This window comes from Carcharodon carcharias, chromosome 2, assembly GCF_017639515.1.
Source record: "Carcharodon carcharias isolate sCarCar2 chromosome 2, sCarCar2.pri, whole genome shotgun sequence".
Taxonomy (NCBI): domain Eukaryota; kingdom Metazoa; phylum Chordata; class Chondrichthyes; order Lamniformes; family Lamnidae; genus Carcharodon; species Carcharodon carcharias.
Window position 1 is genome coordinate 109,249,485 of NC_054468.1, and position 72,089 is coordinate 109,321,573.

At 44.2% G+C, this 72,089-nt stretch overlaps 1 long non-coding RNA gene across 1 annotated transcript; it reads right to left on the minus strand.

The window, feature by feature from the left end:
* Nucleotides 1–39,046: 39,046 nt before the first annotated feature.
* LOC121275421 lies at nucleotides 39,047–40,070 on the minus strand. The gene is made up of 2 exons (XR_005942418.1): nucleotides 39,855–40,070; nucleotides 39,047–39,592 (listed from the first exon to the last, which is right to left on the minus strand). It is a non-coding gene; the product is annotated as an uncharacterized LOC121275421 (long non-coding RNA).
* Nucleotides 40,071–72,089: the final 32,019 nt, after the last annotated feature.

The following is a 72,089-nucleotide window of genomic DNA, read 5'->3' on the forward strand; positions in this document are numbered from 1 at the left end:
ACATTTGGATACTTTGTGTATTTCTGTGATGCTGTAAGGCCTCCCTTTGTTTCTTTTTAATATGTATTATCTTTATACTTGTGTCAAAATGTAAGGTGGACCAACGTCCTGAGCTCAGAACCGGGTGGTAGGAACATGGAGTGTGGAGGACATCAGACGAAGGGAGAAGGTTTCTGACTGAAGACATCACCTCTTGAGGCTTATATGGAACTTTAAAAAAAATGAAGACTGGACAAGGATATGGATGCACACGGACACAGACATGTCAGGATATGTCACTGGGGTGGTGGATAGCCACGAGTCACTCTGAGTACAGAAACTGACCTAGACAATGGTCTCTCGGGTATGTGTGAATGGCTTTCTTCCTGCCTCACCAAGGTACAGAAATCACATCCATTGCTGGCAGGTACCTGGCGACAGGCCCCTGCTGAGAGCAGGAAATGACCACATGCAGGTTGTTGTTGCATGGCCAGGGCGGGGTTGATAATCCAATCGGGTGACTCAATTTAAGACATTACCTTATATGCTGAGAGACCAGGGTCAGGAGGGGGTATAGAGCTGCAGCTTTAAGGACACTGGGGCTGCAGCCAGGAAATGTGATTTGGTCAGTCGCTGGAAGTCATGTGAAGGAATTTGTTCAGTGGATCAACCACCCGGGGACAAGCTGCTGCACACGGGTCTTACTAAGCACCTGGTGTTGTAAGTATGTACTATTGCTTAGTTGGTTAATAAAGGCTTTTTGCATGAAGTGGAAATTGTATCTATAGTTTGTTTCATGTTGTTGGTACCAAAGTACAGGCTGAGGACCTTAGAGGCTAGTGAGACCCCTTGGTTGAGAGTCTTGCACTCTCCTGAATTTAACTAAGAATAAAGAAGAACAAGTTAATTAATAATCAAAAGGTGAATTCATCAAAGCCTCCAATGTGCCAACTGGCTGTTGAAAGGAGCATTTGAGGACCAGGATCTCAAACTCGAGACTTAGGTCATGGTTTACAAGGCTGCAGTAATCCCTGTGTCCCTATATGCTTTGGAGACTTGGACACCCTACAGTAGGCATCTCAAAGCTCTAGAGAAGTACCACCCGTGGCACCTTTGCAAGACTCGCCAAATCTGGTAGCAAGAAAGATGGTCCAATAGCAAGCATCCTCTCCCAAGCCAACTTGCCCAGCATTAAGGCACTAATCACTCAAAACCAGCTCTGCTAGGCAGAACATGTACTCCAGAAGCAACTGCTCTACTTGGAACTTGGTTGTGGCAGGCGATTCCAAGACGGACAATGGGAATACCTTTGGGATTTCCTCAAAGCATCCTGAAAATGCTTGCTGACTGATGGGAGTGCCTGACTTGTGACTGACCAAAATGAAGAAGGGAAGGTAATTTGACTCGGGAAAGCACCGAACCTATCGAGAGACTTTGTTGGGAACACACTAGTGAAGTCCAGACATCAGAGAGGGAGCAGAATCCTCCAAAGGACTAACCTAACCCAACCCTCCAAGCACCATCTTTCCCGCACTCAGAACCCACCGGGCTGGAGTAGAATCAAGTCACCTCCCATGCCGAAGGACTGCCTATGGAGAAGAAGGTGAAGATGATGTTACAGGATGAGGGTCATAGCTGCTGCCATCCTGTGGGGTGGCTCTCTCTCCGTAATGACCACATCGCAGGTGTGGCCACATTTATTTTACTAATTTTTAAAACTCAGAGGGCGCCTCCATCTTGAGGAACCCTCTCTGTTTTCTTCCTGCATCAGGAGCAGGCAGCTTTCACCTCTGGCAGCTTCCCACAGCCTTGGGCAATCCGATTGGTCCTCCCGCCAGTAGAGCTTGCCTGCCATTGCTAATTAGGTGGGGGTTCTGGAGGCAGTCTGTTAATTTGCCTGCCTCCAGAAAGACCGCATAGGCATGAAGATCTTGGACGCCATTGGGGTCAGCACCCAGAAATGGTCCCGGCATCTGAGCATCATTTAAGATGATAAGATTCCACCTGCTGTGTCTGAATCAAAAAGTCAAACACAAAATAATTACACGCCAAACTCATACATAGAAAGCAAAACAAAGAGAGGAAAAGAAAGATAGGATAAAGAGAATGAAATAAAAAAGACAGAGGGTGGGATTTTGTGACACTGCCCACTGCTTGGATCATCTGGTCCTGCCAAAAGCCAATGGACTTTTGGCTGGGCCACCAAATCTCCCACGGCGAGTCCTGCCACGACAGGGCCAAAAACCGCAACCCCCCCCAACCCCGGCCAGAAAGTAAAAGTTAAAAAAATTTAAATCCCCAACGATAATTCAAATCTGAAGGAATATTTTTCAGTGCCAGAAAGGTCGTTTGGCAGATTTACCATGTCACTAAAAATTCACTCAAACTAGATTATGCAAGCCCTGACTTTTTCTGGCATGGTTGGTACCATATGGGTACCTGGTGGACAAGTACCATAATTTTTCACTGTTTCAAGTGTTTGAATGCTGAGCTTCTGTGTGAGATACTGCTACACCGAAGTTTCTGGAGGGTCAAGGCAACTCAATAGCAGTTCCTGATTTCCACACTTAATTTCGGATGTGTGGTCGCCAGACATTGCTTTCTGATTTACCCTTTGTTAACCTGTTAACCTCACTATTATTTAAACCACCAAATCTAAGTCAATGTGAGGTAAAATACAGGGCCTCACAGATATAGCAACAGGTACAACAGCCTAGACTTCCTGTGATCCTATAGGTTGCAAAAAATGGCGAACTGTTTCTAGATGTGATTGGGATTTGGGTTGGGGCTTAGGGACATTAGAATTCTGCCCCTTCTCATATAGAACATATGTTCTGAAGGACAGGACTATTGGTAAAAGATGTACCCACCCCCTCAAAGAGGCAGATCCTCTTCAAAAGAGCTGGCACAGACTTGATGGTCCGAGTAACATCCTTCTGTGTTGCACTGTTGTATGAATCTATCTCTGTAAATGATGAGTTAACTAGGGGAGGAACTGATTTGCCAGAAATTCTATCATTTAAATCAGTATTGCACCCATTTCAATTGAAGCCGTCCATTTAAATGAATGGAGAATGAATGAATCAGGCGGGTCCCTTTACAAGCATGCAGTCCGACCTGCCTGAATTTCTGACGCACCAGGTGATCCAATTTCCTCCAAATTTTAGATGCAAGAAGATCTCTGCTATCATTTTAAATGCTTGGAAAATCACACATGGTGCACAGAGAAATATCTGATATATCTTGCTGTGAAGACAGTAACACCAGGAATCACTCCTATAGTGTTGTTCTGTTTCTTGATGTGCTGTAGTGCTGAAACAACTTTGCAGTGCTGCTAAAACATATCAAAAGATATCTTATACCAGGAAATAAAATTTGAAAATAAGATTTCAATCAGTTATGAATTGTGGTTAGCATTTTCATCAGGGAGGGCACCAGCTGAAAGGAACAAAGTACTCGCAAGATGTTGGAATCTTTATTCATAAGGTCAAGTTTGTCAATTTACATTGGAAAAAGCTGACAACATAGATTCAGGATTAGGCCATATAGCAACACCCCCCCTGCCCCCTCATGCCATTCAGTGAGCTCATGGCTGACCTGCAACCTGTCTCCATCTCCCTGCCCATCTCCCCATATTCCTTCATACACCTGGATAACAAAGAAAACTATCAATCTTAAAATTCACAATTGACCTCGCATCAATTGCCATTTGTGGAAGAGAGTTCCAAACTTCTCCTACTCTTTGTGTGTAGAAGTTTTTCCTAACTTCACTCCTCAAAAGTCTTACTCTGATTTTTAGACTACTCTTCTAGTCCTAGGCTCTCCAACCGGTGGAAATAGTTTCTCTCTATCTAACCCTTAATATCTTGAAAACTTCAACCAGATCACCCCTTCACCTTTTAATATCCAAAGAATGCAACCCTAGTTTGTGTAATGTCTGCTCATAATTTAACCCTTGGAATCCAAGTATCACTGTGGTAAATCTGAATATTAAATTAAAAGTGATGTTTTGATGGCTCCCCATTGGCCCTTGTGGGAATTTTAAGAAATAATTGTGTATATCATCTTTTTTTTTGAGGGATGAGAATAAGAGTTTTTAAACAGCTTTATGACATTATTCTGCTCTCAATCAGTTTGTTTATTTACTGCAGATGTGATCAGGCCTGCTTGTAATTAAATTTTATATGCTCTGTGACTTTGAAGTTTACGAAGTTTCACCAAATTATGATGTATAGTTGTGATATTATTTTACAAGAGCATACAAAAGAAAAGTTTCCTGTATCACTGACACATGTGACATTATGCAGCATTAATACACAAATCATGGTTTTAGATCTTTCATGTTAGTATCTGCTGTACATTCTGTGCCCCATCCAATTATTCCCAGCAGTAATGACTGCTGCCTTGTATTTATGCAGTACAGCATCTTTCATGACCTCAGGACATCCCAAAGCACTTTACAGCCAATGAAGTACTTTTTTAATAGTGGTTCCTGTTGTAATGCAGGAAATTTGCATGCAATATAATCGTGCTAACACTGGGGAGATAATGACCAGATAATCTGCTTTTTAGTGATTTTGGTTGAGGGTTTAAATGTTAGCAGGGTGCTGGGGAGAACACCCCAGCTGTTCTTCAAAAGAGTGCCATGGGATCGTTTACGCCCACCTGTGAGGGCAGGCTGGGCCTTGATTTAGTGTCTCATCTGAAAAATGGTGCATCCAACAGTACAGCACTTGCTCAGGTCTGCATGTCAAAAATAGATTAACTGCTCTTTCACCTCCATTTAAATGGCTGTGGGGTGTTGTTAATGTTTAGTAACTTTTGCCTCCATATCAACAGTCAATGCCCTTCAAAAGCATTTGTTGTGCAAGGAGCACTGAGATATTTTGACAATGTAACAAAACTTCAGTTTAATGAAATGTTGCTTTCTTGTTTCTTGGAAAGCTCTGATGGTCATTAGAAGGGTAACAAATGTCAAATTAATTAAATAAGTAACAAATATAAGCACAAATACAACAACATCAATCTTCATTTACGTAGTGCCTTCAACATAGTAAAATTTTCCAAAGGTGCTTCACTGGAGTACCGAGTTTCTTCTGAATACCAATAATGTTAGGATGGGATTGGGAGCAATTAGAAACTTAAACATCATTCCGTGAAGAGGCTGTAACATTATTTGAGTGGGAATTGGATATGTAATTGGAAGGCCAAGGTACTTGAAGAGGTGACTGAAGTAGTGGGCAGAGAACTATCCAAGGATGTTATTTATATGGACTTCCAGAAGGCATTTGATACAGTCCCTTATAAGAGACAATTAGCTAAGGTTGAAGTTCATGGAATTGAAGGCAAATTATTGACCTGGTTAGGAAATTGGCTGAGTGGCAGTAGAGGTAGAGTAGGGATAATGGGCAGGTACCATAATTGGCAGGATGTGACGAGTGGTGCCTGCAAGCATCTGTAAGTGGGGCCTCAACTATTTACCATATTTATTAATAATAATGATGATAGACTAGAAAGTCACATATCCACATTTGCTAATGATACAAGGATAGGCTGCAATCAGTGTAGATGGAAGCCTAAAATTACAAAGAGATATTGATGAACTAAGTGAATGGCAAAACTGTGGCAGATGAATTTCAGTGCAGGCAAATCTGAGGTTATCCTCCTTGGACCTAAAAGGGATAGAACAGGGAACTTTCTAAATGGTGAAAAGCTACAAACAGTGGAGGTCCAATGAAACTTTGGTCCGGGACATAGGTCATTAAATGTCATGAGCAGGTACATAAAATAAGCAAAAAGGCTACGGAATGCTGGCCTTTTTATCTAGAGGACTAGCTACAGCTGTACAAAACCCTGGTGAGCCACACTTGGAGTACTGTGAGCAACTTAGGAAGGATAGTTTAGCCTTGGAGGCAGTACAGCATAGATCTACCAAATTGTACCTGGGTTTCAAGGATTAATTTATGAGGAGAGATTAGGCAACTAGGGTTGTATTTCTTGTAGTTTAATGGGATAAAGGCTGATTTGACTGAAGTTTTCAAAATACAAAGGGGAAGAGATAGGCTAGATAGAGAGAAACTATTTCTGCTTGTTCAGATGTCTAGCAGCTTAAGAGTTAGAGCCAGGCCTTTCAAGGAACTCTCTTCTGCAAACAGAAGTCAAATGTTGATTTTCAATTGAAATTGCTAAATATTTGCTAACAAAATATATTAAGAGTTATGGGGCAAAGGCGGGTAATATGAGTTAGATGTCAAATCAGCCAGGATCTCATTGAATGGTGGAGCAGGCTTGTGGGGCTAATTGACCTTCTCCTGTTTCTATGTCACAATGGTAACAATCACTTTTTCCACTCATATCATTATGAATCATTTTCTTATCCAAATTACAGCTTCACAATCCACCATGGCCTTTAAGACACCCTAAACTTTATCTGCTTGCTCTTTGCTTTGTCTTGCACTTTTGCATCATTCTTGGTATTTGCTTGAATCTTGATCCTCTCCAATTCTATCTTTAGGTGTTTGAACTTTATGGTTGGTTTATGACTAAAGTTTGGGTTTCAGGCCTTATTGACGCTTCTTTTATTTTCCCTATTTGACTTCTGAAATATGTATTTACATTCATTCTGACATCCTTGGTACGTACCTTAGCTCCCTTATGTAACCTGACTGCATCTCCCTGAATTTATCTGCTGTTTCTAACGCTCTTCTAACTTTGATAAACTATCTGGAATTTTTCAACATTTTAGGGAAACTAAGTTCATAAACCACAATTCCTCCCCTGACAAAATCACCATTTTTGGCAAAATAAATATTCAGCATCAGCAATGGCTGGAGTTTTTCCTTGCTATTATTGAGGCTGGAACAAATAGAAATCCATTTAAAGCTTGAATGACCTTGAACAACTTGTCTATCGACCTTCCCGCATCTGTGATTGCCATGCAATTCAGCTATTCACTGATTTTTACCTCACATCCAGTCCTAATACTTTCACTGTATCTATTTCCTCACTGCTGTCATCTTTTGACCACTATCTTATACCTGGCCCATGAAGAATAACTTTCAACAAATTACTTCATGTAAACTAGTTCTGTGATTTTTCAGCTCCGTGGGGCAGACATTATGAGTTAGTGCTCCCTAAGGCAAACCTTCTTGTGTCAGGATTTAGTTTTAATGAACGGAAACTTATGCAAGGCACGTGGATTTCCATCCCGGAATTCCCAATATATGCTCTTGCCATGCAGCTAATATGCAAAATCTACCCATATAAGTCAACCAACTAGGATGGTCACTGAATACACAGCCTTTGATCTGCATTAATAGCCATGTTATTTATGTGGTTTGTTCTATTAGGTCAATGGTGACTTGCAGGATGTTGAAAGATATGGGGGGGGTGGTGTTGGTGGAGAGGGGTGGGGGTGGGGGTGGAGGGGGCAGTTGTGGGGGTGGAGAGGGGGGCGGGGGTGGATGTGGGGTTGCTTAGGAAGGGAAATACCATTGAATGTCAAGGGGCGGTGGTTCGGCTCTTTTTTGTTGGAGATAGTGATTGCTTGGCATTTGTGTGGTGTGAACCTGGCACTTACCAGCCAAAGCCTGAATGCTAGCCAGGTCCTGCTGCATGTGGACATAGGCTACTTCATTATCTGAGGAACTGCAAATGAATCACATCTCTATGTAATCATCAGCAAAGCTCTGACCTTATACTGGAGAGCAAATCATTGATGAAGAAATTGAAGAGGATCGGGTTTAGGTCATTGTCCTGCAGAACTCCTGCAGCATTAGTATGGTGCTGTGATGTTCAACATCAAACAATCACAACCATCTTCAGGCACATGAGAGTTTTCCCTCTGATCCCCATTTGCTTTGGTTTTACTGGAGCTCCTTGAATCAGCCAGTGCCAGAAAGCATTAACAGGAATGCTGAGATTGTGGCCTGTGCATTTTCAAGGTTAGGTTTGGAATGCTGTTTGCATATCTGGGGAGGAGCCTTTAATACTTCTCTAGTATTTCTGGGCGAGCCACAAGTCGCTGGTGGGCAAACCAACTCTTAGGGTGGAATTTTATGCTGTTGGGATTTTATGGTCCCACCAAAGTAAATGGACTTTTGAAGGGCTTGCTACATTTTATATCCCTGCCCTGCCGTGACAGAGCCGTAAAATTCCACTCTTATGTTCAGCTTCAACCTTGCTTATTCATTGTCCTCTTTTTTTGTCCCTGTTTTATTTCCCCTCCATGTTCAGTACATCCCTTTGTTTTTACATCTACATATATGTTATCTTACAATCACTTTCTCTCCCTGCTCCCACTGTGTTGACATCAAGACCGATTGCACACAGTCTCCTACTATTATTACTATAACTGGCATTGATATTGTGCCTGTAACATTTGTAAATGATCCCAGGGCACCTTACAGGATCAAGCAAAATTAGACAGTGAACCACAGAAGGTAGATGACCAAAAATTTAGTCAAAGAATTAGGTTGTGAGGAGCATCTTAATTTAGGATAAAGAGGTAGAGAGAGACTCTGCAAACTGGCTCTACCAGAATCTTGGAACTCTGCATTTCCTTCCTGTGAAATTCTGGCCTTCAAAGCCCAAGATTGGTATCGTCTCATCACTACTTGTAGATGTACTTCACTTTGTCTTATACAGCTGGTGCCGTCTTGCAATATGCACCTTAACATTTACCTCGGTATTGCAATTAGAAAGAAACAATCTTTTGCGGCTGAACCTGATGAGTTTGTAGTAAGGAAAGCTTTGTTGCATTTTTGCTGCATGCTGAGCCAGGTAAGAGTTTTGATGATGCGGTGAGGGATTCTGCAGTGAAACAACAAGTGTTAATTTTTCTTCAAAAGTCATTGTGAATGTAGGAAGTGTTGAGGCAGGGGTTGTACATATGGGGCAGAATTTTTCGCTGAGCAGGCACACGCGTACCCAACCCCCTTGAGCATAAAATAGTGTGGGATGACGCCAGGTGAGCGTCCCGACTTCATCGTGCACTTGCGCTATATTTTGGCTGGCGGGCACGAACGTGAGTTGGAGTCACACCCACCATTAATTAAGAGGCAAGTTAAGGCCATTAAAAAGGCAATTGATACTGATTTTACATTGCCCGTGTGATTTCACGCTCGCCACACGGGCAAAACAGGCAGGCGGACAGCCGGCAATTTGCAAAACCTCATCCACGGGCGCGATAAAAAGGGTCAGCAGCATTGCCAGTGTGAGTAGTGAGGAGTTTGGTAGATAGTTTGCTGCTGGTGATTTATTGGTACTTGGCAGCTTCATCCCTGTTTGGGGCTACATTCTTAGCATTTCTAGGCTTCCTTTCAGCTCTCCTTGGTGTCTCCAAGGATTCCGGAGGATTCAGACCATGTGGCCCTTTCCAGGTATCGGATAGCCATACATTACCCTGGGAATGGGGATTGGGGTCTCCGCTGGAGGCACCTCGTCTGAGGAGGAAGAGAGGGGCTGAAGGGAGAGGAGGCTAGGTGTCCCAGAGCAGCTTCCAGGAGAGTGACCTGTGGGAGAAGAGGCGCAGGCACAAGGATTGTAGGGCCAGCAGGCAGTCCAATGTGTTTGGGGCTGCAGATGATGCCACTGTCCTGCTGCCAGGGTTTATAGGTGGCTATCACAGATACCAACCTTCAATAAATTTGATTCACTCCATGTGATACTAAGGAGCAACTGAAGGTACTGAATACAGCAAAGAGTGTGGGCCTTGATAACGTCCTGGCTGTAGTACTGTACTGAAGACTTATGTTCCAGAACTAAGCATGCCCCTAGCCAAGTTGTTCCAGCAGAGCTAAAACACTGGCACCGACAATATGGAAAATTGCCTAGATTTGTCCTATTCCTAAAAAGCAGGACAAGTTCAATCTGACCAATTACTGCCCCATTCGTCTCCTTTCAACTATTGTCAAAGCAGTGGAAGGCGTTATTGAAAATGACATCATGTGGCACTTACTCAGTAATAACCTTTTTTTAAATTCATTTATGGGATGTGGGCTTCGCTGGCTGGGCCAGCATTTATTGCCCATCCCTGGTTGTCCTTGAGAAGGTGGTGGTGAGCTGCCTCCTTGAACCTCTGCAGCCCATATGGTGTAGGTACAGCCACAGTGCTGTTAGGGAGGGAGTTCCAGGATTTTGAGGGAGCGACAGTGAAGGAACAGCTGATATATTTCCAAGTTGGGATGGTAAGTTCACAGAATCACAGAATGACTGCAGCCCAGGAGGAAGCCATTCAGCCTGCTGTGTCTGTGCACTGATTCTTAATTTGGCTTCTGCCAGGACCACTGAGATCCTGACCTCATTACAGCCCTGGTTCAAACATGGACAAAAAAGCTGAATTCAAGGGGTGAGGTGAGAGTGACTGCCCTTGACTTCAATGCAGCATTTGGCCGAGTGTGGCCTCAAGGAGCCCTGGCAAAATTGAAGTCAAGGAGAATTGGGAAAACTCTTGACTGGTGAGAGTCATACCTAGCACAAAAGGAAGATGGTTGTAGCTGTTGGAGGCCAATCTTCTGAGCCCCAGGACATCACTGCAGGAGTTCCTCAGGGTAGTGTTTTGGACCCAACCATTTTCAGCTGCTTGATCAATGACTTTACCTCCATCATAAGGTCAGAAGTGGGGATGTTCGTTAATGCTTGCACAGTATCATTTGTGATTCCTCAGATACTGAAGCAGTTCATGTCCCAACAAAGACCTGGACAATAATCAGACTTGGACTGATAAATGATAAGTAACATTCGTACCAGACAATTGCCTGGCAATGGTCATCTCTAATAAGAGAGAATCTATCTTCCCTTGATTTTCAACAGCATTACCATCACTGAATACCCCGCTATCAACGTCTTGAGAGTTACCATTTACCAGAAACTGAACTAGACCAGCCATATAAATGCTACAAGAGCAGGTCAGAGGCTGGGAATTCTGCAGTGAGTAACTCATCTTCTGATTCCCCAAAGCCTGTCCACCATCTACAAGGCACAAGTCAGGAGTGCAATGGAATACTCTCCACTTGCCTGGATGAGTGCAGCTCCAACAATACTCAAGAAGCTCAACACCATGAAGGACAAAACAGTCCAGTTGATCGGTAGCCCAAACACCACCTTAAGCAGACATTCCCTCCACCACCAGCGCACTCACTGGCAGCAGTGTGTACCATCTGCAAATTGCACACCAAGGCTCCTTCGACAGCACCTACCAACCGGGTGACCTCTACCATCAAGGCAAACAAGGGTAGCAGATACAGCACCTGTAAGTGCCCCTACAAGTCACTCACCTTTCTGACTTGAAAATATGTTACTGTTTCTCCACTATCACTGGGTCAAAAATCTGGAACTCCCTGAAGACAATACACATGGACCTATACCACAAGGACTGCAGTGGTGTGAGAAGGCAGCTCACCAGCGCTTTCTCAAGGGTAATTAGCGATGGGCAATAAATGCTATCCTTGCCAGAGAGGATCACATCCCATAAATGAACATTGCTTAATAAACAAGAGGATTAACTCATATGTCAAGAAACAGATGACATTCAAACAAACTGTGTAAATAGTGAAGTCAGGAGATGCTGGCCTATTTATTTCAAGTACATTCTTATTTTGATTATGAAGGATTTCAGAGACAAGATTGTTTTGGAAATTGCCTTTTTAAACATTCATAATACTTACTCAAGAACTGCTCCTACTCCTCTGCTGACTTGTCAGAAGTATGGCGGGAACTCCATTTCTGTAGGTAAAGAGTATTTGCTAGCGGGGAGCAGTTCTGCAGAATTCCCGGGTCAAATTTTAGAAATTTACAAAATCACTGGTCCTGATGGCTAGGTTGCCTTAAAGCACTTTGCCAGCTACAGTATGATCCTGTAGACAGACACACTAACCTCAAGACAAACAAAGGAACACTCTGCTGCTATACTACGAGTTGCGTTTCTATGTGCAGTTGTTTATAGGCATAGGACCCTACAGCACAGAAGGAGGCCATTCAGCCCATCATGCCCCTGTTGGTGCTTTGAAATACCTATCTAATTGGTCCCACTCCCCTGCTCCTGCCCCCATAGCCTTGAAGCATTTTCATATATCCAAGTTGAAAGTTACTATGAATCTGCTTCCACTACCCTTTCAATCCAAATGGTAACAATTTACCGTACAGCAAAATTCCCCAAATAATTAATGAGATGAGTGATCAGTGAAACTGGTTTGATGGGTTGGGTAAGAATGCTGGTCAAAATATTGGGAGGATTCTCTGCTCTTTAAATAGGATCTTTAACATGCATCTAAACAGGTAAAAGAAAAGGCAGATCCAGTCTCAGTTTACTGGTTTGTCTTAAAGGTGATGGATCAAATTTTTCTGGGGAGGCCTTAAGGGTGGCCATGTGGTGGTGGGTGTGGGGAGGCAGGAATATTGGTAGAATGAAACTTCCATCCACTCTTTCAGAGTCCTGGGTTCAGGAGGTTTGAAGCATCTTAGCTGGGCCTGTGCATAATCCTGAAAAATTGAGGCCCCTGCTTCAATGTGGGGACAAAGGGAACAGAGCAGGGTTGGGCAGGGGAAATTTTCACTGTGACACCTTGCCACAACAGTTGCAGGCCTAAGGGGCTTTGGGATGGAGAGCAAAACATGTTTAAATTGGTTGGTATCTGACGTTATGTGATCAATTAAATAACCAGTACTGGTCTTGAATTATTATACTCCCCTTCTTACCCCACACCAACAATAGCCCGGGCAGCAACGGACATAGAGGGCACATCAATATTATATCATAATATACTTTGTTACAATCCTTGAGGGGGGACCTTAAGCCAAAATAACAAGATTTACTGAATAACCCCCAATGAAGAAATTACCAACAAGATGCCACTTTTTGTAGCTTTTACTTTAACATGAATCGGAACCAAAGCAAATTAAATATGAATTAACAGACAAATGATTTGCCAAATAAAAAGGTAAATTTAATTTAAATAATCAAAACAACAAGGATACATCTTACACAACCACAAACATTCCCCTTCAGCATCTATTGCATCACATAGCTACACAGTTCCATAATATGCTGTTATTTACTCGCTCAGGGTAGATCAGGAGTCCTACCGGACAACAGCTTTCATCTCCAAGTTTCACAGGTATGATTATCATCCGCAAGGCCCATTGCTATGAACCCCTTTGGGTCATGACAGTCCTGAGAGTGTAGTTTTCCAGGGTTCCTTTTTAACCGACCAACCAATAATACCTCAGTTCATGTTTGGCCACTTCTGGGAAAACACCCAGTTCTTTAGCATCTCTGAGCTATCCACATAGCTTTCCAAGTTTTTTGACCTTTTTAGCCAGCTCACACAATACCTCCACAAGCTCCTTTTCTGCCAAATAGAAAAGCTGACCTCCCTCTCAGAGTGATTCACATCCTTTCCTCACAAGATTTCTCTGTATTCCCCTTTCTGTCTCTGTCTGCTTTCTCTTCATGTCTGCATCTGTGTGTCGATTACCTTCACCCTCCAACCCTTCTGCTTGTAGCTCTCCATTGACTGCAGCTCTCCTTTGTGTCTGCCAGCAACACTGCTTCTTTCTTGGTACTGCTTCCAGGTCACATGGAGCAGAATTTCTTATTATCTGAGAAAATTACAATTGATTGCTTTACAATTGATGCAAACTCTAAAAGGTCCTTTTCAAATAACAATCACAGATTTCACAGACATTTTTAAGAAATTCCCCAAATTTTCCAGAGCCAGTGCTTATGGGCTTCACTAGTCAAATTACTTGCCTGTAAAGCTGGAAATAGGGTTGGCACCTCCGTGGTGGCTAATATGGCTAGTAATTGGAGACACAGAGATGTCAACAAAGTGGTCCCCATTGATGAGGTCCAGGGCAGGAAAATGCCATGGACTCCTGTTTCCTGTGCTCAAGGTGCCAAGAGGAGTTATTGAGGTCAAGGAGGTCTTAGGCTACCAGCTCTCGAGTGTGGGTGAATGGCAGATTTTTGACTGGCATAGGGAAGCTAGGCACCATCGATATGCTTGAAGTGGCTCATGCTGCTTTACCCCTTCTATTAATCCCACAATCTCTGATGGGGTCATGGTGAAGGGCATCAGCAGGGACAATTTCAGTGCAACAGTCATGATTATGTTATGTGAATGTTTGGCTCTTATCACTTCAACGATGATGCATAACAGTTTGATAACAGCTAGCCTCTTGGAGGCAGCTCCAGAGGAGGCAATCTTACACTATGCAGATTGTAAATGTCACCTCAAACCAGCTGTAAAAAGAGCCCAGTCACTTTACGTTTAAAGACTGCAGATACTGCTGCCATCACTTCCCTACTTAAACCCTGAATTCTCTTGTAGCAAAACGTGAGGCGCAGTGAGTGAGAAGAGGCTTGTGAGGGGCGATCTTTTGAATGGGACCCAGAATTGTTGGGTTTCCACCCCAGCGAAACACTGAAGTGAATTCTCGTTGGACATGGGAAAGACGCAAGTTCCAAGCAACCCTCAGAAGGTGGATGCCATCAGGAGGAGACAGGGCTAGCTGAATGGAATTCTATTGCCACCTTTGCTATAAGCATCCTGGATTCCCTTAGGCTACCAGCTTCCAGGTCTATGGGCCAGCAGGCGTGGGACAGACAGAGGCACTTGACTGGGGTTATGGCCTGGTCAAACCCCAAGGTTAACTGTAGCATGATTTAAAATTGTCCCTCTAGGAAGGGGTGTCGTCAATATCAATTGAAGCAGAACTGGTTGGTTGCTAAGCAACATGGTCTGATGTACCATATCTTCTTTCTCCCCTGTCTCGCAGATGAATAAGATTGTCCATACTCGTGGTGGCAAGAGTACAGCAACTCGCATTAATCTAAAGGCTTTTCACAGAGGTGAAAGGGGATGTTGCCAGGCTTGCGTCAGGGAGTTAAATGTTGATTAAGGAGATTTTTAAGGTATGGTAGAAAATTATAGATGGATTGATAGCGGGGAGTTCCGGAGAATTGGGCTGAGAGGTCTGAAGGCAGTGCTGTGGATGAGAGAGTGAAAGAAGGGCCAATCAGGGGGCTGAAAGGCATTTAGTGGCCATAGGGCTGGAGGGAGTTACAGAGGTAGAGTGGGGTGAGTGTATAAAATCAGTTTGAAGGTGAAGACAATGATTTTGAATTTGATGCACTGCGGCACTAATAGCAAGTTTAGTGAGGGCAGGGTTGATGAGTGAGTGGGACTCACAGGACAGGACATGGAAGGTGGAGTTCTGTGCAAACTGGAATCTATGGTGGGCGGAGCTTCTTAGGCTGGCAACGAGGGCATTGGAGACATTGAATGGACAGGTATTGATAGCATAGACCATGAGGTCTATTGTACATTTACTTTTGTATTGCAGTATAAGCTATAGTGTTGGAGGACAGAGGAACATTTGTGCTCATCGGTATTGTGTCCACTGATTGTTCTCGTGCCACAGTCAGTACAGCATGGAAGTGTTCTATAGGAAGTGTTGCGGGTTAATGGGGCTCAAAGGACCACTAATAGGATAATTGAATTAATATTACAGTTGCTTAACCACATACAGGAGTACAATTGTTGCCTGTTGTTAGAATGTTGAGTGGGGTGTTGGAGTCTAGAACTTCCACTGTATGGGAACTACTTGCTCTACAAAGTACCAAATACAAAATAAATCTTTACTTTGTGTTTTGGTGAATCCATGGAGGTCCTTTAAGTACACAAGCGTTTGCAGGTTGATACATCTGAAACATCTTTCCATCAGAGAATGTGATGCTTGTTAACAGTTCCAGGATGCCTAATTCCCATGGGTTGCCTAATCTCCGGTATCTATTGCAGGTCAGTGGGTTTGTTGTTTTATCACACTGACCCTGTCATTTACTCACAAGATAAACTTCCTCATTTCACAGTAAGAACAGTAAGGTCCAGGCGTGCCTTGCTCAGTTTACCAGCGCTGCTTGTTCTGAGCATTTCTGGCTTAGAATTTGAACAAAGCCAATGTTGTTTTAACAGATTACTTGACAATCACTGCCATGCAGCTGCAGATTCTACTCCAGCATCTGAAACATCGGCCAGTTTAATCCTTATTCTTTTGATTTCTTGTATGGTTTCCTACACACTTTTAAGCATCTTCTTGCTGTCATTTGTCTATGAATGATTTACAATGCAGCTGAGGAAGTCTTTTTGAGAAACAAAATATAAATAATCCCTCTATCTGCGGACCACATGGCTCAATACCTGGAGCTGGTTTGGCATTTAAAAACGCAGCAAAACAATCCTTAATGTAATGTAATCCTTTAATGATTGGTGGTCATGTGGACCTTCAGGGTCAATCAGAATCAGCTACAGTGACAAATAAATTTGTGGGAGAAAATGTCCTTCAGTGGCAGTGGAGATGGGGTTGGCTACAAAGAATCAAGTGCAGGCATTAGGCATCTCTACAATTCCCAGAGTGGATTCAGTTCTTCACCAAACACAAACTCTAACTGCTGTGCTAGAATAACAAGGTAAGTGTCATTGTTGGTAATTTAGACCTTCATTGATTTTACCCACTAAATTCTCTCTTACTCCCTTCAGGTACCATGCCCTAAGAGGGCATTGGCAAACATGGTCCATAGTTATGCTTGGCCAGGTACACAGTGATTTGCTATTGCCTGCTGCAGTATGGCTGACCAGGAGACTGTCCCATTCTTGCTGCCTGCCATAGGCATACTGGAAGGATTTGCAGGTTGATTCTCAACCTGTTTGGCCACATTATGAACACACCTTCCTTGGCCATCAAGTCCCTAGAGTGGGACTTAAACCCAGAGCTTCTGGTTCAGAGGCAGGGATGCTAACCATTGTGCCACAAAGACCTTCTCTAGCCACTAAACTAGCAGATGGAAATGGGTATCACCACACCAGCTAAATTTACCATTGAAAGGGAGAATACCCTCTTTCTATCTTTGGAAAAAGTAAGTAGCAGGCCAGAATTTACTGTAGCCAGCAAATGAACATTCGCCTTTTGTCCGACTTGCCTTTGTCCATTTAATTTCCATAAACTTTTGCACAAACTGCTCTTAAATTGAGACATGACACCCTCTAAAGGACAACCAGTGCCCATGTGAACAGGGCAAGAAAAGATGTGTCTCCTTAACCAATCAGATTGAAGAATTGTTAATAACCAATGCAGAGCTTGAACCATGAAGTGTAAATTCAAATAGTCAATTCAGTGTCAAATGAGGTTCAGAAAGAGAAATAAATGGCTGCATTTTCTAGACATGGAATATTTGCAGCTATCAGAACCACTTACAGGCCAGTAACTTGGTTGTCAGACAAGTGTGCCTTCTGGGTCAATGTTCCACAAGGAGGCCATTTAGCCTCCAGATGCGCTGTCCATTTAAGGACCCTGGGTGGGTCGAGGCAGAGGGAGGACCAATCAGTGTGCAGGCAGCGTTCACATAGGGTGGAGTGTCAGTGTGCTGCTGAGATGAAAGCCTCAAAGGAGGATGGAGGGAATTGGGTGTGAGGAAAGGTGAGGGAAATGGCAGCCATCTTTGTACCCCGAACACTGTCTTGTGAGAGCAGTTTCCAGAAGCTGCTCTTGCAGTGGTGAGCCTCTGCTTGTGGTTGCCCTCAGGTTTGCCATTTGCACCATCAAAAGTTCAGACTGCTTCTTATATCACGTTGCTCTGGCCTCCCCCGGGCAGCTGCCTCCTCTGGGTAGCTAAGGCTCTGACACAAAGTGAAGTTCATGCAACGCTATCAAAATGTAATTACCCTTAGAAATTTACTGCTAATGGTCCATTTAACAAGCTTAATTGGTTTCCCAATACTGCTGGACGGGTTGACATCAATACACAAGTGCCACCTTCAGGAAAAATGGAAGGAGGTGGGGAAACATTGGAGAACGTACATAACACATTTTTCTCCAATTTTGCCAGCTCCCCTGCCTCCAAATCTGCCTCCAGCTGCCTGGTAAAATTCCTTTCCAAAGAGAGGGAAAGAAAGATGAATTAAGAGAGAGAGGGAGAGAAATAGATGTGAAGAAAATGTATTTTTTAAAAAAATCTCCAAAAGTTAATTTTTGGTACCAAAGAAATTTTCTGACAACATTAAGACCCATTATGCCATTAAGAAGGATAGTTAGACTGGCATGGACAAGATCTAATTTTCTGTGGTGAGTTCATTCAGTCATAGCAAAATGTCAGTACAGGAACTTCACATTCAATACATTTGAATGGGTGGTCAGACTGAGTGATGCTGTTTTCATCCAGGTTATCACATTTGCAAACAATCCTAGCATGCTTAATGAATGACCAGCCTGACTAGCAAACATTGAAAATTGGAGGTGGTACAATTTGGATTTTTACTATCTTTCTTTAATCTGGATTTTTCAATTCTTGTTTCCTACATGAATTCCAATTTTCTAGAACGTCAGGAATGTCTTAAATTAGTCTTACTCCCTAGGCAATTTATTTGGCAGAACAGACTGAAACCTCTTTACTGCCAGTTATTATTAAAGCTACTTGCTTTATTCTTCAGTCCTGGATAAAGGATAGGACACCACATCAGATTTTGTTTTGGTTTTAAACTATAAAGCAATTCCATTAAACAAATATTGAACAATAGAATATGTAACATTAATGTAATATTATAAATTCTATCACAGTTGTTGATAAATGAAGCATCTAAGAGGACGATATAGGCATTTGTATATTGCTCAGTAGAATACAAAACATTCATTCTGAACACTACTTCAAATTAAATGATAAGTACAGTTCAATGGCAAATTCAGAGCTGACATCAGAAAACATTTCTAACTGTGGAGCTATGAGTGCCTGAAATGGAGGTACAGACAAAAAACCTGATATGCCATTTGATAGGCAGTTAGATACTGTGATGTGTGATTTTAGGTGTCTATGGAAGTTTGAGCTAGGTGGCTAAACAAACTCCCTGATCTATGCTTGCCTTTGCAATCTTTCTTAGCAACACTAATGGAGAAGAGACTGTACCATTTCAAGCAGCTGTAGGTTTAGAAGTGCTGGTGTTTTGCTTGTCAACCAGTCCAGGAGTTAAGGAAGTTACTGCAACAATAGTTTGCCTGTGGTTGCCTGACTGGCTATTAAGTTCAAACTTGAATTTAAACAGTGCCAGAAAGCTGAGTGCTGTTGACGTACAATGACTAGCTAGTAACTAGATGAAAACTTCAGGTTTTTTTTGGATTGTGCCATTATTTAGGCTCAGGGGTTGCGATTTGTGATTGGCTTGTGTCAGTCTCGGTGGGCAGCAAGTAGATTTTCTGCTATCTCCTCATTTACATAATTGTGATGTGCAGCCAAGTATGCTGCTAGCTGGCTTATTTTTATTCTTTCATGGGGTGTAGGTGTTGACGGCAAAGTCAACATCAGTTGCTCATCTCTAATTGCCCTCGAGAAGGTGGTGATGAGCTGCCTTTTTGAACTGCTGTGTTCCATCTGGAAGTGGTGTACGCCCACTGGGAAGTGTTACTGGGAAGGGAGGTCCAGGATTTTGATAGCACGACAGTGAAGAAATTATGATATAGTTCCAAGTCAGGATTGGGTGTGGCTTGGAGGAGAACTTGTAGGTGATGGTGTTCCCATGTGTCTGCCGCCCATGTCCTTTTAGGTTGTAGAGGTTGCGGGTTTGGAAGGTGCTGTTGAAGGAACCTTGGTGAGTTGCTGCTGTGCATCTTGTGTATTGTACACACTAGCTACTGTGTGTCAGTGGAGGGAATAAATGTTTAAGTTAGTGGATGGGGTGCCAGTCAAGTGGGCTGTTTTGTCCTGGATTGTGTCAAGCTTCAATTGTTGTTGGAGCTGCACTCATCCAGTCAAGTGGAGAATATTCCATCATACTCCTGCCTTGTGACGTGTAGATGGTGGACAGGCTTTAGGAGACAGGAGATGAGTTGCTCACCTTTGATTCCCAGCCTCTGATCTGTTTTGGTAGAAATAGTATTTATTTGGCTAGTCCAGTTCAATTTCTGGTAAATGGTAACCCCCCAAAATGTTGATAATGGGGAATTCGGTCATGGTAATGCTATTGGATGTTAAGGGAAGATGGCTAGATTCTTGTTTGCTGGAGAAGGTCATTGCCTGGCATTTATGTGATGCAAATGCGATTTGCCACTTATCAGCCCAAGCCTGAATGTTGTCCAGGTCTTGTTGCCTACGGACACGGACTGCTTCAGTGTCTGAGGATTTGTGAATAGTACTGAACATTGTGGAACCATCAGCGAACATCCCCACTTCTGACCTTACGATTGAAGGAAGGTCACTGATGAAGCAGCTGAACAAACACAACCATCTTTCTTTGTGCTAGGTATGACTCCAGCCAGTGGAAAGCTTTCCCCTGGTTCCATTTGCTTCAATTTTTCCAGGGCTTCTCAACGCTACACTTGGCCAAATGTTGCCTTAATGTCAAGGGCAGTCACTCTCACCTCCCCTCTTGAGGTCAGCTCTTTTGCTCATGCTTGGGGCATGTGCTGCACCCACACCAGGGGGTCTAAGAGGGTGCGAGACCAGTATGTGTTCGAGTCAGCCTCCAGCTCTTAAAAGCAGTCCATCTTTCTTAAAGGGAACCTGCACTGGAGAAACGAAAGCTGCAAAAATTCATAGTTGTAGATTGAAGTTGGAAAAAAAATACAACACTAGCCCATGGTCTCCAAGATTCAGTGACCCAGCGTTAGAGGCACTGGTCTTGGAGGTGCAGTCAAAGAGAGAGGTGGTGTTTCTGTCGGGGGTGCAGGTTCGCAGGTGGCCCTCATACCAGACCCTCCAAAGGGAGTGGAAGCAGGTGGCAAGGGACATAAATCCCTGGAGGTTTGCCCCCAGGACCTGGCAGCAGAGCCAGAAAATTTTTCATGACCTCACATGTATAGCCAATGTGGGGAATGCAGCATGACAGCATAATCTCATATCCACCAAACCATTAACCCCTCTCACTGCTCAATGTACCACAACCCCATCACTCACCCAGCAACAGTCCCTAAGCACTCAGGACTCATGCCTCATATTCACTACTTTATCTTACATACACGCGTGCACACATACACATACACACACACACTTTCTCATGATGCCAACCTCACCCTCACCTCATCATACTTCTGTGAAACAATAATCTGGGTTCTCTATTTGAAGATAAGACTACCTAGAGACAATATTCATTGGGAGACTGTGAGGCATAGTCAGACACTGCTGCTTGAGACTCACTACAAGTCATGGGCTACTACATCACTTCCTCTGTCAATGTGGTAGTGATTGACAGCGGTTTTAAGATACACTCCCTTAAAGGTATATCCACATCATATTACAACATCCCCCTTTTTTCTAAACAAAAGGTTTGCCCTTAAAGAATCAAACTATTTACATGAAACAAAAGAAGATAATATTGTGCCCGCATGTACTTTAACACAAATAATATTGTGCCTGCATGTACTTTAACACAGTCTAGTAACATATTCTAGTCACAATAGGATCACTCGGTGTTTCTGGCTGTGGTATTGTTCATATTTGGCATCGGTTTTGTCACACTGTCATGCCATTTGGTGTTCGTACTTGATACAATTTTGATTCAGGGCATATGTTGGTGATATATGCTGGATTCCTGATGCCATCAGATGGATGTTGTACTCGAACATTCTGTCCAAAGTTCACCAAATACTGATGGGCAATTTGTTTCCCGTGGTCAGTTTTGGGCATCTTTTATCTTCACCTGTTTTTTTGAGTAATGCATCATGTACTCCTGGGAGTATTGCTGAATGATGACTGGGGAGATCTGTCTGCACTCTCCGCTGAATAGTAATTCCACTTTGGTTCCGCAGTGCGATGAGGTGTGCGCGTTTGGAATGGGTATATATATTCGGTTCAAATTGTGCGGCTCAGCTTATTGGCAGATGAACAGTGTTGCCGAGCTAAGTTATCTTCTCCCAGTGTAAACACGTGGGGTGGAATCTTCCGTGCCGGCTGGCATTGGGTGTGCCCGGCAGCATGAGCCGGTAACATGGTGAGAAAGCCAGAAATCACTTTTACGACGTTGTGAAACCAGTTTGCGACTGTCCGCTCAGCCCATCGATGGTGGGCTGTGTTTTCTGGCATCAGACATTGGGAGCCTCATTGTAATACATCTGCATATCATTATAAGGCCAGCTTGCCAGAATCATCCCCCCCACTCCCCCCCCACGCTGGATTGTCTGCCCACGTCGGCTTGATTACACTCCTGTGCAGAACGCTTATCTTGACAAGTGTCACGTGCCGAAGTCGGGACTTACCCGTTAGGTCCTTGCTCAAATCACGGACATCAGAGGAGCAGAAGGTGCTGGAGTCCAACACCAACGACATACTGGAGGAATGTCCGTGACATGCTGGGTGGGATTCTCATGGACATGGCTCCACTATGAAGCAGCTCACGGAATGTGGAGAGTCACTTTTCAGGGCCTGTTCACAATGGATGATGATCCGGGGGGTGGAGAAGAAGGTTCAGCTGTGTTTGGGAGAGGAAGATGTACTGGGGGGTGGGAGGGGATGGTCTAGGATTGACTGGGAGAGGAAGAGGTGACAGGATGAGGTGAGGTTGTTTGGGGGCGGAATGAAGTTGTCAGAGAGTGAGATTGAGAGTGGGGGGGATGAAGGCATCGGGGGGGGGTGAGGTTGGGTGGGAGGATGTATGGGAGGAAGAGGGGTTAACCGGGAGAAGATGGTGAATGAGGATGCAGGTGTAAGGAGGGTGGAAGGTGTGAGGGAAGGAGTTTGGAGGGGAGAAGAATTGCGGAGAGGAGAAGGAGTCCAGGGCTAAGAAGGAGTGCGGGGGTGGGGGGGGGGGTGGTGGGGGAGTAAGGGTGGAGGAAGAAATAAGGCTGGAGGAAGAAGTGAGGGGTCTGAAGGAATTGGGAAGGGGGAAGGACTATGCAGTGGGAGAGTCCGGAGGTGGGGTTGGGCTAAATGGAGGGGAGTCCGGTGGGTTGAGGGGGGGTGGGGGGGGGGGGTGGTGGTGAAGGATTTCTGGGGAGGAACATGTTCCAAGGGTGGAGGGGGTCCGGAGGAGGGAAGGGGTACCAAGGGGAAAAAGGGTCTGGAGGGGTGAATGTCTAAGTGAATGTGGAAGGGAGGGCTCTGATTAGTCCATGACTGCCTCCTGGGGAGTGAATTGAAGGTGGGCGTGTGTGTGGGAATAGTGAGAAGGTCCGAGGGCAGAGAGGCAGTAGGGTGAGGGTGTGTCAGTGGCGGTGGACGGGACGGAGAGGGTGATTGGTGGGGACTCGGAGGCAGACACGGATCCTGATGGTGGGAAGGTGGAAGTCAGGGAGGTTAACGTGGATCAGGTGGGATTATCAGGAAGGAAGGGAACGTGGATGTTCATCTGGCTATCCATGAAGGAAAAGCGTTGTGACTGCCTGGTCACGGGAGGAAGGTGGAAGGTGATGCCAGGGAGGGTCAACAGTGATGGGGCAAAGGAAATGGGTGACTGGGGGAGGGGAAAGGAGGTGGAGTGAATGAAAAATTGAATCACCACCATGCTGTCTAAATCAAAAGTGAAACGAGAGTTGTGGTGGGCGAGATCAGGTGCTGCATGGGAGTGTGATCATTGGGTGGGTGGAGATGCAGCTCAGCTCAGATGGATAACTGAAAGCGAACCCCAGCCGGCAGCATTGAAAATGCTCGGGACATTGAGGTGAGTGTGATGCATGAAGAGTCCGCATGAGTAGGAGATGCTTGCATGAGACTCCAAAAGGCCCTGACACACACACACACACTTCTCACTCCAGAATCACTCACTGGCCAGCTGCTCCCTCTGCGGTGACAGAGGATGAGGTTGAAGGGGTCACAGGCAAAGGGGACTTGGAGGGAGAGGAGAGCCTCTGAGATTCCTGAGTGGATGACCCAGGGGTGCTCAGCTGCTGGTCCTCCTCTCTGCGGGTGCCCAAGGTCCCTGGCCTGACTCCTGGAGGGGAAGGAGCATCTGGAGGGATGTCGAGGTTCCCCGTTTCCCCCTCGTGTTGCCGCTGCAGTAACTCACCCATGGCTCCCACAATGGAGTGCAATCTGCATACATCTCCGTGTTCTACAGGACCAGGGTCTCCATGGCATCTGCCATCCTCCCCATGGAGGCCTGCATATGCGTATACATGAGCACCACTTCATCAGAGAACAGGCGGACACACTCCCCTGACTCGCAAGCCACTCTGTTGAGGACTCCCTACAGCTCTGTGTGATGTTCCTACGCCTCCTGATGACTCTCCAGGATGAGTTGGAAGGCTGAATCCAGAGGCTCATCATCTGACTCGGGCCTCACAGATGCCTCTTCCCCAGCAGTCCTCCGATTGCTGGGGAATTTGACTGAACCTGCCTCCTCCTGCTGTGGACATGTGTCCATGTGGTGACCACCAGGTTGTGAACCTAAGGTGTGTGTCTCTGTGCTGGTGCAGGGTGTGGGTAAGCACTGTGACGGATCTGCCAGGCTGCTTATTTCCAGCTCTTCAATGGAGGAGGAGTCCCCTTGTCTGGAGGTGAGGACGTGGATGGAGCTGAGGGACTGGCTGGCGGAGGGTGTCGGTCACTTGGCAGAGCCCCCTGTGAACCAAAGTAGAGATAATTAGTGCTTGGCAGCAGAGTCAAAAGCAGGAGAGAGAGCACTCACAGTTGCGTTGAGAGGGGGATGATATGGTGCAAGATCCTCACGAGGGTGTTTGTCGCCGACCTCACCATCACCGCAGGCAGAGTCCATGTCCTCACCAGTCAGTGCGATGGCTCACTCCTCACAGTGAGTGAGGGACCTAATGTGGGCCACTCCATCCTCGGTCTGGGGCCTCTCCCTGCTTCTGCATGAAAACAGATGGAGAGGATGTGAGCAGGACACATGGCACTGTGTGGAATGTTTGTGTGGTGAGCAGAGCCATAGACAGGATGAGGACACAAGGGTGTGAGGAGATGTGAGGGTGTGTGTGGGAGTTAGTAGTGTTCTGCCTTGAGGTGTGAGATCCCTGTGGATGCGTGATGGGTTTGTGAGTGTGTGAGTCAAGAGTGATGAGAAGAGTGACTTACTCTGGTGGAATGGATGAGACCATTCATCCTGTAGTGGCACTGGATGGCTGTTCTCATTTGCAAGGCATTGGCACTGACCATCATCTTCCATGCTGGATTGGTGATGCCGCTGCCTCTCCTACGGCCAGAGAGTTGGCAGCGGACATCACACAGGCCTCCACAGCTTCCAAAATGTGCTCGAGGGATGCGTCATTAAACCGGGGGCTGCAGTCTTTTTGTCTTTTGGGGCCGTCCTGTCTTCTGTGCAGCAGCCCTGGCCTGGGAGCCACTGAGAGGTGTGCGCATGGCTGCCTTTAAATATGGTGCCAAGCGTGAGGAAGTGGTGAACAAATGAGACCCCGCCCTCCATCGAAGTGGCGTGTTTCCCGGGAATGCATAATTAATGTGGGATGTATTTGGGATGATGCTGCGTGAGGTGCTGCCAATGCAGCTGGTGGGTAAAACACTGCTGCACTTGGTGCAAATCTGGGATGATTCCGCTCATGGTTTCTCATCATAGTTGTTGTGGTCAATGACTTCTGTCATTGTCTTGACAATACCAGGGATTGTGATCAAGGACGGATCCTTGCACACCGGTAGGCCCTGTGGTCACTGGACCCATGGTATCCACAACATAACATATCGGGGTGACCAGGGTGAAATTTTGTAGCATTTCTTGAGTGAAATGTATCCCAGGGATGTAATCGCTAATCATTTTAAGCAGTGAGTTTGGTGTTGGTTGAATTGTTGCTTGCCAGTTCTGTGGGTACATACATTTCAGTGTATACCATGGTGTGCACCTGCACTGGTATCCAGTGTTGCATTTGGTTATGCTGATCCTTCATCTGTGGGGCATATAATCTGAATGGTGGTAAAGACTTCTGTTGGTGCCACTGTGTCAATACATTCTCTGATGTTCACCATGCTGCATGTTGGTTCATTTTGTGGATCTGTGATCTGGTCATCCTCATCATCTGACCATATAGCTTGTTGAGATATTTTGTGGACCTTGTCTTGACGAGGTCTGGTATGTGCTCTTGGTTGTTTGGAATGTTGCATCTGTCTGGCCTTTGGTTGTGGCTTCTTGTGATGTTGAAGCCCTTGTTTTGGCATTTGCTTTCTGCATTGGCACTTCTGGTGTCACATGCCCTGCATATAGCATTAAAGCTTGGCATCTTCTGGGTGCATATATGAGGCCCTGATGCCCACATTGCTTCCTAGGCTTGCCAGCATTGGCTATCCTGTCAATAATGCATGACCTGTAGATTTTGTCTACCCATTAATATGGCTTTGTGGTTGCATTTACTTTGCAGTCGTGCTTCCACTTTGGACCAACCCAAAGGTTACAACATGTCTTTTTGGAAAGTTTCCATCGGGGATGCTATCACAAGCTCGATTATCCTGTCGACTAGCTCTGTTGCTGTGAAGTTGCAATCACACCCTTTGTCTCTGCATCTACTTATGAATTGGTCAATGGTCTTTGTCAGTTGTTGCCCAAAGGGCATGAATTCCAGACAGTGTATTCTGAAGTTAGTTTCAATCGTACATGACCTTTGAGTGTTGACCATATTTTATCTGGATGCTTGAAATGGCTGTCGGACAGTCCTGGCGTGTTCAATCTGTGGAGGCCATCACTGCGTGTAGCAATTTTAAATTTTATGGCTTGTTTATCTGGTTCAGAAATATTGCGGTTCAGAAAACACAGCTCAATGCGTTGTCAGATAGGAGATCCATTGTGTTCTAACTGAATATTGGAAATTTTGTGGTCATCTTAATGTTTTCTGGAGCTTTTGACAGCTGTTTAAGTTTTTTTCAGCTACTTGAGAGTTAATTTGGCTCTGAGTTGCAGTACCTTTCGTGGCCACTGCCTTAGCTGGTCACAGGTTACTGATAGGTCATGGGTTGACTGCAATGGTGATGCTGTTGAGCTCTTTCTGATCTGCCCAGTTTAACTTTAAACTCCGCTTACAAGGCAGTAATTTAGGTGAGGACATGACTGCAGACTTCAAAAATGAAAACAGTGAAAAATGCTTTTTTATAAGCTTCTTCGAGCTGTTGGGAGCTGTTACTGGATGGACTCTTCTTCCCAGCCCAGTCTGCAGTATTTAGCTTCAGCAGTAATGGACTCTCTTCTGTCTGTAAGTTCTGCTTACAGTGAGAACCTCCAGATTCTGCTATTTAAGCTCTGTTCTGCTTAAACTTCACAGGCTTTTATTATTTAAGTTCTCCCAAATTAGAACAATCTTACTGGGGCCCAAAGCCTGCTGGCTGGTGCAAGATGCAATCCCAGAACTGAGGTACAGTGTGTACAATCCTGACCAAGCTGCAGAATCCTTACACTTGGTGAGTCTTGATAGTTGTTTCACTTTCCCACCGATTCTTTCCTTCTATTACGTATGAAGGGTTGGAGGGTGTATATTTTGCAGTCAAATCTTCAAAAACATGCTGCTCCTAACTGCCGCCGTGTTACATTCACCTTCTTCGATGTAAATGTACCAATCATACACGAGGATTGGTGAAACAATAATGTTGGTTCTTAATTTGAAGATAAGACAATAAGCAGATAATGATTGCTGGGAGACTGTGAGGCACATGTCTGATCTCGACCACTGCTGCTTGAGACTGACTGCATGTCATGGGACTACTACATCATATCCTGTGTTGATGTGGTCGTGATTGGCAGCAGTTTTAAGATATGTTCCCTTAAAGGTATATGCACATCGTATCACAATAGCGCAACGCCCATCCCCAGGCAGGCATTCGGCTTCATGAGCACGGCCTCCAAGTGGTGACACTGATTGGAATTTCATTCCTCATATATCCTGCTTTCCCTGGAAAGTGATTTAAAACATTCTGAGGTTGTGAAAGGTGCTATAAAAATGCTAGTTTTCGTTGGATGAAAATATTCTTTAGTATTTTGTGCTTGGCATTGAGGATAAGAAAGGAGGCAGTAGGGCAGGAAACTTTGTGAAAGTGGATGACCACTGAGCAGAGGAAACTGAGGTTACATTCACCTTACAGCATGATCCTGGAACAGTAGGAGAACTTGGTTGAGAAACGATGGCCAAGAAATTTGACCACACAGTGCCCATTTTCAGGAAGTGAAGCACAGCCAATTATTTCGGTCAAGCTCTCAATGAGGGGCACATATTTTTGATAATGGCACAATAAAACCTTTCCCACATGACCCCATTTTAATGCCTTAGACTTCATGTGATCACAGTGTGAAAATTGTTAGGGGGCGTGAAAGGTTAGAGAATTGTTGAGCGGGGAGTGGAAGGGTGGGGGGCTGCTTCAGAGTTTTTGATCAGGTGTTTGGGAAGGCGTTAATACTACTGGGTTTTACCTGAGAGAGCAAAGTCCTACCTGTTTACAGACTATTGTTGTAGCAGCCGCTGGGCCTCAGAGAACAGACGATTAAGCCAGGCCCACCAACAGAAAAAAAGCCCAAACACTTAGAAAGGGGGCCTCACAGCTGTCAAAACTCACTCTGAACTCCCACGACTACCATTGCTTCCTTGGAGCTTGTGACCCTAAAATCCCGTCCCACGATGCCACTGGGGGTCGCGAACCAACATGGGAATTCCTGACCTTGAGCCAAACAGAAGCTTAAAGAACTCAAGTTGATGTTCAGAAGTTCCCCTTCTTGGTTGTCGGAATGACCAAAAGGTGACAGACTGGTTTTATCGGTGCTATATCCTTGATGTAAAATATTGGTGGAATTTCAGTGCCTTTGCCAGTGGTTCAATTCAACGGTATTAACTATGGGCAAATGTGGTCAAATGTGTTAACGCCATGATGTGTCTCAAGTCAGCCATAGAAGCAAATGAATGTCCTTCAAAGGGCAGAAATTTGTAGTGTGAATGTTTTAACCTCCTGAAACATTAAAAGAAAAAAGACCTGAAATGAGAAGAAAGGGAAACCTAGCCACAAAACAGGTGCATTGAAAAGATAAAACAGGGGAATTGAAGATAAAGAGGTATGATGAAATGCAAAGGAAAACTAGAATGAGAAAGGAAGAAAAAAATACTTAACAATCAAAACAAGATGCACCATAGTGTAGCATGTTGCACATTTACACGCCTCTTTTCAACAGTCCTATTTATAGAGCTGTTCATTCCTAAACAAAATAACTTCTGTGTCCAAGCATGATGTAGTTTCCAAGCTGTCCAAACCTGAGGCCCCCAAACAATTATTATTGCTGTTATTATATTATTATTGCAACTAGAATGTCCTGAGGCCTGGGAAATGCTTTCTGAGGTTTACACAATATATTGGCTGGATCTTCTGGAAACTTGGATAACTCACAGTTTCACTGTTCCCAATGCAGAAGCTGTGTCCTGAAACTGTGCTTGATACCCTTGAACCATCTTTTCCCAAGTTTCATGGATATGTTATAGCTTAGCTGAGACTATATAGCGAGCAGAGACTCTCACCCATGGCTTAGCAAAGATTCGTGTTTGATAAACCTACTGGAGTTTTTTGAGGACATAACTAGCAGAATGGATGAGGAAGAATCAGTGGATGTGGTGTATTTGGATTATCAGAAAGCTTTTGATAAAGTCCCACCTAAGAAGTTAGTGTGTAAAATTAAAGCACCAGGGATCGAGGGTAATATATCGGCATGGATTGGTTAGCAGACAGGAAACAGAGAGTAGGAATAAATGGGTCTTTTTTGGAATGTCAGGTGGTGACTCGTTGGGTACTGCAGGGGTCAGTGCTTGGGCCCCAACTATTCACATGATATATTCATGATTTGGATGAGGGAATCAAATGCAATATTTCCAAGTTTGCTGATGCCACAAAACTTGGTGGGAGTGTGAGTGGTGAGGAGGATGTTAAGAGGTTTCAAGGCAATTTAGACAGGTTGAGTGAGTGGGCAGATACATGGCAGATGCAGTATAACGTGGACAAGTGTGAAGTAATCACCTTTGGTAGGAGAAACAGAATGGCAGAGTATTGTTTAAATGGTGATAGATTGGGAAATGTTGATGTACAAAGGGACATGGGTGTCCTTGTATACCAATCACTGAAAGCAAGCATGCAGGTAAAGCAAGCAGTTAAGAAGACAAATGGTATGTTGGCCTTCATTGCAAAAGGACTTGAGTACAAGAGCAAGGATGTCTTACTGCAGCTGTACAGGGCCTTGGCGATACCACGCCTGGAGTATTGTGTGCAGTTTTGGTCTCCTTACCTAAGAAAGGATATACTTGCAATAGAGGGAGTGCACTGAACGTTCACCAGACTGATTCCTGGGATGGCAAGATTGTCTTATAATGAGAGATTGGGCCGACTAGGCCTGTATTCACTGGAGTTTAGAAGAATGAGAACAGATCTCATTGAAACATATAAAATTCTGACAGGGCTGGACAGACTGGATGCAGGAATGATAGTTCCTCTGGCTGGGGGGTCTAGAACAAGAGGTCACAACCTCAGGATATGGGGTAGGCCATTTAAGACTGAGGTGAGGTGAAACATCTTCACTCAGAGGATGGTATTCTCTGCTACAGAGGGCTGTGGAGGCCAAGTCACTAAATATAATTAAGAAGGCAATAGACAGATTTCTAGACTCTAAAGGCATCATATGGGGAGAGAGCAGGAGTATGGCCTTGAGATAGACAATCAGCCATGATCATATTAAATGGCAGAGCAGGCTTGAGGGGCCGAATGACCTACTCCTGCTTCCATTTTTCTATATTTCTATGTCTATTCAAACAAAATAGCCTAGAAACCTGCTGTAGTATTCGGTATGTAAGGGTTAATGTGTGGGGCTCTATAAATAGCACCTCCCATAATGATGAGGAAAGAGAACACATAACTAGGAGAGGAGGGGGAAAAATGGTCATGGCTTCACCTAGTCATGGATAGGAGTACTTCGTTCAGCGGTATAAAGTAAACCTGTTTGTTGTTTGAACATACCAATGTCTAAGTAATCATTCCGAAGCTAGACTAAGCAACATACAACACCTGCGTCAGGTTTTCAGGCATTAACTTAATGGTCCATTGTGCAGGCGAGCACTCGCCCAGTGCCAGGGCTGAGCCATCCACCATATTGGATTGGAAAACCCATAGGTGTCCACAGTGCATGCCAAAAGCATCCTAAAACACCAATAACTCAGTTAAATAAATGTTCTAAGGTTGTTATGGACTCTTTTTGGTTTGTTCCGGCACCTGGCTCGCAATGTGATAAACTCGAGCAGCAATCCTGGTGTTGGTAGCCAGGAAGAACCTTACAGGAGCACTATTTAAAGAGCTCACCTCCTTCATGCATTTCATTGCCTGTTTGTACTCTTAGGCTGTGAGTTTGCTTCTGGGCCTTTTTTTTTTGGCTTGTTTCTGCAATCCAGAAACAAATCCTGTCTACTTGGGAACAATGCTATGCTGGTGCTTTTGTCTGCTTAGGAAAGAGTTTAAGGGTGGTTCGGCTGGTCCACCTCTGATATAATGGAGGCATGGGAGAGAGAGTGAGAGAAGGAGAGGGAGAGAGCTGGAAGATAAGGAAGGATGAGGACACTGCACAAGAGGCCCACTGTGGGTCTTCAGGGAGCTTGTAGCCATGTCTCTTCTTGAGAAGTGTTCCCTCCTGCTGCAGATAGAGTGCACCTTTGCTTTAAGAGGTGCAGGCTACCTTGGATAGCATCAGATAAAATTGATTTTCCACCCCCACCAACCAGGCATGCAGCCAATAAGCAGCATGGATAGGATGCCAGCACCCATGAAATCCCAGTATCCATTTCACATGGGCCCCGTGCCACGTGAACAAGAGTGTAGAGAGCTCAGCCTACTCCCACCTGCCCATTTACAGGTGCAGTCGAATTTCTAGGCCTACGTTTGAACCATAGGTCTCTGAATAACTGCTCCCTGCAGATCGCTCCTCCGAGTGGAACTTTCCGGTCCTGCCTGCGGACCGGATTTTCCAGTCCCACCATGACGGTTCCTGCTGAGGGTGTGACGGGAAAATCCTGGCTTTCGTTTTGAACCTCTTGATGATCAGATTGTATTAGATACAAAACATTGAATGGCTCAAGCTGCTACATGTCTTTCTTCCAGTTTAATTCTGGCGTAATTGGGAAGCTGAACAAATTACAACAACAGCTTATATTGATATAGCACCCTTAATGTAAGAAACCATCCCAAGGTGCTTCACAGGAACATTATAAAACAAAGTATGACACCGAGCAGCATAATGAGATATTAGGTCAGGTGGCCAAAATCTTGGGCAAAGAGGTTGGTTTTAAGGAGCATTTCAAAGGAGGAAAGTGATGTGGTGAGGCTGAGAGGTGTAGGGAGATAATCCCAGAGCTTGGGGCCTAGGCAACTGAAGGCACAACCACCAATGTTGGAGCAATTAAAATTGGGAATGCACAGGAGGCCAGAATTAGAGGAACGCAGATATCTCAGCGGGTTGTGGGTTTGGGGTAGGTTGCAGAGAAAGGGAAGGGTTAGGGGCTGCTATTGCAGTGCTCATGAAGACTGAGTTGAGATAGTTAGATTGTGGGCTACTGTTTGTTCAGAGCTTTGGGGAGAATTTTCTCCCCGTCGGGTGGGCTGGTAGGGAGCGGGTACGGAGCCTTTCACTGCCCATGATCAGCCGCGCGCTGCCATTTTATGTGGGGGGGCCAGTTAAGGCCTGCCCAGCATGACGCATGTCCGGTAGCACTCAGCGCCTCAGGGAGATTAAGATCAAAATGAAACATTGAAAAAAAAATAAAATCATTCAGATATGTCCCCTCATGTGACAGTATCGCATGAGTTGGGACATGTTTATGAATTTGCATGAAAATTTTTATTAATCAATAAAATCTTCATCCTGCCCATGGATGAGGTTTCATGAAAAATGTGAAGGCCGCCTGGGATTTTCGCCTGCCCCACCCACCCCCGGCAAACCTTAAGGTTGCGCAGGCAGCTCTGTCCAATTGGTTAATTAGATTATTAATGGCCTTAACAGATCTTTGACAGTTCGGCGGGTGCGCAGCCGACTCCGGTGCGTGCCCGCCAAACGAAAGATCGGGATGACGCGCAGTGATGACGGGACGCACACCTGATGTCACCGTGCATTATTTTATGCGTCGGCTATGGAGCAGAGGGGTTATGCTGCAAACTGGAAATGGGTCACATCTACAGATTTAAAGACCTCCTGTTTTCTGAATCTGTTTTTATTTCTTGCGGAAGGCTAGAAAAAGCCAGTAAGTGAAGTCAAAAATCATATAGATGCTTCCACCTTCACCAGAGAAACCTGCTGCTCCATGCAGCCATTGGGGTCAGGCCTTTCCTTCTGCCCTTGCGACACCTTGGCATACCTGCCGGAAAGCGCTCTAAACTTTTTTCCCCGTCTGAAACCTGAAAAATGCAGCTGGTAATGAAAAATTGTGTACAGTCGGCCCCTTTAACAAGCTCAGTCGCTTGTTAATTCGTTATTTCAGAATGGCGGGCGGACTTCTGATTTTGGGCACCCACTCGCTTTCCGTAATTCCTGAGACTGGTGTGATGACCTTGCACTCTGACCCGACGTCACCGTGTATTATTTTATGTCTGCATGGGGCAGGTTGCGGGGAGGGGTAGGGGGCAGCCTGTCCAATTGCAGCCATAAAACCTAGCCCATTGTTATTACATTCAACCTGATTTCCATTTTTTTTTACTGTTTAGATCTTGTGCCTTATGTAAGTATTTGTGCCATGTCTTAAGTCCTAGGCGTATTTCCAAATCTTTCCGAGACATTGCCATGAACTCCTAGAAGATACACAAAGTGGACAAGCCTGGTTTGCCTTTTGATTTTCTCTCCTTTTTCATGAAGAAGCTCCCCCTTTGCTGACCAAGTGAAACTTTCCAGTATAAACATGAATCCTATCATTTAGCATTATCGTGTATTGAACCCAAGCCGCAACAGAGTTTCAGGAATATCATCACATCTAATATTGTTTCAGAAATATTATCATGGCTAACATTGACATTATTATAGCTAACATAGATCAGATAGCTAAAGTCCTGTGTATGATTTTTTTTCTTTTTTATGCTTGTTGATGAAAAAAGGAGATAGTCATGACATACACAGGTACTGGTAGTGACTATTTGCTAAGAGCTCATTCATCAGACTCTTGGGTTAAAAAGGTTTTGCTTTAATTTAAAATGCTTGACCAAAGATTCACCTGAGTTATTCTGCAGGTGCTAATAGCATTTGTAAAAGGTAAGGAAAACATTCTGGAGGAGCAGGGCCTTTTCACTATCATCACTGGACTTTGGTAAATTCTAACATTCTCTCATTTATCAACTTATAATGTGTTTGTCAAACTGGCGAGGCTGGGGACTAAGGTTTCATTGTGGAGACATCCATCGTCTGCAGAGTTTAGCATTCCACTAATGCATTACTTCTTCCTTAACACTGACATGATGTGACTCACCAGGGAGAACTCCTGAAAAAAAACTCATCAAAACCATCTGAATTGTAACAGAAATATTCTAGTTGATGGATGGAGTATATATTAAGATTGTAAAAGGCAGTATAAGGTAAGATAACACGTTGATTACTTAACAGGCTTTTGAGAAATCTAAGCGAAGAAGCTTCATGAGTTTGAGACTTTTGCAAAATAAAGTAGTACAGAATTTAAAGGACACTTTTCAAAACCGCGGTTCAATGAGAAAAGACTTTTCTGTTCAACACTTATGCTATTTTGGGAAATGTTGGATTTTAAAAAGATTTACATCAATCAAACATATTTTCTTTTACATTTTTTTCTGGGCAAATATTAACATGCCTCATTGTTTATCATATTTTAAAATGCAATTTGTATTCTAAATTCCTGCTGAAGATGGTGTCTCAACTGCAACTGATTTAGGAATGAGCAAATGTATCCTTTTATTCTGTCCATTGCTAATGTGGAATCGATGAATGAACAATGTGCTGATGTTTGAATTTCATGACCAAAGAATGCAATAATACTTTCCTTATCTGGATTGAACTTAGAGCAATAACCCCATGTAAGGATTTTGGATTCAGATAGGACTCAAAGTCCATATACACCATTCAGTAAACATTTGATTATTTTGAGGAAAACAGTACAACTATTATGGAGCACAACTAGGGGGGGCTAAATTTCACCATTTACTTCCACAAACAATTATTTGCAGAATCAAACTAACCAGACCTCAAATGAGTAACTTGGCTTCAATTAAATAATTATTCAGAGTTCCCAGACACCGTGTGAAAGTGTCACAGTACTTAATTACCTTTTAATATTTCATCGGCACATGACACCCTCAATGTTTCAAAAGCCTTTGATAAGATTCTGATTTCATCAAGAGGACAGTGCCTTGTATCGGCTCTGAAGATGAGTCATACAGACTTGAAACGTTAACTCTGTTTCTCCCTCCACAGATGCTGCCTGACCTGCTGAGTTTTTCCAGCATTTTCTGTTTTTTTTTCAGATTTCCAGCATCTGCAGTATTTTGCTTTTATCTTAGTGTCTTCTACCATGTCTGATGAACTCTAGCCACGGAAAAATAATTTCATAGAATAAAGATACTGTTCTTTTAGGAGATCTTATTGTAGCACATATATGGGAGATTATCAGGGACTGTTTCTCAGTGACAAAACTGAATGCCAACAGATATGGCAATATTCTTTTTGTGTCACTATCCCCAGTGAAATGGTTAACTCTCCATCTGAAAGGTAACCTTCAACTGAATCACTGTAGATATATAGAAATAAATGAATAATGTTTTACAGTGATCTTTGAGAAAATCAACCATAATATTGCTCACTCATCTCTCTACCGACTGAATTTTAAGTGTTTTCATTTATATTCAGTTTCATGGTTTGGTAAGATCTGTTATTATGAAAGCAACTCAGAAGTCAGCAAATGCACCTGAATCCTCAAGAAAGCTTGCTGGTATCAATCATGCGGCACAAATGTCATATGTGCTCAACCCTTGTTTTCCTCCTGGTTACATTCAGATTCATTCTGTTGTTGCGGCACTTAAACTACAAGACCAATTTGATTGAATATAACACCTCCCAAGGTGTTTCACAAGACTGTTATCAAATCTGAGAATTGTTAATGCACAATAGAAAATGGATTTTATCATCTATAAATCATATACATATCCGGAGTGGTTTCTACTACTGTATAGGTCGGATTAAATGCACTAGAACCATAGAAATTGCTTATAAGCCAAAGGTGAGGCTACAGCACTGCTGCTAACCATGTGCACTAATTTTAGTATATAATGCCTTACATCCAATCACAAAACACACATGAATGTACTCCATGTTTATATATTTACTTAACCAACATTAACACCATTCAGTAATCAAGGAAGTAAAGCACTCACAATGACCATACTCTCACACTCATCTTTCTCCCTGGCTGCTTTATCAACAAACAACAACTTGTAATTATATAGTGCTTTTAACATAATGAAAAGTCCCAAGGCACTTTGTAGAAGTGTTACGAAGCAAAATTAGACACCAATCACATAAGGTGATACTAGGGTAGATGGCCATAAACTTGGCCAAGGAGGTCGATTTTAAGAAGGGAAGAGAGGTAAAGAGCCAAGGGGGTTTAGGGAGTGGATTCTAGAGCTTAGGGCTCAAGGCTGCCGATGCAGGTGCAATTTAAACTGGGGACACTCAAGGGGTCAGGATTAGATGAGCATAGGTATCTCAGAGGTTTATGGGGCTGGAGCAGATTACAGAGATGGGGAGGGGCAAGATAGTGGAGGGACTAGAAAACAAGGGAGAGAATTTTAAAATTAAAGCATTGCTTGCCTGGGATGATAGTTAAGACATGGGCAGCAGAGTTTTGGATGATGCCAGGTTTATATAGGGTAGGATGTGGGAGGCTGACCGGGAGTGCATTGGAATAGCCATGTTTACAGGTAACCAGCAAAATTGTTAAAGTGTGCATGCATACATATTGAGATCATATATCTAACATTGATGTCTATTTTGACTATTTTACTTACTAATCAGAAATGCAATTAGCTACCCTTAAATTACTAATTAGCTGTATGTGGCAAGTGTCTAATGTATTGGATGACACTATACTGATACATTCACCCAGCCAGTTTTTTTTGTATATGCTTAGGAATCTGGGTAAGCTAGTCATCAAAGAAAGAATTAATGTGTTGCATTTAAATGGTTACCTGTTGCCAGGGAGATATCTTTGGACTATTGCATGAGGTAATTGGCTTCAACTAAGTGCTCCTACTGGGTTTATTCAACAAGCTGATGCTGCATATTTATGCTGTAAAGTAAGATTCTGATCATCAAGTCAAACTGTAATTTTGCCAGGTTGGTTCCATGGAGGGTAAAATGCCAAAATTATACTTTAACCTACTAGTATCTTTTGTAGTCCCTCTGGTTACACTAGAATTGCCTGCCAAGCTTTAGCACTTAGGTGTATTTCCTAAACCATTGATACATTGGCTAGGTGGATGAGTCACTTCATCTACCAATGTGAACCATGTAGAACCAACTATAGATGAAGCTGGAGCTCTTTGTGATTGTAGGATTCCTACATTACAAAAGTGACCCCTCACCTCCTTCAGGTACCATGCCCTAAGAGGGCACTGCAGATCATGGGCTTACATTGGATTGGTCCATGATTATGCTTGGCAAAGTACTGCAGTCATTTGCTGCTGCTTTCTGCAGTATGGGTGACGAGGAAACTCTCCTGCTCTTACCACCTGCCATCAGGCATATCGGAAGGATTTACAGGTCAATAATCAATCTGTTTGACCACATTATGAACCCACCTTCGGTGACCATCAAATCCTAAGATGGGACTTGAACCTGGAAATTCTGGCCCAGAGATAGGGATGCTACTCCTGAGCCACAAGATCTCCTACATTTTGCAAAGCATAAAGCACTTTGGGACAATATGAGGTCGTGAAAGCTGCTATATTAATGCAGATTCTTTCTTTATTCATTTATTTTCTCAGTGCTCCAGGGGCCTCATGGAATTCTGATGACCTTTTCTCAACAAAGCTATTTCAAAGAAAGCAAAAAGGTTTCACTTAGTAAATGGCTAAGTGGTAGGCAGTGACCATAATATCACCACGGGTAAGTTTGTCAATTTCCTGTCTCCTACCATGCCCCCCTCAAATTGTCTGAATCGTCATCATCAGAAAGTTTGTTTGAGAGTGCAAGTGTTTGGTGAGTGACTGTTTAACAAGTAATATTCTGTCCTTCTGCCTGATTTGTGGGAATCCAGTGAAGATATTTTTGGGTTTGCATTTTCTCTTTTTACAGGTGACAGAGGTTACTGTCTAAAATCCTGACTTGTGGCTCTAGTGCCAAGTCCCCAGAATCCCAGCCAAGAACAGTATAGCCAAGCACATGGGCCTACTTGTTTAGTTACAAAGCGTACTTTTGTGGTCTTAAAGATATGTTATTTGGATAGGCCTGTGAGGAGCTTACAGTGTGGCCTGAAGAGTGTCTGCCATATCTTTGTTGTAAGTTATATTTTTGCACAGCGCTGCACTTAAACCTGTAATTTTGATACACTGACCACAGTGAGACAGAACTGAAATGGTTTTGAGAAGGATTTCAAAGTGAAGAAACACTTTCAACGTCAGGCCTATGGCCAAACTGATATCTCTGCAGATCTCATTCAGTGTGACTTTATACAGGAACGTTCATGCAGAAGAACTATTGCTCAGGCCAGCCTGTACAAACTGCAAGAAGCTGGTAAGTGCTACTATTTTATGATTCATCCCAGCTAGAGTGTTGCTTATTCTAGAGTTTGTGATGTTTCCAGGAAGACTTCTTTGTACCTGCAATCCTGAAGGCTGCATGCTGATTTCAACAAGGACATTGGGTTGCATTTTATTTGCCCTCACTGGGCATGTTCTTGGTGGGAGGGTGGGGTGGGGACATGTAAAATAGGGCGTGTGCCCAGCCCACCACCTTTCCACCCACCCCCGAGCTCACCCCCATAATACCAGGGTGGGAGGGTGCGGGCGGGTGCTGAAATCAGCAACCCACCTGCCATATTTAAATAGACAATCAAGAGTCAATTTAGATTGTTATCAACCCAATTGACCCTGATAATACGCTGCCCCACCACAAAACGTTCAGTAGTGTAAGGGTAAAAACATTGCTTTTATTGAAGCCAAATTATATAAACACGTTGTCACATCTATTTGAACAATTCTTGGAAGGCTGGAAGACCTTTCAGCCATTGGGGACTCATTCCTTGGTGGGTCACCACATGTTAGTAGAAACACATTCAGCCTCAAGTCAATCTGCTGTTAGCTAAATTGTGAAGAATACAGCAGACCATCTTGATCCTGGTGAAATGGTCAGGTGAGTATTGGACTGTGCTAACCGAGTGGTACAGGCAATGGAACCTCTTCAGATTGTCTGCTCCAGTGATGGCTCTTGTTGATGGATGGGTAGCATTGTGCTGCCGTTCGATATTAGTTTGGGGTTTCAGGACTGGAGTCATTACCCAGGTCTTCAGGAGCTGGTTGTTGGGGTACCTCCAGAAGATCAGACGGGGGTGGGAACAGTTGTGGTACCTGGGAGTTGTTTAGAATGTGTTTGAGCTCATACAGAGTACCAGGTGTGCATCTACAGGAAATGGCACCTGTGATCATGAGTTTGAACATTGGGAGTGAAATCCCTTCCTGGAAAAAAAAAGAGAAAAAAAAACAAAACGTTCAGCATGAACAGTCAGGTGGCAGTGGGCAGGCCTATCTCGTTAAAGGGTGGGAAGGAAGGGGGAGTTTTATCTTTAGGGGCTGCCCTCTGCCGATAGAGGGTTGCAGCCTTAAACTATCCACCTCGACAGCCTTAAACCAGGCCCCTATTCCCCTGCCACCACCACCACCACCCCCCCCCACTTACCTGACCTGCCCAAATCCTCCCTGCCCAAGACCCCGGACTTACCTGTTTCCGGGGATCCATGAGACTGCTTCCTCCACCTCTTGGAGTCCTGGTGGCGCCCACTAACGCACACTTGGAACCAGATTGGCCAGCAGCTTCCGAAGGCGGGGCTTCCTCCCATTAAGGGGCAGAAGCCCCAGTCGGCCCTTGTTTAGCCCACCTGCAGCGCGTTCTGGCTGCGGGGTGGGCCGGTTTGGAACGGGTCATCTCCATGCTGACTTTGCTTCCGGGCCCTCCCCCCACCACCCCCGTAACATTCAGCCACTGAAGTAATCAAGGTGTAGAGTCACGGTCCATAGCACAGGTCGGTGAGTCAAAAAAAGAGTATGAGACAAATAAAGATTATCACCCTAGGTTTAAAAGTGTAAAGACTCAGGAAAGAATGAAAAACTGAAGGGGGGGGGGGGGAAGTCTCTCAAGACTGAAGGAGGGAGTGATGACCCTCAGGACTGAGGGAGGGAGGGAAGTCCCTCATAATTGAGGAGAGGGAAGTCCCTCATAATTGAGGAGAGGGAAGTCCCTCATAATTGAGGAGAGGGAAGTCCCTCATAATTGAGGAGAGGGAAGTCCCTCAGGACTGAAAGAGAGTGGTGTGGGGGTTGGGGCTGGGGTGATGTCCAGCAACTCTTTGGCCTTGGGATGAAATGGGCTTGCAGAGGATGCTGCGTGACCATTCTTCATTCCAATACAACGAAGACGCAAGGTGAAAAAAAGGGGGTGCAATGTAGGGTGTTGTAGCTGAGAATAAAAATAGAAAAACTCAAAAAAACAGCAATAAAACACAGACGTCCCTATAAAATAGAGAGACACAAATCATAGTGACGCAGGTAGAGAGAGAGAGAAAATTAATAGAGATAAAATTGGCCTTGGACAGTAGCACAGAAAGGGCAAAAGTAAATAGGTAGCTTACTTTTCTTTTGCTTCAATTGAAAAGATAATTGGGTTAGGTGCAAAATGAATTGCTTATTCAAATTGCACCCTCAGAGATCTTAGAGGGTAGAGGAGAGAGAGGGATTAATTTCTGAAAGCAAACTATTTTTTGTATCATGCCCAAAATAGGTGTTTAGGTGTTAGAAAAATATTTCCAGATGTGTAATTTAGTTCTTGGATGAATATGGGCTTTGTAAAGGATAATGCATATTTGGGGAGATAACAGTCACTTGGCAAGATGGTGGAAAAAGGAAATGCTTTGACAGGAGCTTCAAACCTGGGGGAGAAAGTGACAAAAGTCTCTGAAAGCAGAGTTCCCGAGGTGTGTCACAAAAATAACAAGTGGGCCACTCATGTGAAAAGTCAAATGGGTAAATATGGATTAGGCCAGAGCTTCTAAGATGACAACTAATGTGAGAGTTGCATATGGCCTCCCGAGCTGCAGGAAGGATCAGTCAATGGGCAATTGACAGTGGAAAGCAGATATAGCATTAGCTCAGGATTCCTCATAACAGATCAAAACGTCTGGCCCAGTGGGCACAGGTTTTACCAGAGATAAGGGAATGCAAGACATGATTGAAGCAAGCAACCCACAATTTGACAGATGGAGAAGAGTGAATTATGGAACATTCCATGAGAAATTTTTTTTAGTCTACTGGTAGAGATTGAAGGGTCAGAAGGACAAAAGTGTTATTTGGACCAGGAGAAGAGCAGCAAAGATTTCAGAAATGCCCTCATGGCAGACTTATCCAGATAAATTTTGCCAAGCTGCAGCCTGGCCTGGACTCTTACTCGACAGGAGCATGGATTAGAGAATTGTGTGTGAAGATCAGAGAGCTGGATTCCTGGCACACCTGATTTTCCAGTTTTAAAGGTTGATCTGCCCTCATAAGTGATTGATGTGGATGCAAATTAACCCTATCAAGACAGGACTGATTTGTTGCAGGATATGAAGCAGAAGAGCGGGAAGAAAATAAGATTATGATTGGAGGTGAGGAAAAGGTCTGGGAGATTAACTGGAATACAAGACCAGTCAGGGATATGGTTCATTGGTAAGTTGTTTCAGATCATTCAGAAACTCCTGTTCAGTGGGATTTGTTCTCTTTGTTGAAATAAACCGATAAAGAGAACAGATGGAGGATAAGGCAGATGAATGTGTGGCTGGGAAGATGGTACAGGAGACAGGGCTTTATATTCCTGGGACACTGGGACTGGCTCTGGGGGAGATGGCACCTGTACAAGCCGGATGGGTTGCACCTGAATAGAGCTGAGACTGAGTTCCTTGTGGGGTGTTTTGCTAGTGCTGCTGTGGGGACTTTAAACTAACTCGGCAGGGGTGTGGGAACCAGGGGAGAGTATTAGCAAGGAATACCAAGATGCACAAAATACTGGGAGACACAGATAGCACTAGAATAGAGGACAGTAAATTAATGGGTAGAGTCGGAGTAAGGGAGAACATCATGAAGTCTAATCTGGGTTACTGTGCATGTATGTGAATGCATGAAGTGTAGTAAATAAGATTGGGGAGTTACATGCACTGGTTGAATGAGATGGGAAATATGATGTTGTGGTGATAACAGAGACCTGGCTTAAGGAAGGGCAGGACAGGGTGTTAAATATTCCTGGGTATAAGGTGTTCAGAAAAGATAGGAAAGGAAGAAAAGATGGAGGGGTGGCGGTATTGGTTAAGGAGAGCTTTGCTGTGCTGGAGAAAGAGGATGTCCCAGAGGGTTCAAGGACAGAAACAATTTGGCTAGATCTAAGGAACAACATTGGTCGGTGTAGTCTATAGACTGCTAAATAGTGAGAAGGGTGTAGAGGAACGAATCTGCAGGGAAATTGCAGAGAAATGCAAACATTATAGAGTAATTATGATGGGGGACTTTAATTACCCGATGTAGACTAAGACACTGGCAGTATAAAAGGCGGAAAGGGGCAAGAGTTCCTACATTGTGTTCAGGAGAATTTTCTACAGCAGTATGTGTCCAGTCCAACAAGAAAGGATGCTCGTTCTTGGAAATGAGGTGAGCCCAGTAGATCAAGTGTCAGCGGGGGAACATTTAGGAGACAGTGATCATTGTATCATAAGGTTTAGGATGTCAGTAGAAAAGGACAATGTGCAATCCAGAGTAAGAATAATTAACTGGGGGAGAGCTGATTTCAATGGGGCAACAACAGAGTTGGGCCGGATAGACTGGAATGAAAGGTTGGCGGGAAAATCTGTAGCTGAACAATGGGCTACCTTCAAAGAAGAAATGGTTCAGGCACAGTCAAGGTATATACCCTCAAATGGGAAAGGAAGGGCAAACAAATTCAGAGCTTCCTGGGTGAAAAAAGAGATAGAAATTAAGATAAAGAAGAAAAAGCGTGGTTATGACAGGTGTTAGGTAGAAAATACAATTGAAAACCAAGAGGAATACAGAAGGTTCAGAGGAGAGGTGAGGAAGCAAATAAGGGAAGCAAAGAGGGATTATGAGAAAAGACTGGCAGCCAAGATAAAGGGGAACCCCAAAGTCTTCTTTCGGCACAAAAATAGAAAAAGAGCGGTAAAAGGAGGAGTAGGGCTGATGAGGTACCAAAAAGGGGATTTACACATGGAAGCAGGGAGCATGGTTTCGGTGTTAAGTGAATACTTTGTATCTTTCATTACCAAGGAAGCAGATGCCACTGAAGCCATGATGACAGAGGTGGAAACTCAAAATTGATAAGGAGTAAGGTTGGATAAACTGTCAGGATGTAAAGTTGACAAGGCATCAGGACCGGATGAGATGCATCCACAGATATTGGAGGAAGTGAGTGTGGAATTTGCAGGGGCACTGTCCATAATCTTTCAGTCTTCTCTAGGCTCAGGGGAGGTCCCAGAGGACTGGAGAATAGCAAACAATATGCCCTTGTTCAAAAAAAGGTTGTAAGAATAAGCCCAGCCATTACGGACCAGTCAGTAGTGGGGAAAATTTTAGAAATAATTATTCAGGATAGAATTAGTAATCAAGTGGGAAATATGGGTTGATTAGGAAGAGCTAGCATGGATTTCTAAAAAGGAAATCATGTTTAACTAACTTGTTAGAGTCTTTGGAGAGGTAACAGAGAGGGTTGATGAGGGTAATGCTGTTGATGTGGTGTACATGGACTTTCAAAAGGCATTCAATACATTGCCACAAACAGACTTGTAAGAAAAATTATAGCTCATGGAATAAAAGGGACAGGAGCAACATGGATACAAAATTGGTTGTGTAATAGGAAACAGAGGGTAATAGTCAATGGATATTTTTCGGGCTGGACAAATGTTTGGAGTGGAGTTCCCCCGGGGTTGGTTTGCAACCCTTGGTTTTCCTGATATTTATTAATGATCTAGATCTTGGTGTGCAGGGGACAGTTACAAAGTTTGCAGATGATACGGAACTTGGAAGCATTGTAAACTGTGAGGGGGATGGTGTAGAACTTCAAAAGGACATGGATAAGATGGTGGAGTGGACAGCTAGGTGGCAGATGAAGTTCAATGCAGAGAAGTGTGAGGTGATGGTAGGAAGAACATGGAGAGACAACATAAAATAAGGGGTACAATTCTTAAGGGGGTGCAGATGCAGAGGGACCTGGGTGTATATGTGCATAGATCATTGAAGTTGGCAGGACAGATGGAGAGAGCAGCTAATAGGGGCATGCAGTACAAAAGCGGGGAAATTATATAACACACTCATTAGACCTCAACTGGAGTATTGTGTACAGTTCTGGGTGCCAAATGATAGGAAGGATGTGAACGCATTGGAGAGGGTACGGGAAGAGGTTTACAAGAATGGTTCCAGGGATGAGAAACTTCAGTTATGAAGATATTTTGGAGAGGTTGGGACTGTTCTCCTTGGAGAGGAGAAGGCTAAGGGGAGATTTGATAGAGGTGTTCAAAATCATGAGGGGGCTGGATAGAGTGGATAGGGAGAAACTGTTCCCGCTCGTAAAAGGATTGAGAACGAGAAGGCACAGATTTAAAGTATTTTGCAAAAGAAGCAAATGTGATCTGAGAAAAAACTTTTTCACACAGCGAGTGGTTCGGGTCTGGAATGCACTGCCTGGAAGTGTGGTGGAGGCAGGTTCAATCGAAGCATTCAAGATGGCATTAGGTGGTTATTTGAATGGAAACCGTGTGCAAGAGTACAGGGAAAAGGCAGGAGAATGGCAGGATAATGCTGATTTGGAGAGCCAGTGCAAACAGAATGGACCGAATGGCCTCCTACTGTGCTGTAACAGTTCTGTGATTCTGAGAATGTCATTGGCTTATACCAAGGATCTGTAATAGTGTAATTGTTCTCCCTCACTGGTGCCTTGTAAAAGAACTGGTTTGATCATGTTGGTTCCGCAATATCAGCTTCCTTTTGGAATCCTTCCATCACTTTTATATGATCATCAGGTGATGTTTTAAGTAATAGCAACTGTCGAGTCAATTAAAATTAGATGTAAACCTGAAATAAAACCAGAAAATGCTGGAAATCCTCAGCAGGCCTTGCAGCAGTGTCAGAATGACACTTGATACATGTTTTGCAAGCTTACTTAATAGCTGCAATGTTTCCTTTTGTGTGAAATGCCATACCCATGGAGCCACATTCCTTCTTTATTTCGGTGAATACTTATCATCTATTGGGAGGAATTTAATGCCCTTTCCTGAGGCGCGTTTGGTGGTGAATGGGCATTTCATTGGGCAGGAGGGCAGTTGACTGATTGGCACTGAATATCCAGGCTGCCCCAAAAGGTGATGACACAGGGGTTCCACTGGCTCTCCGGCTGGTGGGCGAGAGCCCTGTCACTACCATTAAATGCCACCCACTGTGTCATGGTGAGCTGACTGCTCTCTCTCTCCATTATTAGTTGTTAGCTCATCTATTTGACTGATCAATACCCTTGCCAATGATCTCCAGTAGCTGGTTCCTTATGATTTAATTTAACTTCAGAAACATTTCTGCCCGGACGAGAGGAAATAGTTTGCAGAGTGCTGAAGTGCAAAATAACTTTTCATGAGTTCAGTCACTTCTACCAGGAAATTCTTTCCTGGTTTGTGAGCTGCTTTCTTTTTACCAAATCATTCTTCTTTCTATTTTTCATTGGTAGTAGCTGAGTTTGTTTTTCTTTTCAGAATGAGATGTAGCAAAATAGATTATGGGGTAGATTTTCATCTTCACAGCCCGCTGATAACCTATAATATGTGTGCGGTCTGCTCCACCAGATCACTGCCAAGGCAGTGAAGATAAAAACAAAATCCATCCCTACCTTTTTAAAAGAAAAGGAATGGGACTGGACAGTTCTGCTCTAATGAGTAGAAAATGTCAGAGGCACCAGTAAAGTGCAGAGAGATGTTGGAGCAGTACAGATAATTCAGTAATGTATTCTTCCCTTTTTAATGACTGTTGTGCTCATCATGATGAAGGCTATTAGTTTTGGGTTAGAGAACACTTTCCATTTTTGGAATCATGCAGACATGATAATTGGTGCCAATTAGCGGCAAAGTTTGTCCCATACCTATTAGGATCTAGATTCCAACTACCATTTCCTGTAACTTCCTTATTTCTAAAAAAGACCTTTGACCCTCCCGTGTGAGCTAGATTTGAACTTGGGTCCCAGAGATGAAAGCTCAATATCCAACCGATTTTACAACTGGTTCCTTTTTAGATTTTTTTTATAGTTTACCTTTGTGGTACAACTAACTTGTACTCTACTACTCTGGCACATAGTTTGCACTTTGCAAATGAAACAGTAAATAATTACCCAGAATTTGCTGTGCTTAGGATAACAAAACCGATAGCAACTTCTGGAGTCTGCACATGCACGGGATAACATGGGAATCTAGAGATGGCTGTCGGTAATTCTTGCTGAATGTGGTGCAACTACATTTGAACAGCATACTAACTTCAGAATTTCTGCTGAACACCCTCCCTAGCCCTGAAAAATTAATTTTATATTTGTGCAATGTCAAATTTCTCCATTATGATAAGAAACACATTTAAAAAAAGTATTTTTTCTCTTTTCAAAAATTTGTTCATTTTCATTTTAATCTCCATTTTAATCCAATAATAACCATTTATTTTTCTCACACAGTAAGTGTTTTGAACTTCCTGGTTTGCCATGTGTGAATACTTGTGACTGGTTGCTTACCTGCTTGCTGACATCATTGCTGCTGCATACCAAGACATCCCCTTGACCTGGTGCCAGATTTAACCCATTATTGGGAAAGGCAAAAGCCACACCAGAGAAATAGCTAGATCTTTGTAGACAATTTTCTATTAGGTTAGTCCCCTTAAGGAACCCCCATGCTTTGCTGCAGACTGCAAAATCTGGGCCAACACAAGCAGCAAATAGTGCATTTTGCTGTGAGTCTGTTGCTCAGTGTTTGGAAGTACTCATACATGTATTTTGAGAATGGGTCTGCGTATTATTTTTTCTCTTATCATTTGCTGATAATCTAGTGTATTTTCAGCAGTTTGTGCTGCATCTGGCACAGAAGGCTGCCACATAATCCAGATGCATATCTGACCAGTCTTCATCATAGGTACAGAGCTACCTGCAGCTCTGGAAGCTTGTGAATCACCAACACCAGTGCTCATCAAACAGAGTGTGCAGAGTTTTCACTAGTTGAGTTCTAGTGGCAGGGCTAGTAACATAGCACTGTGAGACCAGAGAAAGAATTAATGTGCACTGATATCAGTGGAGCTGCTTTCAAAGTGAGTGTTGGATACCAGAAAAATGGTTTCATGTTTGGAGAATCTTAGCACCATGATGGACCAAAGGATAGAAAAAGATCAAAAGATCCAACTCAGAGGTATATATTACCATCCCGAAAGCAGACATATGTGCGGAACCAATAAATGACTACTCTGAAGTCCACGCAGGAGGCAAGGACAACCAAGCTGAAGGTTTCAATATAGTTCTCTGTGATTCAGTGGTAAAGCAATACAGGGATGTCATCTTAAAATGATTTGAATCATATGATCGAGGAGTGAATGGATATTAGAGCTGGATAGCTATAGCTGCAGGAAATCATAGCAAAAAGCTTCTTATGTAGAAAGCATTTAGGATGTATTGTGCCCAGAATGAACAATGAGTCCTTCCCCCTTGATATATGCGCTGGGTAATCCCTGGTCTCTGAAACCAATGAAAATAGCATTTTGATAGCCCCGAAGGTAATTTAGTTTCCGAGGTTTCAGCACTATTGGGGAGACTGGAGTTTTACGGAATAATTTTGACTTTGCCTAATGGTGTAAAGTGGTTGATATTAGATCAACTGCCCATAATACATAGCAGGAGATATGTATACAGGGTGGCTGGTCCAATGTCAGTCATATTACATTATGACTCACAGTCAAATTATAACAATTTTATAAACCTCATAATTGTAAACCTATAGATTTGAGTATAAAAGTTAAGGCTGACAATCCAATGCAATAGTGAGGGAGTGCTGCTGTGTCAGAGGTGATGTCTTTCAGATTGCAGTTCTATAAGTTGAGACTCCCACCTACCCATTCAGATGGATGTAAAAAGATCCCATGGTACAAATTCACAGGAGAGCAGGAAAGTTCTCCCTGGTGTCCAGGCCAATATTTATCTCTCAATCAACATCAGGAAAACAGCTATCGCTTCATTATCACTTTGCTGTTTGTGAGAGCTTGCAGAGTGCGCTTTAATATTCTTTATAGGCTGTCAACCCAGTGCAATAATGAGGGACTGTTGCTCTGTCAGCAGTGCTGTCTTTCAAATTAGATGTTAAACTGAGACCTCCACCTACCCATTCAGATGGATGTGAAAAGATCCCATGATACTAATTCACAGTATGTTGAGCCGGAGGTCTGATTAGGCGCTGGGTTTTGTCCGGGGTTTTCTGGCCCTGTCATGGTAGGATGGGCCACAGGAGATCCGGCGGCCCAGACAAAAGTCCATTTCGGATGGACTGGACGATCCCGGCCATGGATGGGGCCTGAAAATCCCGCCCTTTGTGTCCCATTAGAGAAGGCATTTTGCTGGCTTCCAGCTATATTTCAAAATTGCTGGGTACTATAGTGCTATTTGATATTTCCAGCAAAGACCAATGTGTGCTGTCAGAGGAAAATCTTTATCACTGTCTCAGCTCAAAATATGTAGGGAACATCCAATACCACTCGGTCAACTGTACAAAATTCAGATCATGCTATAAATTGCAACTGTGGAATTTCAGTGGCTTATATTTATTACCTAAGCCTGTCTTAAATTTAGAGAGGTAATGTATATAATATTTATAGTTTTTTGTATGCAACATTACTATGCACACCATATAAAACTTCTGTGAAAAACCTGCAATCTAAAGGGTTGTGACTTTTTTGATGTTGTAACTTTCTGCTCACAACATGGACCTGTGTTATAGTAAGACAACTGCAATTAATAGATATATATCCCCAGGAAAGTTTTTTTTAAATGATGATGGACCTTATAGGTCATGGGTTTTGAGTACTATCATCTTGTTATTTTGAATGTTAAGTTATAGAAGACGAGTCGGCATTCAATCTATATGATCAGCTCAATTCTTTGTTCAGAATTTAAAGAAAGCATTGCATTTATATGGTGCCTGACACAACCACCAGATGTCTCAAAGTGAAGTTTCAAGGTTATTCACTTTGGTAATGTAGGGCATTGTAAAATGATAGCCAATCTTGCACACAACAAGCTCCCACAAACAGCAAAGTGATAATGAAGCGATAGCTGTTTTCCTGTTATTGACCAAGAGATAAATATTGGGCTAGACACCAGGGAGGACTTTCCTGTTCTCCTGTGAATTAGTACCATGGGGTCTTTACACATCCATCTGAATGGTCTCAGCTTAACATCTAATTTGAAAGACAGCACTGCTGACAGAGCAGCACTCCCTCATTATTGCACTGGGCCGTCAGCCTTATACTCAAAGCTATAGTGTTACAATTATGAGGTTTATAAAATTGTTATATTTTGGGACCATGGTTTTAAATTCAGGTTAAATGAAGGGGACCAAATGACCTGTTCTTCAGTCTGCCTGATGGTAATCCTGGATGGTTTGATTGTTAGGAATCAAAGGAAGGTTTGGAAGGTGCAGGGTATTTACGCTTAAGAGTCCACAGAAGTAGTTTCTGAGTAGACTCTGATGTGGGATTTTCCAGCCCTTCTGGTGTCGGGCATCATGGCGAGTGGGGGGGGAGGAGACAATACGGTGAGAAGGACAAAGGTCAGATTCACCAGTTTGTGACCATCCGCCCCACCCGTCAATGGCGGGACCAAGTTTCCCACTGCCGCCAAACCTCGGGAACCTCATTTCAATACTTCAGCATCTCATTACCAGTCCTGCTCACCAGAATCATCGCCCGCATGTCAAATTTACCGCCCACTTCAGCCTGCTTCATGGCTGCACCTGGCGACCTGAACTTTGAGGGGAACTTGGAGGTGAGTGCTCACAATGTTGCGCAGCTCTCGCACATCTGGGGGGCACAGGCAAGTCGCTTTTTCCTGGCTGGCTTTCAGTGGAGACGGGCCAAGGGCTCCAGTGCAGGTCAGGCTGAATTGGGGGAGGTGGGGTTTGTGGGGGCTGCGGGGGGTGTTGTGGGGGCAGCACAGACTGAAGGAAATACTCAAGCACATGCTGGGGGTGGGGTTGGGGGGGGCGGGGGAGGGGGGTGGCGGAGTGGGAGTTGGGGGGGATGGCGGTGGTGGTTGGGGGACAGTGAGGGAAGTGGCCACGCACTTGGAAAAGCTTGTCAAAAGAGAATTCTTCCACAGCTGGGACTGTTCAGCTGCAGCTTCATTGACCTGCTTGGAGTTGGGCCTCTGAAGCTTTTCTGCCCACTCAAAAAGCATGAAAGTGACACCAAATTCTCCAGAACATTTCACCCCTCGGGCACAGGCTGCGAATGAATGTGCATTTTAGGGGGCAGCAGAACAGTTGGCCGACTGGACAAGTTGTAGAATACCCTTCCGATAGGCGGCCATGGCGCAGTCACTGGTGGAGGCGCTTGTCACAGCTCCTTGTAATGTCTTTATTCAGGTTTGGAGCAGCATCCTCATGGTTCAAGCTAACAGACCAGCCTTGCAGTGTGAGTTAGGAGAATGCCAGTGCCTGAGCTGAGAGCACAGTATGCAGTCCTATGGGCAAAGCTGCCGCCATTCGGTCAACTGGAGTGAGGTGGAGGTGGGTGGGGTTTCAGACAGCCAATGAGCCTGCTGCATACTGGCCATCCAAGTAGTGTCCGTCCAGCGCTCTCCTGCATGCGCGAAGGGGCCTTCAGACTTCACCAAGAGAAGTTCTTTAACACCCATGCTAACCCATGAGTCTCTCTCTTTGATCCTGCAGGAGGAGAACATCAGGACCATGGAGACAGGTGATTTAGCGGTATGCCTCGTGGCTTACAGAGAGCAGAGAAGAAGAAGAAGAGAGCGGTGGAGGCACTTGGCTTGCCATAGGGAGGAGCACCTCCCTCAAGATGTCGGGTAGAAGGATCTGCTGTCGCTCTTAGGCACCTCACCAGACCCTGGGTCTACATACAGCGCCTGTCATTCCTGCAGATGACTGAGAACCAGTGTCGCCAAAGACTGCACATGTCTAGGGAACAGGTCGGTCACATCTGCCACCCGCTGCAGGATTTGGCGCCATGGGGACACAGAGGGCATCCACTGCCAGTGGCCATGAAAGTGACCGTGGTGCTCAATTTTTACACCAGTGGCTCCTTTCAGGACTCCACAGGTGACCTGTGTGGGATCTCGCAAACTTCCATGCACAAGTGTATCTAGGAGGTCATGGGTGTCATCTTCACGAAGGCACAGAACTTTGTACATTTCGCCTGGGATCAGGAAAGCCAGGAAGCAAGAGCACTGGGATTTGTGCCGATATCAGGTTTTCCACAGGTGTAGGGTACCATCAACTGTACTCACGTGGCACTTAGATCTCCATGGCAACAAGCAGTCAACTACATCAACTGCAAAGGCTTCCACTTGCTGAATGTTCAGCTGATTTGCGACCACCACAAATGCATCCTACAGGTCTGCGCACAATTCCCAGGGACTGTCCATGACTCCTACATCCTTAACAGGTCTCAGAACCCTGACATCTCCCAGGGTCCACAGAGGCTGCAGGATTGGCTCCTCAGGGACAAGGGCTACCCACGAGGATGTGGTTGATGACAAATGATAAGACGAATTTAAAGATTCATGGCTGCATCTCTATGATATGACCCTGATCACAGACCATAGGCGAGCTTCCTCAGCCAGAAAGGAGTCAAACATTCTCACAGGGTGTGTGAAGATCTATGGAATGTCCTCACTGCATGTAGTCATCATCCTTCTGCAATTGAATGACTATTAGGGCCTCCACTGCATCTCCATGACAGTATGTGCATTGCCATCAGCCACACAGTGGTCAAACATTCATAGATGTCCTCACGGCATCTCATCATCAGCCTCCATGAATCTTGCGGCTATGAGGGCCTCCTGAGAGTGCCTGTGGCTTGGCGACCTTAGACTGCAGTAGAGCGACGGTATAGTGAGGCTCATGCTGTGGCTCGGACTTTGGTGGAACAGACAATAGGCATTTTGAAAATGAGGTTCAGGTGCCTCGACAGATTGAAGGGTAGCTAATGTAACCCCACTATTTAAAAAGGAATGGAGAGAGAAAACAGGGAATTATAGATCAGTCAACCTGACGCCGGTAGTGGGGAAAATTCTAGAGGCCACTATAAAAGATTTAATAGCTGACCACGTGGAAAACAGTGGCAGAATCAGACAGAGTCAGCATGGATTTATGGAAGGGAAATCATGCTTGACAAATCTACTGGAATTTTTCGAGGATGTAACTAGTAGAGTTGATGAGGGGGAGCCAGTGGATGTGGTTTATTTGGACTTTCAGAAGGCTTTCAACAAAGTCCCGTATAAGAGATTGGCGTGTAAAATTAAAGTGCATGGGATTGGGGATAGCATATTGAGATGGATAGACAACTGGTTGGCAGACAGGAAACAAAGAGTATGGATAATAGGGTCTTTTTACGAATAGCAGGCAGTGACTAGTGGGGTACCGCAGGGATTGGTGCTGGGATCCCAGTTATTCACAATCCATATTAATGATTTAGATGAGGGAATTAAATGTAATATCTCCAAATTTGCAGATGACACAAAGCTGGGTGGGAGGGTGAGCTGTGAGAAGGATGCAGAGATGCTTCAGTGTGATTTGGACAAGCTGAGTGAATGGGCAAATGCATGGCAGATGCAGTATAATGTGGATAAATGTGAGGTTATCTATTTTGGTAGCAAAACCAGGAAGGCAGATTATTATCTGAATGACTATAAATTGAGAGAGGGGAATGTGCAATGAGACCCGGGTGTGCTTGTACACCAGTCACTGAAGGTAAGCATTCTGGTGCAGCAGGCAGTAAAGAAGGCAAATAGTATGTTGGCCTTCATAGCCAGAGGATTCGAATACAGGAACAGGGATGTCTTGCTGCAATTGTACAGGGCCTTGGTGAGACCACACCTGGAATATTGTGTACAGTTTTGGTCTCCTTATCTGAGGAAGGATATACTTGCCATAGAGGGAGCGCAGCGAAGGTTTACCTGACTGATTCCTGGGATGGTGGGACTGACATATGGGGAGAGATTGAGTCGATTAGGATTATATTCACTGGAGTTCAGAAGAATGAGGGGGGATCTCATAGAAACCTATAAAATTCTAACAGGACTAGACAGGGTAGATGCAGGAAGGATGTTCCCGAAGATGGGGGAGTCCAGAACCAGGTGTCACAGTCTGAGGATATGGGGTGGACCATTTAGGACTGAGATGAGGGGAAATTTCTTTACCCAGAGAGTGGTGAGCCTGTGGAATTCGTTACCACAGAAAGTAGTTGAGACCAAAACATTGAATGTTTTCAGGAAAGAGTTAGATATAGCTCTTGGGGCGAAAGGGATCAAAGGGTATGGGGAGAAAGTGGGAGCAAGCTATTGAGTTGGATGATCAGCCATGATCATAATAAATGGCAGAGCAGGCTCGAAGGGCTGAATGGCCTACTCCTGCTCCTAGTTTCTATGTTTCTATGACAGCTTCAGTGGAGTACTGTATTACAGTCCCCAGAGAGTGTCACGCATCATCATCTCTTGCTGCACGCTCCATCATCTGCTGCTACAACTGGGGGAGGACCTAGCTGAGGAGGAGATGGATGAGCTGCACATCTCCTCTGATAATGAGGACATCGATGGGGATGATGATGATGAGGTCCTCAAAGGTGAGGATTGCAGCGATGAGGCCATTGCACTGTCCAGATGAGGCAGGCAAGCTCGGGAGGCTCTCATAGCTGCATTATTCATGGAGGATGATGAGGCAATGAAGACAGTCTTGATTAGTTTCTGTTTGGCTCTCCTGTTCTTTCACCTCCCCCAGTCACCCATGTCATTTCCCCCATCACTGTTGACCCTCCTGGTATCAATTTCCACTTCCCCATGATCACCTACCAACCCGAACCCTTTTCTTTCCAGGATGTCCAGGTGAATGTGCACATTCCCTATCTTCCTGAGAATCGTACCCTCATCCACCTTGCCCTCCCTGTCCTCCTTCCCACCCTCAGGAACTGTGACTGTGTCCGTATCCCCACCAACCACCCTCACCATCCCTTGTACCGCTACCGACGCACCCTTTCCCTCCCACCTTTCTGGCTCACTCTACCCCCTCTCATACTCACCATTCCCTCCTACCACGCCCACCCTCAGTTCTCTCCCTAGGAGGCAGTCACTGCTTGGTCCTCACTTGCACGATGACCTGGACATCCCCACCTTACTCCCTCCTCCACCCTTATTTCCTTCTCCCCAGACACCTTCCTCCCTGTGGACTCCTTTCCCCTCTGAACTCCTAATTCCCTGGACTCCTTCCTCCCCCTATACTCCTGCCTCCCCCTGGATTCCTTTCCCCCCTCTGAGCTCCTTCCCCACTCTGGACACTTTCCCTTACACCCCCCCATGCACCCCCCCACCCCCCCACTTACACCTAGCCCCCCACTTGCCATATTATTCCTCTTACACTTTCCTCCCCCTCCCAACCTTACGCCCACCAACACCTTCATACACTCCCAACCTCACCCCCGACACCTTCATTTCCCCCCCTCCCAACCACACTCCCCCCGACACCTTCATTCCTCTCCACCTCAGCCCCCCGACACCTTCTTCCCTGCTTTCCCAACCTCCCCCTCCCCCAGTACACCTTCATCTCCTTCCCCCCATTCCTAACCCACCCCTCCCTGTACACCTTCCTCTCCCACTCACAGCTGGACGTTCCTCTCCTCCTCCTCACCCAATGTCCGTAGCAGCCCATGGCCAAGATTGTGAAGTTCTGAAGCAGGCCCGAGACATCAACAGAGACTTCACATCTTCCGTGAGCTGCTACGAGGCAGGGCCATGTCCATGAGAATCCACCCAGTAGGTGGTGCACGTGTTCCTCCAGGGTCCGGTAGCTGTTGGGCTCCAGCATCTTCTTTTCCTCAGACGTCTGTGATCTGAACAAGGTGCTAATGGGAAGTCCAGGCCTCTGCATGTCACACTTGTCCTGGCGCCTCCTAGGCTGGCCTGTTTTCCCGTCAGCGTAACAGTAAATCTGGCGTGTGGGGACAATTCCGCTCAGGCCTTACTTTGCATCCCATTACCGGGATGGGTTCAGGTCAGCCTCCAGTGGGATTGGCGATCCGCCATGGCAGACGCCATCAGATGATCCTGCTGTGCTTTAACCCTGGTGTGAAACTGATTGTTGGCCTTCTTGCCGCATTGTCCTCCCCCGCACCCCCCCACCCCCACCCCTGCCATGTCACCCAACGCCAACGGGGCTGGAAATTTCCAGCCATTGAGTAGAAAAGCAAAGAGATCATGTTACTCCTTTATAAATCACTGATCAGCTCGCCGGCTGAAGTATTGTGTTCAATTCCTGGCACCGCACTTTAGGAAGGATGTCAAGGCCTTAGAAAGGGTACAGAGGCACTTTACTAGAATGGTATCAGGGATGCAGGACTTCAGTTACATAGCAAGATGAAGGGAAACTGGAGTTGTTTGGATTGGAGAAGCTCAAGGTGAGATTTAGTGGAGGTGTTCAAAATCATTAAGGATTTTGATAGAGGAAACATTGAGAAACATTTTCCAGTAGCAGAACGGGCTGTAAACAGAGGAAACAGGTTTACAATAGTTGGCAAAAAGAAGCAGTGTGATGTGAGGATGAAAAAATATATGCAGTGAGTTCTTATGACCTCTGACTCACTGCCTTGAAAAGGTGACAGGCACAGATTCAATAATCACCTTCAAAAAGAGCTTTCAAAAGGGGAACAATTTTCAGGGCAATGGGGATAGGGCAGGGGATGGAATGAATTGGATGGGTCTTTCAAAGACCTGGCAAAAGCACGATGGGCTGAATGGACTCCTGTGCTGTATCATTCTCTGAATCGTAGAATCATAGAATGAAATCTGAAGGAGCAATTTACCTTGTGCCGCTCTCCTGCCTTTTCCCTGCAGCCATGCAAATTCTTCCTTTTCAGACAATTATCCAATTCCCTTCTGAAAGCCTTAGTTGACCCTACCTCCACCACACTCTCAGGCAGCACATTCCAGACTCTAACCACTCAGTGCGTGAAAAAGATTTTCCTCATGTCGCCATTGCTTCTTTTGCCCATTACCTTAACTATTTGTCCTCTTGTTCTCGATCCTCCCACCAATGGGAACTGTTTTTCCCTATTTACTTCCCCCAGACCCCTCGTGATTTAGAATCCCTCCATCAAATCTCCACTCAACATTGTCTTCTCCAATGGTAATAGTGCCAACTTCTCCCATTTTTCTATGTAAATTCCTCATGCCTGGAACCAGAACTGGACACAGTACTCTGGCTGAGGCTGAAGCAGTGTTTTATACAGCTTTAACATAACTTCCTTGCTTTTGTATTCTAAGCCCCTATTGATAAAGCCACGATGTCATATGCTTTATTAACCCCAACCTGTCCTCCGACCTTTAATGATTTATGCACATATACACTGAGGCCCCTCTGGTCCTGCACTCCCTTTAGAATTGTACCCTTTAGTTTATATTGTCTCTCTGTGTTCTTCTGACCAAAATGAATCACTTCACACTGCCGCTCATGAAATTTCGTATACCTCTTGTCCGCCCATTCCAACAACCTGTCTATTTCCTTTTGAAGTTCTACACTATCCTCCTCATGGTTCACAAATACTTCCAAGTTTTGTATCATCTGTAAATTTTGAAATTGTACCCTGCACACCGAGGTCTAGGTCATTACTATATCAGAAAGAGCAGGAGTTCCAATGCTGATCCCTGGGCAACCCCATTGTAAATGTTCCTCCAGTCCAAGAAACAACTATTCACCATTACTCTTTCTTTTCTGTCATTCAGCCCATTTTGTATCCATGTTGCTACTGTCCATTTTATTCCATGAGCTCTAACTTTGCCAGCTCTGAAGAAGAGTCATATTCCATTCGAAACATTATTTTTCTCCCTGCATGGATGTTGCCAGATCTGCTGAGTGTTTCCAGCACTTTCTGCTTTTACATATTATCAAATGCCCTTTGGAAATCTGAAACAGAAACAAAAATAGCTGGAAAAACTCAGCAGGTCTGACAGCATCTGCAGAGAGGAACACAGTTAACGTTTCGAGTCCGCATGACTCTTCATCAGAACTAAGGAAATATAGAAAAGAGGTGAAATATAAGTTGGTTGATGGGGGTGGGACAGGTAGAGCTAGATAGAGGACCAGCCTTCCGGACTTAACATTGAGTTCAACAACTTCAGATCATGAACTCTCTCCTCCATCCCCACCCCCTTTCTGATTCCCCCCTTTTCCAATTACTTATAATTTTTAAATATATTTTTCTTTTCCCACCTATTTCCATTATTTTTAAATGTATTTTCATCTATTGTTTTATCTCCACCTTTTAGCCTATTTCGATCCTGTGATAGGTGGAGGCAAAGAAGAGATTGCCAAAGATGTCATAGTCAAAAGGACAAAGGGGTGTTGATGGTGGTGATATTACTGAGGAATGTGCTAATAGATGACATTAAGGGTAGAAGCAGGACAAGCAAGTGACAGATGGCCCTAGTGGGGATGGGGTGGGGGGAAGGGATCGAAATAGGCTAAAAGGTGGAGATAAAACAATAGATGAAAATACATTTAAAAATAATGGAAATAGGTGGGAAAAGAAAAATATATTTAAAAAATTATAAGTAATTGGAAAAGGGGGGAATCAGAAAGGGGGTGGGGATGGAGGAGAGAGTTCATGATCTGAAGTTGTTGAACTCAATGTTAAGTCCGGAAGGCTGTAAAGTGCCTAGTCGGAAGATGAGGTGCTGTTCCTCCAGTTTGCGTTGAGCTTCACTGGAACATTGCAGCAGGCCAAGGACGGACATGTGGGCAAGAGAGCAGGGTGGAGTGTTGAAATGGCAAGCGATAGGGAGTATGAAGCGACACCGAAGCCCCCTCCCACAACTCTTTCTCCGGTACATCAATGATTGCTTCGGTACTGCTTCATTCTCTCGTCTGGACCTGGAAAAATTTATTAATTTTGCTTCCAATTTCCACCCCTCCATCATTTTCACATGGTCCATCTCTGACACTTCCCTTCCCTTCCTTGACCTCTCTGTCTCAATTTCTGGTGATAGACTGTCCACCAATATTCATTACAAGCCTACCGACTCCCACAGCTACCTCGACTACAGCTCCTCACACCCCGCTTCCTGTAAGGACTCCATCCCATTCTCTCAGTTCCTTTGCCTTCGTCGCATCTGTTCTGATTATACCACTTTCTAAAACAGTTCCTCTGACATGTCCTCCTTCTTCCTTAACTGAGGTTTTCCATCCACGGTGGTTGACAGGGCCCTCAACCATGTCTGGCCCATCTCCTGTGCATCCGCCCTCACACCATCCTCTCTCTCCCAGAAAAATGATAGGATCCCCCTTGTCCCCACCTGCCTCCGCATTCAAAGGGTCATCCTCCATCATCTCCACCAATTCCAGCATGATACCACCACCAAACACATCTTCCCTTCACCCCCTCGGCGACATTCCACAGGGATCATTCCCGCTGGGACACCGTGGTCCACTCCTCCATCACCCCCTACACCTCAACCCCCTCCCACGGTACCTTCCCATGCAACCACAGAAGGTGCAACACCTGCCCCTTTATTTCCCCCCACCTCACCGTCCAAGGGCCCAAACACTCCTTTCAAGTGAAGCAGCATTTCACTTGCACTTCCCTCAATTTAGTCTACTGCATTCGCTGCTCCTAATGCAGTCTCCTCTACATTGGAGAGACCAAACGCAGACTGGGTGACCACTTTGCAGAACACCTTCGCTCTGTCTGCAAGCATGACCCAGACCTCCCTGTCGCTTGCCATTTCAACACTCCACCCTACTCTCATGCCCACATGTCCATCCTTGGTCTGCTGCAATGTTCCAGTGAAGCTCAACGCAAACTGGAGGAACAGCTCTTCATCTTCCGACAAGGCACTTTACAGCCTTCCGGACTGAATATTGAATTCAACAACTTCAGATCAAGAACTCTCTCCTCCATCCCCATCCCCTTTCCGATACCCTTTTCCAATAATTTATAATTTTTAAATATATTTTTCTTTTCCCACCTATTTCCATTATTTTTAAATTTATTTCCATCTATTGTTCTATCTCCACCTTTTAACCTATATCGATCCCTTCCTCCCCCCCCACCCACCCCCACTAAGGCCATCTGTCACTTGCTCGTCCTGCTTTCTACCCTTAATGTCACCATTAGCACATTCCTCAGCTAATATCACCACCGTCAACACCCCTTTGTCCTTTTGTCTATGACATCTTTGGCAATCTCTTCTTTGCCTCCACCTATTACTGGCCCTCTATCCAGCTCTACCTGTCCCACCCCCCTCAACCAGCTTATATTTCACCTTATTTCTATATTTCCTTAGTTCTGATGAAGAGTCATACGGACTTGAAATGTTAACTGTGTTCCTCTCTGCAGATGCTGTCAGATCTGCTGAGTTTTTCCAGCTATTTTTGTTTTTGCTTCAGATTTCCAGCATCCGCAGTATTTTGCCTTTTGGAAGTCCATGTACACCACATCAGCAACATTACCCTCATAAACCCTCTCTGTCACCTCATCGAAAAACTTAAGCAAGTTGGTGTAACATGTTTCGCCCTTCACAAATTCATGCTGGCTTTTCTGAATTAATCCACATTGGCCCAGTCTGATTCCACAATAACCAGAGCAGATATTCTCCAGAGTGCAGATAAACTTTGAATGTCATGTGTTTTTTTTTAATATTTGTCAGCTTGGCCAGGAACAAGGCAGGCAAAACTTTTGAAAACATATGAGAAATGGGATTGAATGGTGGAGTGGTGGCAGCTGCTCAAGGTTGCATTGTCGGAATACTGTTGATCTACACCTAGCTTTGCTGATGATCCGTGAATGAGGTGCTAACACCTGACCTAAGAGTGCATGCTATTGTCAACAATGCCAAGACTGAGAAATGCTCAGTTTCCCTGAAGGTTCAATCTCCCCACATCATAAATAGTTCATGCTTAATGAAAGAAATGAATGAAAAATTGAAAGGGACAGGGCATGGATGTTGAAGGTTTTCTCCATTTTTATATCTATTGTAAATTAACTGGAATTACTGAGCAGTGTTACATTTCCAGAGTGGTGTGCATTCACCTACTTTCACCAGTCACATAATTACTGTGATTACCTAACACATTTTCTAAGAAGTATCAATTACTACATTAAAGTGCATCGTGGTGGCATAGTGGTATTGTCAGCAGACTTGTATTCCAGAGATCCAGGGTAATACTGTGGGGACCAGGGTTCAAATCCCACCATGGAAAATGGTGAAATTTGCGTTCAATGAAAATCTGATGACCACAAAACCATTGTTGTAAAAGCCACCTAGTTCACTAATGCCCTTTAGGGAAAGGAAATGTGATTCCAGACCCACAGCAATGTGGTTGACTCTTAACTGTTGCCTGAACAAGGGCAATAAATACTGGCCCAGCCAGTGATGCCCACATCCCATGAGTGAATAAAAAGAAAGTAGTAACAAATCAGTTTTAAGGAGGACTTGTGGTACAATAGGAAGCATCCTTACCCACTGCTGCCCAGGAGCTCCAAGTTTAAGTCCGACTTCAGGACTTGATGGCCATGGAAGATGTGTTCATGATGTGGCCAAACAGGTAGATTATCAGCCTGTAACTCATTCCAATATGCCAGGTGGCAGGTGTTAGGAGCTGGAGAGTTTCCTGCTCAGCCATACTGCAGAAGGCAGCAGCAAACCACTGCAGTACTTTCCTAAGCATAATCATGGACCAATCCAATGGAAGTGCATGGCTACCTAAGCCTTCTTAGGGCATGGTACCTGAGTGAAGGAGGAGCTCGGAACTGGAAGAGCACCAACAACAGAAGTTATACTTATACAGCACCTTTACCATAATAAAACATCCCAAGGTGCTTCACAAGTATGTTGTTAAACAAAATCTGACACTGAGCTACAAAAGGAGATATTAGGGCAGATGACCAAAAGCTTGGCCTAAGAGATAGGTTTTAAGGAATATCTTAAAGGTGGAAAGCAAGATGGAGGGGTGTAGGGAGGGAACTCTAGAGCTTAGGGCCTAACAACTGAAGGTGCAGTCCTCACTGGTGGAGTGATTAAAATTGGGGATGTTCAACATGCCTGTCTTAGATGAGCGCAGAGATCTTGGATGGTTGTGGGGCTGGTGGACGTTACAGAGGGAGGGAGGGATTAGGACAAGGAGGAATTTGAAAACAAGAATGAGAATTTTAAAATTAGGACATTGATTGACCGGGAGTCAGTGTAGGTCAGTGTGCACAGGGGTGATAGATGAGTGGAGCTTGGTGCAAGTTAAAACATGGGCAGCAGAGTTTTGGATGACCTCAAGCTTATGGAGGATAGAATACACGAAACCAGTCAGGAGAACGTTGGAATAGTCACGTCTAGAGGTAGGTAGCTGTGACCTTAATTGAAGTGCTATTAATAACAGCAAACATACTACTGAATAATTGTCATTTAGTAAATGTATTGATTGCTAAGAAGATTCTATCATAAATATTTATCTTTATAGATTATGGCCTCAAGTTTGATTGTTGATGAGCATGGACTCGATAGATCAAGCAGCCCACATCTGTGCTATACTATTCTATGATTCTTTGATTAGCAGGTAGATATGGAATGCATTTGTACGATTTTATTTTAACAAAGATAATGGCCTGGATTTTACAGCGAGTGGCGAAGGAATGGTACACAGTGTGCATCTCGCTGACACCCACAGATTGTTTTGCTGTTTTGTCAGAGATTTCCCCTCACTCATTGCGATGAATTTTTCTGCACTCCCAATGATGTATTTGAAGGTGGGGGGTGGTGGTGGGTGGGGTGATGGTGGGTGGGGGGTGGTGGTGCAGGGTGGGGGGGTGGGGTCATGTAAAATAAAGCAGATGGCCCCGCCAAACCTGATCTGTCCCCCATATCACGGGGTTCAGTGGGAGATTAAGGTGTCAGGCAGCCTGCCCACCCTTAGCCCTTAAGCGGACAATTAACAAATAAAGACCTCATTCTACCTCCGCTGCAATTTTCCTGTCTGTGGGAGGAAGGCAGAAAGAAGGCTGGCAGCTGGTTCATTAATGTCTTTTCGGGAAGGAAATCAGCCGTCCTTACTTGGTCTGGCCTACACGTGACTCCAGACCCACAACAAAATGATAGCTTCTGAACTGTTCTCTGGAATGGCCTAACAAACCACTCAATCAAAGGGCAACTAGGGGTGGGCAGCAAATGCCAGCTTTGCCAGTGATGACCACACCCAATGAAAGAATAATAGATGCTTGACAGTGTGGGCTGCTATTGGGCAGGAAGGTGGGGGTACATTCTTCGAGGGGGTCCCATGTGCCCCTCAGGGCAACTCCCCAAGCTGGTACCTCCCCCCCCACCCCCTCCCCCACCCACTCTCGGATCTTGCAGCCGTGCCCACCCGAAATATCCGGACTTGCCTTAAGTTCGGTTTCCGTCTTCACTTCTACTTTAGGACTGGTTGTGGTCCCAGCAGTGGCCACTACTCTCTCCTGGCATTGCTGGGACTTGGCTGGCAGCTCCCTAGGGCAGGGCTTCCAGTTCCTGAGGGGCAGAAGTCCCACTCTTAAATAATTAAGGCCGTCCACCCCTCCCTCCCCCCAGTAATATCGTTGCAGGGCAGTCAGATTTCATGTTGGCTAATTTTCCACTGACCTTTAGGTGGTGAGGAGTAGGCAATCCACCTCTGTGTAAAATGCACTCCATTGTCTTTATCAGTATGGCATTCTATATGAATGTGTATCGTCCCTGCCTCGTCTGCCAGTGAAACCCTCAACCATGTCTTTGCTAGCTCCATACTTAATTATTCCAATGCACATTGGCAGGTATGATGTGGTGGGCATCATGAAGACATGGCTGCAAGGGGATCAGGACTGGGAGCTAAATATCCAAGGATATACATCCTATTGAAAAGATAGGCAGGTTGGCAGAGGGGGTGGGATTGCTTTGTTAGTAAGAAATGAAATTAAATTGATAGAAAGAAATGACATAGGATCAGATGATGTAGAATCTGTGTGGGTAGAGTTGAGGAACTGCAAAGGTAAAAAATCATAATGGGAGTTATGTACAGGCCTCCGAACAGTAGTCAGGATGTGGGGCACAAGATACACCACGAGATAGAAAAGGCGTGTAAGAAAGATAAGGTTACAGTGATCATGGGGGATTTCAATATGCAGGTAGACTGGGAAAATCAGGTTGGTAGTGGATCCCAAGGAAAGGAATTTGTGGAATGTTTACGAGATGGCTTTTTGGAGCAGCTTGTGCTGGAGCCCACTAGGGAACAGGCAATTCTAGATTTAGTGATGTGTAATGAGGCAAATTTGATAAGGGAGCTTAAGGTGAAGGAACCTTTAGGAGGAAGTGACCCTAATATGATAGAATTTACCCTGCAATTTGAGAGGAAAAAGCTGGAATCAGATGTAACGGTATTACAGTTGAATAAAGGCAACTACAGAGGCATGAGGGAGGAGCTGTCCAGAATTGACTGGGTGATGAGCCTAGCAGGAAAGACAGTGGAACAGCAATGGCAGGAGTTTCTGGGAGTAATTTGGGAGACACAGCAAAAAATCATCCCAAGGAAGAAGAAGCATACTAAAGGGAGGACGAGGCAACCATGGCTGACAAGGGAAGTCAGTGACAACATAAAAGCTAAAGAGAAATCATACAATGCGGCAAAGAGCAGTGGGAAACCAGGGGATTGGGAAGCCTACAAAGACCAACAAAGGATAACTAAAAAAGAAATAAGGAGGGAAAAGATTAAATATGAGGGTAAACTAGCCAGTAATATAAAAGAAGATTGCAAGAGTTTTTTTAGATATACAAAGGGTAAGAGAGAGGCAAAAGTGGACATTGGGCCGCTGGAAAATGACGCTGGAGAAGTAGTAGTGGGGAACAAAGAAATGGCGGAGGAACTGAATAGGTACTTTGTGTCAGTCTTCACGGTGGAAGACACGAGTAACATCCCCAAAGTTCAAGAGAGTCGGGGGGCAGAGGTGAGAATGGTGGCCATTACCAAGGAGAAGGTGCTAGGAAAACTGAAAGGTCTGAAGGTGGATAAATAACCTGGACCAGATGGATTACACCCCAGAGTTCTGAAGGAGATAGCTGAATAGATAGTGGAGGCATTAGTGGTGATCTTTCAGGAATCACTGGAGTCAGGGAGGGTCCCAGAGGACTAGAAAATCACCAATGTAACCCCCTGTTTAAGAAGGGAGTGAGACAAAAAACGTGAATTCACAGGCTGATTAGCCTGACCTTGGTCGTTTGTAAGATTTTAGAGACCATTATTAAGGATGAGATTTCAGAATACTTGGAAGTGCATGGTAAAATAGGGCAATGTCAGCATGGTTTCATCAAGGGGAGGTCATGCCTGACAAATCTGTTAGAATTCCATGAGGAGGTAACAAGTAGGTTAGACAAAGGAGAGCCAATGGATCTTATCTACTTGGACTTCCAGAAGGCCTTTGACAAGGTGCCGCACAGGAGGCTGCTAAGTAAGATAAGAGTCCATGGTGTTAGAGGCAAGGTACTAGCATGGATAGAAGATTGGCTATCTAGCAGGAGGCAGAGAGTGGGGATAAGGGGGTCCTTCTCAGGATGGCGGCCGATGACTAGTGGAGTTCCGCAGGGGTCAGTGTTGGGACCACAGCTTTTCACTTTATACATTAATGATCTAGATGAAGGAACTGAGGGCATCCTGGCTAAGTTTTCAGATGATACAAAGATAGGTGGAGGGACAGGTAGTATTGAGGAGGTGGGGAGGCTGCAGAAGGATTTGGACAGCTTAGGAGAATGGGGAAAGAAGTGGCAGATGGAATGCAAAGTGGGGAAGTGTGAGGTCATGCACTTTGGTAGGAAGAATAGAGGCATAGACTATTTTCTAAATGGGGAGAGAATTCAGAAACCTGGAGTGCAAAGGGACTTAGGAGTTCTAGTCCAGGATTCTCTTAAGGTTAACTTGCAGGTTGAGTCGGTAGTTAGGAAGGCAAATGCAATGTTGGCATTTATTTCGAGAGGACTAGAAAATAAAAGCAGGGATGTGCTGCTGAGGCTTTATTAGGCTCTGGTCAGACCACATTTAGAATATTGTGAGCAATTTTAGTCCCTGTATCTCAGGAAGGATGTTCTGGTCCTGGAGAGGGTCCAGAGGATGTTCACGAGAACGATCCCAGGAATGAAAGGCTTAACATATGAGGGACGTTTGAGGACTCTGGGTCTATACTCGGAGTTTAGAAGGATGAGGGGGGATCTGATTGAAACTTACAGAATACTGAAAGGCCAGGATAGTGTGGACGTGGGGAAGCTGTTTCCATTAGTAGGAGAGACTAGGACCCGAGGACACAGCCTCAGAGCAAAAGGAAGACCTTTTAGAACAGAGATGAGGAGAAACTTCTTTAGCCAGAGAATGGTGAATCTATGGAATTCATTGCCACAGAAGGCTGTGGAGGCCAGGTCATTGAGGGTATTTAAGACCGAGATAGATAGGTTCTTGATTGGTAAGGGGATCAAAGATTACGGGGAGAAGGTGGGAGAATGGGGTTGAGAAACTTATCAGCCATGATTGAATGGTGGAGCAGACTCGATGGGCCAAATAGCCTAATTTCTGCTCCTATGTCTTATGGCCTTATGGTCTAATGCTCACTCCTGGCTGGCTTCCCAAATTCCACCCTCCATAAACTTTAGACTCAAAACTCAGCTGCCTGTGTCTTTTCTCTTTCCAAGCCCATTCACCCATCATCCCTGTCATCACTAACCTACATTGACTTCTGCTTAAGCAACGCTTTGCATTTAAAATCCTTATCCTTGTTTTTAACTCCCTCCATGGCCTCAGCCCTCACTACCTATAATCTGCTCCAGTCCCACAACCTTCTGGGATATTAACATTCAGCTCATCCATCAACCCTGACCTTAATTGCTCCACCATTAGTGGCTGTGCCTTCAGTTGCCCGAGCCTAAGCTCTGGAATTCCTTCCCTAAATCTCCTTACTTCTCTATCTTACTTTCCTCCTTAAAGATGCTCTTTAAAACCTACCCCTTTAGTCAGGTTTTTGCTCCTCCAACCTCTTAAGTGGTTTAGTGTCAAATGTTTACTTTACAACACTTCTGTGAAATGCCTTGAGTCTTTTTTTTGTACATTAAAGCGTTACACAATTACAACTTGTTGTTCTGGACAGAGCAAAGCAACAATGAGGTCCTTCAAGAAATCAGATTGATGGATCCTCATTAATACACACAGAGACCAAACCAGGAAGTAGAAAGAATGTAATATAAATTAGATTTAAATCATGTATTTAAAACTAATTAAAGTTTTTGAAATAGAGTTAGAGTTGAGGGAAAGAGATAAAAGGCACAAGCAGAAAAATAACTTTAAAAAATGAAAGTTTATTTTAAAAAATGTTTATTTTTAAAAGTCTTCATCACACATTCTTCTATGATGGAATGAGACTCCACACGTGTAAAATTAATTTGTCAGGGCCAGGGAGGCTGTTTGGCCGTACTTGGCATTTGCTATAGATGACTGGTTAGCTCAGTTGGCTCAATGGCAAGCATGCAGTTCAGAATAACGCTAAGAGCACAGGTTCAATTTCTAGCTGAGGTAGACTTGGGACCTGCCTCCTCACCCTGCCCCTGAGAACAGAAGGCAATGGCAAACCACTACTGACAAAAACTGTTGAGAAAAACAACTCAGATGAAGCATGAGCAGACAAAGAGCCATTAATCCTTTATCACTTACCATATCTTTAAAATCCCACTTACTCCTGAATGTACCAACCCTAACTTTCTCAGCTGTTTTTAGTGCAGAACAGCCATGCAAATATATCAAATTCACATCATTGCATTCATTTCAGTGCTGAATCTTTTGGCGAGGATTGCAACAGCACATCTTATGGGGGAACAGGGTATCTCTGAAAGGAACTTCTAGGTTTCCATAAAAGCAAAATACTGCGAATGCTGGAAATCTGAAACAAAAACAAAAATACCTGGAGAAACTCAGCAGGTCTGACAGCATTTGCAGAGAGGAATACAGTTGATGTTTCGAGTCCGAATGACTCTGTTCTGATGAAGAGTCATACGGATTCGAAACGACAACTGCATTCTTCTCCGCAGGTGTTGTCAGACCTGCTGAGTTTTTCCAGGTATTTTTGTTTTTGTTCTAAGTTTCCATGTTTAACTGTGCATGTCCATACTCTGAAAGTTGCTGCCAGGTTCACTCCATTATAATAGTGAACAGCCTCATTGTTATTCTCATTGTGAATTCCAGGTCATTAATCTCTCTAAAAGTACATTTCTACAGACACTCAGGGTGTAAAATATTATCAAAATGTCCATACGTAAAGCAATGTTTTGGCTCTTATTCACAAAATAATTCTGAACTAATCTTTGAGTAAAAGTTGAGAAATGATTCAAATGAAACTATGAAAAATGACCATTTCAGGGATATATTTTCTGACTAATAGAATTTCTTTGTGAAAGTTTAAAATATCATACCATATTGCACTTTTAAGTGTGGTAGTAATCCCAGATTAGTAAGGAGCAGAAGCATTTAGTAAAATCATGGTTGGCCTAGTTGAACAGTGCCTATTGGGAAATATACCCCACTCATCTTAGGACCGGTGTTGTTATTAACGCCATAATTTTCTAATCCATTACCTTGTTTCTCCCTCAGCTCCTGAAGTCCTGATTTATATCTGCAGTCAGCCAGCAAGCACTGATGGCCTTGTGCTGTCTCACCCTTACCAGTCTTCATGTACCAGCTGCAATATTGGGGGTAGATTTTTAGTGCATCACCTGGTCATTAACTGGCATTGTAGCTCAGCTGCCCATGAAGAGATTTTGGCATTCCTAACATGGGCAGCCGATCTACAATTCTCGTTTAATGCCAGGGCGATAAATGGAAAATCTTCTCCATTGAGTATCGACAGGTCGTTCAACCCCAGAGTAAAAAAGAATGAAAGAAAGAATGAGAATGAACGAAAGTGGGAAAGAACGTATTTGCATTTAGATAGTGCCTTTCACAACTTCAGGACATCCTGAATGCTTTACAGCCAATTAATTACTTTCGAATTTCTGCCACTGTTGTAATGTAGGGAAGTCAGTGGGGGTTTTAGCGCTGCCCTTATGAGTCAGATCTCTGACTGATTTTCCCACCTCCTTTCCTAGCGGCTGTGGATGCCATAACTGCAACATTCTTACTACCACATCCGCTGAAAAAAGTTAATTTTAGTGCAGTGGAGGGGTTGATCCCGGGACCTATTTGATCTGTATGATTCATGCACTGGAAACACTGAGGAGTGAGTCATCTCCCCACTGAGTCAAACGAAGGAGCTTCCTCATGATGTTTCTCAGCAAAATATTGTCATTGAAAAATCTTTGCTGTCGAGCAACGTTGTTGTACATTACCACAAAAATCGCAATCAATGGTGAACGTGGGTTGCTTAAAACTAAAGCCCTTTCTCTAACACCGTATTTAGTTTGACTTAAGCTGAAATTGTAGAGAGAATTTTTAAAGTTCGTTGTGCCAAATTCTAGCTCATAGCGTCCTCTGCTAATTTTCCAAGCCAAGAACATAGTGGGACTTCTTTGGACCAACGCGGCAATGTCCCTGCAGCCATCGTTTGTACAGGTTTTATATGACTCCACAGTGACCATTTGCTACGGCAAAAGATCTTGGAGAGGAATTTGAATGGTAGGTTGCAAAATGCCTAATAGCATGCATTCATCCATCCGCAGACAGAGATGCTGAAGTAACCTGATATATAACAAATATCACACTTTGAATGGATGCAGTCCATTATTGATGGAGCCTCTCTGCCATTGACAGCAAGCCAGCATTAAAGGATTGCTAAGTAAACACTACAGGAAAAGTGTTATATGCAACAGTATAACTAGGTGTGTTGAATCTTCATTTTCCTGTCTTTATTCTTTCCTTTTTTTACTTCCTCTTTCTCCAAAAGAAAGAGGGAGGAAGGAAGTAAGCAATGATAGGATATATTTATGGTAAGTCTCATTTTTATCCCTTGGATTTAAATGTATTTTATTGCCTTAAACAAGTGTGTTCAGTTGCACCCTTATTCAATGCAATATAGTATGAAATTTGGAGATATGGAACTTAAAATTTCCATTTAACTTTACGGCCTAATCTATTGTGCCCAAGCATCACAATTTACGTCACACTGTTGGAGCATTACCACAACTATGGCTGAGGATATGACTAACAATTGCATGACTTGGGTTTAAGTTCTTGATGGATTTCTTTGTATGATTTTCAAGACCTAGCCTGCACACCATTAACTCTTAACCACAGCCATCTCCCAAACACTTGTGCTGCCAGGGATAGAAAGTGTAATTTGTCACTAACTTTAAATTCAGCAGTTCACATATGTGTCTTAGGGTGATTAGCAATGAAACACCTTTGATTAAATATAGTTGGCTTGCAGTTACTGTAAAAATGGTCAATTTAATGTGACTTAAAACTTCCAAGTAACTGGTAAAATAACAAATGCCAATTGAACTTTTGGGACCAATTCACTTCTAAAGAAAAATATCCTTTTGCAATTTTTAAATGTTTCATCGACTTCAAGGTTTTAAGGTCAAAAATGCAGAGGCATGTTTATAAAAAATGGGAACAAAAAAGAAATTTGGTTAGGGGGAAATAACTTATTTTAGACAAACACAGTCACTGTGACGAATAATAATGGCAGAGTAAAGTTGCTACTGCATTTACAACTGTAAGAGTGAACGAGTCTGAGGTAGAGAGTAAGCACGTAAATTAATTAAATGCAAAAATAAATACTTCACAATGGAACAACGGTTTAATGAAATTTAAATTCAAATGGCCTTTAGTAAAGATGATCTGTAACCGTGATCATGGGATGGGCATAGCATGGGGAGGGGGAGGAAACACTGCTTTTCACTGACCTGTGATAGGGATCAATTGGCGCAGTATGAAAAGCTTAAGACAGTTTAACATTGGAAGCTGCCTGAAGCAATGGCACTGCAATTACTGCATTCTTCAGAAGGGTTCCTTTTTCATTCTGTATGATTGCTTTGTAAAATGTGATTTTTTTTCCTTTTCAGTTTCCCTCCTTTACTTTTAACTTGGCTTCCAGACATCATTTTCCTTTATCCCGTTTGTCTTAAGATTCCTTCCACTGGTCATCCCATTGATTTAATTCTGGATTTCCTTTTTGTTCAATTGCTTCTTTACCCCACTTCATTTATTTTTTTTCCCTTTTCTTCCCTTATTTTTTTATCTGTTGCATTGTTTCCATGTGCAGCCCCGGTTAGACCTAAAGCAGAAATTTACGCCAATAGTTTATATACCACAATACAGGAATCTTGATTCTCAAAGCTTAGAACACACATTGACATACAAAATGTTACGAAACACAGAAAGTTCTATCCAATTCATGTTTCGCTTGTCCTGCAAATGAAGAAAAGGTTGATGGGTTTGTAACTCCAGTTGGGCCCTGGATGAAACGAGGTGGGGTCAGCCCACTGGAGTCCAAAAAATGGTAGCGAACCTGTTCTCGATTTTGATGGCCGCTGATGGGACACTGGGATGGGTGCCACCAATGTGGTCTTACTGCTGCGTTGCATCCTGTCCCCATGAGCGTTAATAATCCTGTCCGTGAAATATAGGGTGGGATCCAGGCTTATCCACACAAATAGACTGAGGGTCTACCCGACCATTCTTCTGCTAGCCACCTCCAAGAGCATTGTGGCCCACAAATCATTTGGTGCTGTTAGGATTAAGCCAATCATCTTTATTGGAAGAGGTTTGAAACAACAGCGTCACATCAAAGATTTACCGCATCTACTTCCCCAATGGCCCTATCAAGATTTACATCAGCCACTCATGGAATCAGTCAAGAAAATCAAGACAATTAACAATATTTGTTTCCAATGCTTCCAAGGGTTCTACTGGATGTTCAGGTTGTTCGTCTTTCGGCAGCAATACTATTGAAGCCATTATTTTTTGGGGTGGAGTTGACCTTGGATGTAAATTTGCCCCAGGGTGAAAAGATTTGTCACGCACTGTCAGAACTGTAAAGAGCACTTTGTAGGGTTGACTTTCTTGGTACAAGGGCAGTGCTTTAGCAGGGAGTTACAATTGTTTTTGCCCTTTTTTTTGCACATTGGTAGGAGACCACAAGTTATGTTTTCTGGAGGTTTCTAAAACAAATGTGCAACTGAGTGCCTAACCCGAAAGAGCCTTTGAGAATCCTGCTTAATTTACTAAGTAGCCACCTAACTCCTGTCAGTAGGATCAGTGAGGCAAATCTGCTATGGGGTGGTCATTTTGGGTGATGCGGAAGGAAAGTTCAGGGTGTGTAAATCAAAATTTGGTGACAGTGGTCTTTAGGGGCAAAATTTGTAGCTCGGCAGGTGGGTGCGCACCCAACCCACTCGGGTATAAAATGATGCGTGTTAACATTGGGCGAGCGTCCTGACATCAACATGCAGTCACGAGATATTTCGTTCGCTGGGCACACACCAGAATCGGCAGTGTGCCTGCCAAAAATTAAAAGGCCTATTAAGGCCATTAAGGAGACAGTCTGGACAACAGTCTCAGTCACTCAGGACCCTTGCATTCCCCAACCCTGGCAGTACTGGTCACTGTCTGAAAGTGGAAGCCTGCATGAGCGCCGCAGCACAGTGGTGCCTGTCGGGACAATGTAGGCAAAGTGCAGG